The sequence below is a fragment of the Falco cherrug genome, chromosome 9 (assembly GCF_023634085.1).
Source record: "Falco cherrug isolate bFalChe1 chromosome 9, bFalChe1.pri, whole genome shotgun sequence".
Lineage (NCBI taxonomy): Eukaryota > Metazoa > Chordata > Aves > Falconiformes > Falconidae > Falco > Falco cherrug.
The window spans coordinates 15,771,853-15,841,848 of record NC_073705.1 but is presented as its reverse complement, the minus strand read 5'-3'; the positions used below and the strand labels follow the sequence as shown (position 1 = coordinate 15,841,848).

At 52.3% G+C, this 69,996-nt stretch overlaps 1 protein-coding gene across 1 annotated transcript; it reads left to right on the top strand.

Moving 5' to 3' along the window:
* The first annotated feature begins 15,364 nt into the window (after positions 1-15,364).
* Positions 15,365-66,747, top strand: MEGF9 (multiple EGF like domains 9). Its single transcript, XM_055720888.1, has 6 exons — positions 15,365-15,852; positions 43,041-43,242; positions 56,071-56,210; positions 59,756-59,899; positions 60,767-61,039; positions 64,987-66,747. The coding sequence occupies exons 1-6, from the start codon at positions 15,534-15,536 to the stop codon at positions 65,439-65,441; spliced, it is 1,533 nt and encodes a 510-aa protein (XP_055576863.1). The 5' UTR covers positions 15,365-15,533; the 3' UTR covers positions 65,442-66,747.
* The last annotated feature ends 3,249 nt before the right edge of the window (positions 66,748-69,996 follow it).

Genomic DNA, 69,996 nt, shown 5'->3' with positions numbered 1-69,996 from the left:
AGTAGGTAAGGATCTGAAACCTGCATTTCTGCCTACGTCCCTGCCCACCAGAAGATGCTGCTTGAGTCAGGCACCTTTCTGATGGCGGCCAGCCCATAATGCTGTTGGGAACCTCGGGAGCCAGCTCAGCAGCCTGAAGGGGAGGCCGGGAGGTGCGGTGCGTGTGGAGGGAGGAGGCAGAGCACCGAGCTGGCATTTGACTCCAAAGTGGAGGTGACTCCTTCCCTAGGTTGGGTCCCACCATGCATCTGGAGAAGCCCTTCGCTGCATTCCCAGTGGAGAGGAGGGCCTCAGGAATAACAAGCCTTACATTTTTGGTGCTACTTCTTGGCTGAGACAGGAGCAGAAATGTTGCCATGATGTCTACTGAATAAATATGCGCTACTGCTGCTCTGGTTTGTCTTTACAGCCTTGGAGGAGACACAGATGGCCCTTTAAGTACTTGCAAGGCCTGCAACTTTTCCAGAGTGTTTCTTTCCCCCCACCTCTTTTTCCAAGCTGCTTGGCTCCCTACAGTAATTAATATTATCTAATGGGGTGAAAAGCAAAGCAGTGCCTTCATATTTGAGATTATTCACACAAACAAAAATGTAAACAGCTGTCTGAGAGAGAAGGAAGAAATGGCTTCAGAGACAAGACCCTGCAGGAATGAGCTGCCTGGAGCAGCCACAAACGTCTGTGCTGGGGCATTTGGTGCCTGCTGGGTACAGCCGCGCGGGAGGGATGCTGGCAGCCCTGGCCTCGTCAACGAGGGGGGCTGCTGGCAGCTCCAGGACACCGTCCAGGGGGGGTTATTCCCCAGAGCACCTCAGTTCCCATAAAACCTACTCCTCCCCAGTGCTGCCACACCAAGGCTTCTTGCCACGCTCATCGAAACGGCTCGGTCTAGCTGAAAAACCTCGAGGACTCGAGGAAGAACTAGGAGAAAAATATCCCCCCATAAACTGCAGCCTTTTAATTTCAGATCTGTTCCTAGGTATCGGAGAACGGAATCATAAAGCTGGGTGATTCCAGCAACCATGAAAAGCCCAGCGGAGGGGCAGGTCATTAGCTCAGCTGCGTGGGCGCAGGTGGCCCTGGTCAAAGACAACCCGAAGGGAGGCCCCTGGAAGCGTCTCCAGCTGCACGGAACAGCCCTGTAATGAACCGGGCTGCAAGCTGGTGTCTTGTGCCCTTTTGGAGGAGCCAGTTGCTTTTAGACCCAGCAGATAACCTCAGGAGGAGTTAAGGAAGCATTTTCCTCTGAGCTCTCCTGCCTTTCCCCCCTCACTTGCCCTTTGGACACAGTAACCCTCTCCTGCCCCTCTGTATTATTTGTCCTGATTTTGCTTAGATCTTGAATAGGGACTTTTCCTCCTATGGCATTCATAAAGATTCGGTTATTTTTTCAAGAGGTTTAACAACAAAAGTTTCTGGTTTTAAAGCTGAGGAAAGAATTGTGGAGCTGTTTGGTTGGTGCCTGTCCCCTGCGGGGCTCTGTGCAGCGGATGGGGATGGAGCAGTGGGGTGGGAGCAGCTGGGGAAGGTAGGGAAGGAGAAGAACCATGTGGAGACCGCTCCAGAAGAGCTGGGAAACAACAAGCGATCCTGTCTGTAGCACAGGAAAATGTACAGGGGAGTGCTGGAGACACTGGCTGCTAGCAGGGGAGGTTGGATTTTCTCAGAAACATGTGGCTAGACTGTGGCTCTGGGTGAACTGATGGACAGATGTACTGCAAGGGGCTGGAAGGAGCCTGTTACTGCAGGAAGGGAGGACTTCTCTTTGGCCGAGTGCAGCTGAGAAGGATGCGGCTGTTCCCTGGGCAGCGAACATCTGGGCTTGTGACCCACCGGGGAGCCCCAGATCAGGGGAATGGCAGAGCTCTGTGTCTGCATGAGGCAGAAAGGCAAAGCCCTGGTTTTAAAAAGAGAAAGCCTCACTTTCCTTCTTCCCTTTGGGATGGCTCAGCCATCACCAACTCGATGGCTTGAGTCCCTCAGCCACCTGAACATAATAAGCAAATGACAGTCCCGTGCTCATGGGTTCAATGAGTCCCTTGTAGAAGCCAGGGCTGCTGTTCTCGCTTTAAACACGGGCAAAAGGCATGGGGAAGGGCCGGGGCAGGAGAAGGTGTTTTGACATTTTTCCTTGCAAGCCCTAACTATGCTGATGCATGAAGTAAATACTAGTGGAAAAATCTTGGGAATACCAGCACACACTTTTCACGTGCAGTTTTGCAACCTGTCCATGAAGCCAAGGTTCTCGGCATTGTGGGACTGTTCTTCATGTTAGTGGCCTTGATGAGAGTTTTGGCTGGAAAAGGGGGCTAATCCTTCCCCCCAGCACAGTCACAGCACCCACTCGCTCTTTGGAAACAGCATCTCCTTCCTTGCCCTCCAGCCCAGCTCACCATGTGGTTGGGCATCCAGATTAAATGGCTTCCTGAAGTCACAGAGGAAATCTGGGACAATGTCAGGAAGAATCCACATTTTAGGAGCTTTTTCTTCAAGCACAAGGAACTGGAGATGTTTTGTGACAACAAAAGCTGTCTCTGAGCCAGGACCTCCTCTTCAGGCGAACAGCTGATGATGGCCCTTGCGCTGTCACCCATCCAAGACCATGGCACCTCATGAGCTCTGAAGAATAAAATAACTCCAGTGGCCTGTGCTGATTCTCATAACAAGGGTGAATGTCATCGCATCTCAGCCTTGGTAGCAGAGCCAGCGGGTTTCAATGCAACGCTCTGTTCGCTGTGCTCATGTACCTTCTGTGCCTGCTGCGCACAGACCCGGGGGGTATCCGAGATATGGCAAGGACTTTTCTTCCAGCTGGGAGAGGCATTGGAAAGTTTCAAAACTCTCTGTGAGAGTTAGGCTGGAAAAAATATTTTGTGCTTGGTCAAACAGATTTTAATAATTGAAAACATTTTTGTTTTCATGATGATTTATCTGTATTCTAAAATTAGATATTAGAAGTTGTTTCAAAATGAAAACACTCAAGATAACTCATTCCAAGAGTTTGGAAGAGGATGTTGTGACTTGGTAGGAGCAATTTGTTTCTCTTTCTGTCCCTGACATGATGTTTCTGTGACATGGCTGACATCTTTTGATGTTTTCATTTTGACATGCTTGCATCGTCCGGCAGAATGATGACTCTGTTTAAGTGGGTTTTCCACACACCTGCACCCATTTAAGTATCAGAGCTGCATTTCTGCTATTTGCAGACAGTGCAGGCGAGATGCCATGGGCACCATCACCATGGATATCCCTTGCACAGGCACATCGGTGCCAACAGAGAAATCATGCAGTGTAGGGAATGCGCTTTATACAACTTCCTGGCGGGGGGAATATTTCCCAAATTTATGTTACAGTCACTGAGCAAATCTCTTGGCTGCACAGAAACATCCATGTAGTACAGAGCTGGGGAGGGGAAGCTCAGATCCAGCTTAGAGAGCAGAGTGAGCCAAGCTGCAGCCAAAACATGGGTCTGAGCCTCAAAACCACTCCGGCCCTCCGGTAGCTGTCAGGCTGGGGCCTCCTGCTTGCTCCCTGGCACCCGTACGGCACTTGGAAGTCCGCTGCTAACCGCAAAGCTGATGCTCGCAGCGTTCATGCAGGTCAGCTCGTCAAGGGGCCGGGTGAGGAAGGCTTGCAGGACTACATGCCCAGGGCCTAATTTTCTGCACTCTTGCCCACCATGGAGCTGCTCACGAGGCTCTGGGGTGCTGGGTGCTGCCAGTGCTGGGCGATGCACAGAGCCCAGCATGTGCTGAGGGGCTCTCCCAGCATGTCCACGGGCTCTCCATGCCTCCGCCTTCGATCTCCAGCTCAGCGATGCAGCCCTGCACAGCGTCCTTCCCCGCTTGCTCATACTTGTGGTGTGAGTAATCTGCCCCGGCGCCTCTCTAGCAGGTCACGGAGCCTCCTGGGCCACCCAGGCCAGGATCATGAATTACTGCTCCCTTCACGGCTCCAGCTTGATTGCTCCCTGTTGGGTTCAGGCCTGAAGTGAGCCAGGATCTGGCCTGTAATCTCCCTGGAGCACAGCAGCATTTTGTGGATACTGCTCTGGCAAATGGATTTGAAAGAAAAAAAGAGAGCTGATTAACTCTCTTCTAGCGCCGCCTGTGTGGCTGCGGGTGTGATGGGGCGTCATGGCACTTTCCCTCCAGGGCAATGGCCATGCCAGCTGCTGTGCTTCCTCTGCAACGAATGGTGCCCTATAACAAGCTCTAATGCTAAAACTAAACCTCCACATGAAAAGACCCAAGCTATTTAGCTGGTCATTACCCTGAATCCATGTCCATGCCCCTTCTCCAACATCCCTGTCGTGGTGGCTGCTGCCTCATGCTGCCCGGGCTGCACCCGTCGAGCTCACCCCAGGGGTGCAGTGGGGCTCAGCAAACCCGCAGGCACTGGGGGTCTCCTGGGGCAAGTCCTGACGAAATGCTGCTCCTGAGAGACAGGACAAGTAAATCCTCAGGACCTCCTCATAAGGCTGGAAAGCCTCCCACCCTCTCCTTTCTTGGAGATGAGGAAACGAAGCACAGGGAAGCATTGCTGATTGAGGGGATGGCGTCTCCTGCAGAGCCCGATCTTGGACTTTTTGAATGGAGGAGGAGGAGGACACCTGAGCTGAACCAGCTCACTTCGTGCCTGGTGGAACACCTGGGCAAGCCCTCCTGGCTGCCTGTAGGACTCGGGCATATAGCCAACAAATCTGCAGCCTTTGAATTCAACACCCCCCTCTGCCCCCAAAGTCAACAAGAGCTTTGTTCACCTCTGGACAGCTGTATTTCCACTGTATAAATCCAGCCCCTCTTCTACCTTGGCGTGAGGCACCATCAGTACTGTTGTTATTCCATGAAATCAGAGCAACATGCTTATCTTTTGTGGCCCTTTTCATGAAACCGCCCTGGCCACCTGCGCATTAGTCACAGACCCGGTCTGCAGGTGGGAAGCACGTTGGATTCCCAGGACAATGTTTCCTCTGGCAGCCACGCCACTGTTCACCTTTCTCTTCACACCTGCAGTATATATTTCTTTGAGGTGACGGGCACAACAAGGAAACGTGTTACCAAGGCAATGGAAAATCCAGGCCCCAAATTATATATCTCTTCTCCAGCAGGACCTGGAGGGGATGAGGGGGAGTCACAAACATGAGTTACTGCTGAATTCAGCAAGAGCTGCGTGAGGCTGGAGTGGACATTTGAGTACCCCACACTGCCGGCTCTGGCAATAGTTATTCATCACGTAGGGATTTTGTCTCTCTTCTGTGTAAATGGAGGGGTTTTGTGGGCAGCCCTGTGTAGTCCCAGTGGGATGCTCTGCACAGCATCCCTTCTGCCCCGGGCAGCAGCTGAGCCCACAGGGGACTGACAGGTGCTCGGGGGGGTGGGGGGACACGACTCACCGCAGGGCTTGGGGAATGAGGGCGATGTGGGGAGCACCTGCCCAGCCTCATGTGGGCTTTGACTTCTGAACCTGGCCCCTGCAGAAACCAGGAGTGGGAACGTTAGATGATCCTTCATCCTTGCAACTGTGCTGAGCTAGTCCCGATGGTGGGATTTCAGGGGGTGCTGTGTTTTGCATGAGTCTCAGGACAGGGATGAGATGTGTCCCTGCAGCCCAGGGCCATGGTCCCCTGGGTATCTGCTTGCTGGCCAGACACCTTCTCCTGGGCAGGGGACGCAACCCCTGCACCTTGAGCCCTCAGCAGGAGCCGGGCACCGCTGCCCACTCGTGCCACACAACCAGGACTGTCCCTCCATCCAGGCAGTGCTGCCACAGAGCCCGCAGATCCCCATTCCCCCAGTAACTCAGTGCTTTAGGTGAGAGCAGAGCTGCTCCAGCGCGGGAGGCAGATGTTGCCCAGCTGTGCGCACTGCATGGAGCAACACTGACATGCAGTGGTCGGCTGCTGCCATCTCCCCCCCCTCCCCCTGCCCACCCCGCGGCCCGTCCACACCCGGGGAAGGATGCAGGCCAAGCCTTGCATCGCTTCCCAAGTATTTAGTTAGGTCCCAGTGGAAAAAACACCCTGGCTGGTGATCTTCCTCCCACAAAAGCCATGTTTGCCATGGAGAAATCACCTGCTGGTTAAAGGGGAGGGAACTGTCATCAGCTTTCCAGCAAGAAGCATGTTTTTTTCCAGCATGTTATTTAGATTTTTTTAAAACTGTCTGTCCTGTTTTCAGCTGGGATAGAATTAAATTTCTTAGTAGCTGGTACGATGCTGTGATTTGTATTTAGCATGAGAATAATGACGATAACACACTGGTATTTCAGCTGTTACTAGGTAAGGCTTACTCTAAATCAAGGACTCTTCAGTTTTCCCGGCTGTGCTGGTGAGAAGGGGCACAAGGAGCTGGGAGGGAGCGGAGCCAGGACACTGACCCGAAGTGGCTGAAGGGCTACTCCATACCATGGAACGCCATGCTGGGTATAGGAACCGGGGGAGCTGGCTGGGGCAGCCTCACTGCGCGGGCACTGGCAGGGCATCGCTCAGCAGGGGGTGAGCAACGGTAGAGTGCATCACTTGGGGTTTTTCCATTGGGTTTTGTTCTCCTCTCTCCCTCTCCTTTTCATTACAATTGTTGTTGTTGTTATTATTACTACTACTTTATTTCAATTATGAAACTGTTCTTATCTCAACCCATGAGTTTTACCTTTTTCTGATCCTGCTCCCCATCCCACCATGGTACTTAGTTGCTGGCTGGGGCTAAACTATGACACTGTCCCGTAATACTTCTTGTGTGACCATGCTGCTTGCAGCCCAGAGGGTGCTGGTGGACAGTTGTTTCCGCATGCAAAAGCGTGTGTATACACTATAGCTGCAATGACAAACTGGGAAAGAACACAGGAGGGGAAGAGTTTCACATATTTCAGCTCCCAGGAGCTCTGGGTGTGCTGCTGGCAACTATGCTGCTCAGAAGAGCCCGACCATACCAGGTGCCCTCGCTGAAAACCTCTCCCTTTTATCAGTGCTGAACACTTTGGAAACCTGGCCAGGGAAATGGCATGGGGCTGGGGCTGCCCTGGCTGCCAGCTGTGCTCCCCAACACTGCCACCATGCTGCCCAGCACACGGCCAAGGTAACATCAGCGCAGGTGGCACCTGGATATGCCCCAGCTGAGGCCAGCCGGCTCAGTCCTCTGCGCTGCAAGGGTCTTCAGACTTGAGGCCAGCTATGGATGGATGTCCGCCACCCTTGAGCACCAAAAGCCAGGAATGGTGATGGCAGGGAGAAGGAGAAAAGGGAAAACAGGGAAATTGTAACATCTGATGCAAAAATATTTGCTTTTCCCAGGCAGTGAGTTGGTATCCAGCATTTAGCAAACCATGCATTTACAGTAAGAGACCAAAAGATGCTGTTATGGCCCGGATAGCTGTGAAATCAGAGCAGTTCAGTGAGGAACACGTAGGAAGGAAGAAGGAGCCCCAGCCTCAGCAAAGGGGGAGCTTTGGGCTGGTTTGGTTCTGCATAAGGACTCGAGACGGGGGGTTATAGTGGAGCATCAGCTCAATGGAATCTTCCTGGCAATGTGTGATGTTTTAGCCAAAAGACTGAATGAGATTCTTGGATGTGTGAGAGGGGAAACAGTGAGTAGGAGCTGGGAGAGGATTTTACCTTTTTATGAGACTGGGGAGACTGATTCAGGAATTTCGCATCTAGTTCACGTGTCTGCATTTAAGAGAGGGTGTTGGAGAGTGTTGAAAAGAGCTACAAAAATGATTGAAGGACTGGAGAAATGGCCTTACAGGGGGGAGAACTTAAAGACCTCCATCTGTTTGCATTATTAAAAAAAGAGGTTGAGAGGTGACTTGATGACAGTGTATAAATATGTTCACGGGGAGAAAAGAGCAGGCATTGCAGGTTCTGTAATCTAGCAGGGGGGAAAAAGCACAAACGGATGGCTGGAAGCAAAAGCCAGATGAAGTCATGAAAATTAATCACCATTGTTTAAAACCCCCCAACAGGTCCAATATTTTGGAAAAAAAACATAGGAACGTGGTGGTTTTTCCATTCTTGGTGTCCTGAAATGAAGACTAAGGTCTTTTCTGAAAGACCCATGTTAGTTAAGGCACGAGCTGGGACACTTAATGACTAGGGCTTCGTGTGGAGATCATTGGGTTAAAATGATGGTAGGGATACACTCAGCGTTGCAGTGGCACCCAAAAGGACACATTAACACCTATGTTCAGCCTTGTCCACCAGGCTTCAGAGCAGGGCTAATGATGAATATTAACTTGGGAGCAAGAATGTAGTCAAGAAAAGAAAGGGAAAAAATCCATCACAAGGTTTTATTTTGTTTATTTCCTTTTAAGGAAAAAAAAATAAAAAATCAGAGGTAGTCAAAAGGGACCCCCTTGGCACAAACACTGCCAGGTGCAGGGCGGCTGGCCAGGGTACGGCTGGTCCCAACGACCTGCTGTAAGCGCTTGGATGAGTAGCTGTCCCGAATTAATGAAACCAGTTTAAGAAGAGGTTTAGCTGCACTGGTGTAGAATGTACTCGTAATGACAGCGTTGAGGCTCTTCCAAGTGGAAATGCCAGATCTGGCTTTCGGAGGGTGGGATTTTCCCTACCCTGGGCACACATCTGGTCTTTTGTTCTGGACAATGGGAAGGCCCCTTCCTCTGTGCTCCTGCTCTTGCTGCCATGCCTGGCCCTGTTCCCACCTGCTCAGCCGATCCCACTGCCTGCTCCCAGGCTCCTTACATCCACCTGCTCGCTGACGTCCCCGGCTCCTGGCAGCAGAGAGCAGCTGGGCATGGTTGGATTTTGGGATGTGGTGGCTCCTTCTCATGGCGATGAAGCTCAGTCCCAAGCACTTGATGAAGAAGCAGAAATAACCTTGTTGGTTGATGGATTGTCCATGGTTAAAGCCAAAACAGCCCCTAAATGTCCCACTTGCACCTCTGTGAATACGAAGGACCTCCTGTCCTGCATTCACACTGAGACTTCCCTACCATTGCGCAGGGGATGCGGGGTTTGGCAGCTGAAATGGCCAAACACTGATGCTGTCTTGTCCCACATACTGCGCTTATCTGGGCTTCGGTCTATCCTGATCCCAGCTCCAGTGGCATCCCCCAGCCCCAACTCCCCATGCGATGCTGCAGCACCGGTCCCCACCGCAAGCTGGGACGAGCCCCAGCCTTGCCAGAGCCTCCTGGGATTCATTAAAACAAACACATGGAAAAAGTCCAACACAAAAATCGGCCTTGAGCGTTTTGAGTGGGAGCTTGGGCTCTGGGGAGAGCACCTGGCTCTGTGTGGCCAGTCCCCTGCATTAGGTAATGTGGGAATAGCTGTTTAATTTGGGCAGGGTCCCCAACCCTGTATCCCCTCCCGCCCCCCCGTGCCCGGCAATAACGTGCTTTCAATATTCAATGAAAAAAACGTGAGCCCTGGAGTGAAACGCAAAACGTATGCGGCAGAAAGCGGGAGAGATTGGAAGTGTTACCAGTGCTTTAGGGTGGGTAATAGCTGGAGATTTACTAAAGGGATCTGGAAGAAAAGCCTTTTTTCAAAGGAGTTGTATAATCCCTGGTAGCTCAGTGTCTCACACTCAAGGACTTGCCTTCACTATCTGCCGTCAAACAACGAGGGGATTTGCTGCTCCCGTCTGTGGATGTGCAGGATGGAAACCCTTCCCACACGGCTTTTCTAAATCTCGTTTGAAGGGATGCTCCTCTGCACCTATTTTGTGCCCCACACTTGCAGAAATAGTCAGTAATGAAAAGGGAAGCAGAAAGCACCTGCCATGGAGCGATGCCCCTCACAGTCCTGAGGGCAGCACCCCCAGAGCCAGGGACTGGGGAGAGGGGCCAGGGTGATGCTGGGGGCCACTGGGGCTGCATTGGAGAGGAAACATCCAGAGGCTTGTTTCAGGCTGTGCCGGGGGCAAGAAAAAACAACTGGGTGTGAGACAAGGTGTGCGTGGTGGTGAGAGAATTGGCTGAGGTGTGCAACACGGACAGGGTGTGTGTGTGCGTGTGTCTGGTGTGGGACCATCCTGCTCCAGGATGGAGATGGTGTGCGAGAGAGGGGAGCTGGGCTGGGGTGTGCACGTATGTGTGCACGTATGAGGTGTGTGTGCAGGAGCGGGGTGGGAAGGAAAATGTGCGTGTGGGAGCCCGGAGCAGCTGCACGTGGGTGTGATGGCAGCCGTACCCAGCCTGCCTGTGCCAGTCGAGAGGCACCGTGGCTGAGATGCTCCGCGGCTGGCACCCCCAGGCACAGAGCAGCCCTGGGGGTCTTGCTCCCTTTTGCAGCTCCACAGGGAACTCGGGTGCCAGCAAAGCTCTTTCGGCAGTGGGCAGGCTAGAAGGGGTTTCAGTGGAAGTGATTTTTGTTGGTGAGCGCAGTTTTGCTGAAATCAAACCATTTTGTGGGAACATGTAGGAAATTATTGACAGGGAAAAAATCTGAACCACTTGTCTTGACCTTCAGAGGATAATTTTTTTCCAAAGCATTTCATTTCAACAAATTCTTGGTTTCATTTTGATGTTATCCACGTGTGTGAGAACCGCTGGTTCCTGGGTTGTGCCCCGGCAGGCTGCACCACCGCTGCGCTCCAGTGGCGCTCAGGGCACCCTCCTCTGCTACCATGTTTCAATTAACGCAGCAAATGCAATCCTTCCTGATCAGTGCTTCCCAAAACCTTCTCCAGGAAACTTAGGATGGACAGTAGGATTTGGAGATGAAAGCACATTTGAAAGTGCCACAATTGCCTCTGGAAGGAAGAAATTGTACTTTCTGAGCAATCTGAGTCCTCAGCGCCTGCCCCTTCCTGCTCAGCCCTTTTGATCCAACCTCTCAGAGAGCAGCGATAAACACATGCACTAACCAATTTATACGGTCTTCTGCATTTGTAGGACATTTTAAATGTTAAAAGGAGCTTAGCTTTACATTTGTATGACCTTGACATGCTTAAAGTTAAGCTGCTCTTTAAGTGTGTGCAGAATTGGGACCTATTAGTGGTATCTGTGCCACTGCCATGTCCTGCTCCCTGCTGTCGACGTTCACCCTCTGCAAGAGAGGGAGGCCTGGCTGCTAATTGCATTCATTTGAAATGACGACAGACCTGTGCTAATGCTGGGTTTGTTTATGCTCACGGTAGGAGCGGTGGCAGCTGCAGCCCCCTTGGCCGGGGATGTGAGTTTTGCTGCTGTCTGGGAAGTTGCAAGAAAGACACCAAACATTTGCTATTTCATTACCACAGTCGCCCTGTGCATATAAAAAGTGTGTGAGGCCAGCGGAGGCTGCGGGGCGGCTTGTGGCCAGGGCAAAGGGCTGCCCCTTGCCCACTGTGCCCGGGAGCCAGGATCGGGGCTCCTCCCCGGGGGGGTCCCAGAGGGAGGGATGCTCGGCACTGCAGTGATGGGTCTGTGCAGGGCTCGCACCGAAAGCGGTCAGCCAAAGGTGGTTTTAAAGCAACATAATGATTTCACAGACATGTACAAGGGTAAATTCTGCATGAGCACAGTGTACGAGGCAACTGGGCCCCAAAGGAGGAGGAATTTGTCATCTCAGGGGCTCGGTGATGCTGCAGATCCAAGGGGGGGCTCCTGGCCTCTGCCCACCAAGCCCCACCACCAGCAGCCCTGTGCCCGCAGGGACAGCTCTCCAGGCTCTGCTTTTAATTCACTCGCTTTCATTTATATTCAAATCAGAGGATAAATGTAGGCAGTGCGTGCACTTCAGCTGAGGCAAGGCTGCCGTTTCAGAACAACCACAAAGAAGGTGTGTTATTTTTAAAATACATGGAGAAAGAGATGAAGATGCAGAGCTCTGCACTCTAACTGCCATCTTCTCATTGCTAACACCGGCTTGGTCATGGAAACAGAAAGATTTTTAAAAATTATTTGCTTCCCATCACACATGCTGTTCACTTGGCTCCAGCGGTCAAAATAAAGCCATGACTTCTGCTTGTGCGTTCAGTCAGCTCCTGCATGTCATTCACAGCTTCATAGGGACGGTCCTGGGGATTTTTACTCTCAACCACTCTTTATTAGATGATTCAAACAAATGATAAATATGATGTGGAATAATGAAAATATTCACTGAGGAAGTGCAGCCTAAAGGATATCTCCATCTCCCTCCAGCTGGGGCAATGCTTGACAGGGGTCTGCAGAGGGAGTGGAGGGCAGCTCCTCAGGGGCAAGCCCTGCAAAGACCCGCTGGTGCGGGCTCTTAAATGAAGGTGGAACAGTTTCCAGCACTGTGTACAGGTCGGACTCAAGGCTGGGCAGCCTGATAAAACATGTGGGGTCTCACTAACAATCCTTTGCACTTAAGAGCATAATTTTGCCCTAAAAGATGGTCCCGACATGCTCAAAACTGACAGTGCCCCTTTTCTGCGTGCTTTTGAAGCAGCTGTGCACTAACACCTACACGCACTGGCCAGGCTGCGACTTCACTTTGCTCCTTGGTCCCCGCGGCAGATTCGTGCAGTCCCATCGTGTCTGGGCTCTGCGTACCCCGGAGCACATGGCTCTGCCAGAATCCACTTAATGCACATTGACTTAATGGGAGTTGTGCAGCAAAATGCTGCTGGGTGCTTTGAAAACTAAGTCTGCGGAGAGGATTCATTACTCCTGTACTGCAATTAATGCTAATAATTAAAAAGAAAAAGCTTTTGTCTCGTGAGTTATACTGGGTGTCAGAATTAACATCTTATTGAATTATCAAAGCTTTCAAGCAGTGGGTGGTGGAGAGTGGCTTGGGGCTTGCAAATAGGTCAGAGAAAGAGCTGGCTGCTAAATATCTGATGGAAACCTTCCACTGGGGAAGAAAATCTTGCTGATTTGATGAAATAGGAACAATTCTGGGGAGGATGTCGATACCCTTAAAACTTACTAAAAAAGCAGGCATGGAGGCTGGGCTGCCTGCTTGTGGCTGTCAGTCCTCCTTGTTCCCGGAGGATCCATCCTGCTCAGACGTGTGTTTCTCACCTTCTCATTGCAAAAGGGCAACATAAGAAGAAGGGAGGCAGGAGCGTGCCGGTGGCGCGGTGCCAGGGCAGATCTGCTCCGTGCCCTGGGCATCCCCGGCTTGATGCCTTTGAAAGCAGCCAGCGGATTTTTGGGTGCTTGTTTTTTCGGGGTGCGGTGCTCGGGGCTGTGGAGCACTTGCAACTCTATTTGACATCAACAGGGGGAGCGGCGAGTCCTGCTGGAGCTGTCCCTGTGCAGGGCCCGGGACATGCCACCGCATCCTCCATCCTTCCCCCGGCACCTTCCACAGCGTCTCTCCAGCCGGGGTCCGGCCCTCGCCCAGCCCCTGCACCGCGGACTGGCAGCCTTGGGGGCTGGCGGGGATCTCCACCGACGTAGGCACTCACCCCTCGGGGTTCTTACCCCTGCTGCCACCAGGCCGTGGCATCACCACGAAGGCTCTGGGTTGCGTGCCCCAGCGTGGCAGAGACAGTCTATTTTTGCAGCTCTTTGTAACAAATCTCCTGGTAAATCAGCACCGACATAAGCAGCTGGGCAGGAGTCTCTGGCTTTGCGTGTGACCCCCACATCCGACAGTGGCCAGTCCCCTTTCACGGGTCCTGCTCGGATGGGGATGCCCCAAGGATGTCTGACCCAGGCAGGACCTTCCCGTGAAAAGCCATGACATGCTTAACCGCTCCTCCCAAGCAGAGAGGAAGAACACGATGTATCAGAAATGGGAGGAAGAGATCGGGCACCCTGGGCTGTGCAGGCTCCTGTGCTGCTGTGGGGACCAGCCCCGAGCTGGCAGGTGGGCGCAGGGTCCATCCTTTGGCTGCCGAGGCTGCACTGCTTTTATCCAAAACTAAGGGGTTTCTTTGTTCTGGACAACTCTTTCCTCGGCAGTTGTTCCTCTGTGTGGCTTCTTCCTTCCTGCTCCAGCAGACCCTGTGCGAATCGCTGGAGGAGAGCCTTGGTTGGCAAAACATCGTTCCTCCTTGCCATCTGCAGTCCCCTGACCGGAGGGTCCCGCTGGGGAGGGAGAGGCTGGCGACCATTGTGAAAAGCAAATCTCAGGTGGGTTTGTCTCACTGGGGGAAATGGCGCAGCATAGTTGCTGGGGAATAATATTTATATTATTATGCAGGAATAAAGTCCCATTTATTTCTGAGAAGGGGATGGGTATGGGGGAAGAGCAGTGAGTTATTGCAGAATAATCAGCCCACAGCAGCTATGCCGGGCAGCGCTCCCCACGCAGGCAGCCCCTAAACACCACGTGGGGGGACTTGCAGCCGGAGCCGTGCGGTGGGTGAAGGTGGGGCTGGCTGGTCCCCAGGGGACACTCCTCAGCATCCCCAGGAGCCACTCGTCAGCCCCTTGGCTGGCAGTGCCATGCACTGACCCATCACGCCCCCGTGCTCCGCACCTTCCTGCAGCAGGATGCGCAGGGATGGCTGCTGCCCGTACGGCTCCGTATGGCCCAGCCGGCAGCTCCGGCGCATCCCGGCGTGCGGCCACGTGCCGCTGTGTCGATCCGAGCGGCGTTGGCCCCGCCAGGGCCGGTGACACACGCCTGCGCCGGGCTCCGCCGCGCGTCAACCAGTGATCGCCCAGTTGGGTACCATAAATAATTAATATCTGTGTCACCGTGCTTCCTCCCCCGCCGCGCCGCCGACCGCTCCTCCGGGTCAAGGGGCTTTGGTCAAGGTCATTGCCGTGCCCGGCCCCAGCAGGACCGGGGGCGGGGGGCAGCCCCCGGGCGCTCCCCCCGGGCTCATTGTCCTCACGGCCGGTGCCCGGGGCGCGTCCCCGCCGCTGGGAAACGGGCCGGCCCCGCGGATGCGCAGCACAAAGGGGACCGGCGCTGCCGCGGGCGTGGGGACGGGAGGTGGGCAGGGGGGGCTGCCGGGGGGGTCGCGCCGCGGGGCGGTGACACCCCCCGACCTGCCGGGCCCCTGCACAGACTGCACCGGTGCGGGGAGGGTGCGTGACAGCCCCCTTTGTGTCCCGCTGCGCATCCCGGCGCCTTCCTCATTGTTTTGTGAAACTGGAGGGGGGGAGCGGAGGGGGGGGGCTTCAATATTTAAAATAAAAATAATAAAAATAATGAAAATAGAGAAATATTGAAAACGAGTGAGCAGGGCGGCAGTGGGCGCAGACAGACGAGGCGGCGGGGGTGCCCCTGCCTGCTTCCCCCGCGCTGCCGGGGCGCTGGGGGGCTCGGGGGAGCTGCCCCCCGCCCGCACAATGCCGCACCGCCCCGCCCCGCCGCCAGGGGCCGCCCCCACCGCGCCCCGCCCCGCCCCCCCATCCCCGCGCCGCCCCGCCCCCGCCGGGCGCCGATTGGCCGCGCCGCGCCCCGAGAGTTACAAAGTTGCCGTCAGGTGGGGCGGGCGCGGCGCTGATTGGCCGCGGCGGGCGCAGGGCGGGGCGGGCGCGGCGCTGTCAGCCGGGGCGCGGCGGGAGCCGCCTGCGGGGCGCTCGGGGCGGCAGCGGCGCGGCATGGCCGGCTGAGGGGGCGGGAGCCGCCGCCGCCCGGCGCCGCTGCCCGGCCGCTCTAGCAGGGTGACGGAGCGCCGCGGTGGCTGAGGGACGGGAGCGGGGATGAATGAATGAATGGCGGAGCGCCGCGCCGCAGCATGAGGCGCCGGCCGAGGACCGCGCCCGGGCTCGCCCTGTTCTGCCTCGCCGCCCTCTTGGCCGCCGCCGCCGGGCTGCCCCCCAGCGCCGCGCCGCCCCCCGAGCCCGGCAGCGGCAGCGGCGGCCCCGCCGAGGGCGGCCCCGGCCCGGCGCCGCCCGCCCGGCCCCGCGGCTCCGCCGCGCCCGCCCGGGGCAGCCCCCCGCCGCCGCCCCCGGAGGAGGAGGAGGAGGCGGCGGCGGTGGCGGCGGAGGAAGAGGAGGAGACGGCGGCCGCGGGTAGCGGCCCCACAGGTGAGAGGCCCACGCGTGTCCGGGACGGGGGTGGGGACGGGTGGGCAGCGGGGCCACGGGCTCTGGCGGGGGGCGGGACGGGTCTGCCCGCCCCCCCCACCCCCCGCCGGGCGGACAATGGCAAGGAGAGGGGCACAGGGGGCGGCGGCTCCTCAGGACCCCCGAGCTGGACAGGGACCCCCCGCGGCATCCCACGACGCGGGCCGGGGCCGGGTGGGCTGTGCGGGGGTGCCCAGGCCGTGCCCGCTCCGGGCCGGTGGCCTCACAGGCGTTACCGGCGGTTTTGGGGAGCAGCGGGGGGGCGGTGCTGGCCCTGGCCCCCCAGAGCATCCTTCAGCCAGCAGCCGCCCCCGGCGCTGGGTGCTGTCCACGGAGCAGTGACAGCCGCGGCCCTCCTGTCACCGTTGCATCGAGCATCCCGGGCGGTACCCGAGTGGTACCCGGCTCTGCAGGCACCGCAGCATCCCCCGCATCCCACCTCCGCGGGCCGGCAGCAGAAGGGGGCTGCTGCCGCCTGGGTGCTGCTGGAGCCCACGCCGGGACCTGCCCGTGACAGTGGGGTCGCAGCTCAGTGGGTGCTGGGGGACGCCCCCGCCAGCATGGAACCCCATGGGCATGCGGGAGCTGAGAGGAGCTCCGGGCTGTCTCTGCTCTGGGGGCCGTGCTCCCGGGCACAGCCTGCTCCAGGCCCCCTCCTGCCCCTGTTGTGGTCGGGGGGTTGTGCGGAGTTGAGGGGAGCGCTATGGCTGTGGGAATAAAGGGGATTGTTGAGGAAAAGCATGAGACGGTGAGGGATGGCCGGGGGGGCTGTGCTTCCAGGTGCAGCTCTTGCTGGCTGTAGCGCTGAGTGATGGAGCTGGTCACTGGCTGCACTGGGAGGTGAAAACACTGATGGTCTCCAAAGCGGAGACTCCGGTTTACTTACAGGTTAAGCAGACAACTGCTGGAGTCCATGGATGGAGCTTTGCCCACTTATTTTACCGGAGAACTCTGCTTCACTTGACTTTTCCAAAGCTTTATATTCAGAGACGTGCAAATGCTAGAGCGCCGATTCTTTCCTTTTTTTTTGTATTTATTTTTTCTCCTGTCTGGAAGATGTTTGGTTTAAATGTGTTGAGCTTCCTCTGGAGTGAAAGGGATATATTCTGCTGTTCTGGTAGCTTTAGCAGTCTGAAGAAGTAGATTAATCAACCTGTTGTATTTGGCTAGAAATATAATCAGCTGAAGATCTGGAGTCTCTTGTTTTCAGACTTCAGTTCCTTTTTTTTTTTCCATTGAGGTTTCTGTCTTTACTTTCTCCGGAAGAGACAGAATGGTTTAAGATTAGGAATTGCTGATAAAGACAGGAGGGGTTGAGTTTTCTTAAAGCGAAAGCAATTTTCTGTCGGGCTGTGGTCGGATGCCCTCAGCTTGGCAGCTCAGTGGGCACGTGCAGCACGGTGTGACCCCTGGGCGCCGAGCAGGGGACACATGTACCCGCCCCCAGTTGCGTCCAGCACCTCTTTCCCTGTCTGACCTTGTGTGTTGTGGTTCTTTCTGTCTGTGTCAGAAAGCATCACCTTGCCCATCATGGGCTCCTGTGGTTTTACCAAGAGCATCCCCCTGGTACGGGCCAAGTGACAAGTGTCATGTGAGGGTATTGCAGGGCACGAGGTGACTGGTTCAGCCATGGCTTTGGGATGCTCTCAGATGCCTGTGCGTGATGCTCACATAACGTGATCTTTATACCTTCTGCCGCAGGAGGTGTCAGGGATGTGAGCTGAGAGGTTTTTGTCAAATCCCAGCGCTGCTGCCATCCCCCTGTGGGCTGTCCTCACCTCTACATTCCAGATCTCGCTTGGGAAATGGCAGCACTGACGATGAGAACTCGTCCTCACCGTCTCTGGGTGTGCTGAGTTTTTATTGCAGAGGCCAGCATCACCCTTTGAAGTTTTAAAGTGCTAATTATTAATGGCTACAGCCGCTTGATCTCAAAATTGCTCTCTGGTGCCTTTACGCTGTGGTGGTGGCCAGGGTAGGAACGCATGGGCAGGTTCTGCCTTCCCAAACGGAGGAATTAGTAATTCGTTAGCATGGCAGGTTGACATTGACCCCGGCTGATGGAGGATTGGTGGCACGTTTGTGGGTCGGGTGGGTTTTGGGGCACCGGGGGTATGTGTGTGAGGCGGCAGCAGGGGGAGGTGCTGGGCTGGGTAGCATCCCCCTGTGTGATGCAGGAGCTTGGGTGGGTGGTACGGCTGTGGCCTGCGTGGGAGCTGGTCTCTAGGTTTTGGGGGGGCTTTTCTATGCTGCCCTGCCTGCCCATGTTGCTGGAGTCCTGTGCAGAGGTTCGCTTTCAAAGTGTGTGGGGTACCGAAGGCACAGCAAAGCCAGTGGGCACCACGGGTTCAGCCAAAACCTGCCTTTTGCTTTAATGCAAGCATGTTTTCAGTGTTACTTTTTCAATTCAATAGGTAATTAATCCATTATATGCTTTACTGCATGAAACAAATGGGCCTCATCTCATGCACATTATTAGAAAGGGTTCCTTTAGTTCTGATGGCGTTCTTACTGGTAAGAAATCGATGTGAGAGTCCTTGCATTCAGCATTTTTTCAGTGCTACCAAGATTTAAAATCTGCAATGCATTTTTCTCATTCTGATTTAAGAAGCACTTCAGCTATCACCCAGCTGCCTGCTTGCTCCACTCTCGTTCTCTTCCCTTTCCTGGTTTCACGATGTTTATTTTTCTTTCCAAGCCTGTGATCATGTTAAAATCCCGGATTTTGTTTTTAAGAGAAGTAAATTGCTAATCCTCATGTTTGTGGAGACAAGCTTAGAAGTATCCCCTGCCTTATCACCAAAGCCTCTAACACCCGCCGTGGAGACTCTGCCTCTCCCTTTTATACGCAATAGTCTGTTTTAAAGCAAAAGCTGGGGCTTTGCTGGGGCAGCTGACTTGGGGACGCTGCTGGAGCAGACGCGGCTGCTGTGGCCGGTAGAGTCCGGGTTGGATTTTCCCTGCCGAAGGAACAAAACTCCTCTATTCCACCCATTTCTGCCTGGCCGTGTGGAACAGCGTGGGGCTCCTTGAAGGACACTTTGTTCTGACTCCGCCAGCCCCACGCATGGCGGGTGGGTGGGCTGCAGAGCCCCGACCTCCCTGCGTGCTGCAGCGGGGTGGGCAGCAGGGCTGCACCCAGACCCCGCGGACGGGCTTCTTTGGAGTGTATGAAGTGTTTCGGCACTTGAAAGCCGTTGCCCCTCTCCTGCCTGCAGTGCCCGTTGTGCTCCACCCGCCTTCCTGGGTCCCCAGCCTGTCCCTGGCTCTGGCTCCTCACCTTTGCACCTCCCGGGAGGGGACAACCAGCCTCTTCTGCTGCTGCCGCAGGGCAGGAAGCGCAGGTGGCCCGGCGGCTCAAGCAGTTAGCCACAGGAAGGTGGCCATGCCGCTGCGGAAATGAGCCACGGCTGAGTCAGAGCGTGCAGTGATGCTGCTGGGTCCCCAGCCTCCGGCACGGGGCCATCTCTCACTGGGATGCTCCCAGCCCAGGTGGAGGAGCCCCGGCAGGTGGTGGCTGGCATTAGCTGGTGGGTTTTGCTTGTGAAGAGGAGCCTGGCAATTCCCTGGGGGCAGTGAGGGGCACCCTGGCTAATTGGCTGGGTGAGGGGAGGCAGCGGGGTGAGGAGCAGACCTGGTTGTGAGTGCTGGCTTCACTTCATCCCCCAGCTGGGAAGGCGAAGGGTTTTGCTTTTGCACAGGGTGCGTTGGAGAAAGGTCCGTGCACCCTGTGCGTGCAAGAGGCACTGTGGGGGCAGGTCCCGCGGGGGGTCCCTAGAGCTCCATCAGTATTGTCGTAGGGAAAGACTTTGGTCCAAGCCATGGAGCCTTCAACAGCCAGATGCTGCCACGCTGGGGCTGTGCTCTTTGAGGGGCTGGGAGCTCTCAAATCCCCAGCACAACAGAAATGGCCAAGTTGCCAAAGAAAGTTTCAGGACATCTTGCCAGTGCTGGCCCCTTCTGCAGCTCTGGTGATTCCTTCACTCTTCCCATCCAGCCACAGCACCCTTCGGTGGAGGTCTTCCCACCCAAGTTTGCCCTGTGATCAGCGTGACACTTTCAGGGGTGCATGTAAATGTTCAGTGCCCGTACAGCTGGTTGGGTTTCCAAGGCTGGGGCTGAGCAGTAGGTGAGACTAAATGTTTGCAGTGGCCTTTGGCAGCCTTAAGAATCTCCATCTCCTCAGGTGCAAGCGCAGGTCCTGCCCTTGGGCGCTGGGCTCATACGCAGGTACCTGCCCCCATGCCCTGCTCTGCCTCTGACCCGACGGGGGGGAGCCGGGGCTGTCCTGCTGCTCATCGCTTGGGAAGGCAGCTTAAGCTTTCCTTGTTGGAGGGCTCAGGGTTGTGTTCAATGTGGTTACTGAGATAGCTTGCTTTCAATATGTCGGCAGGATTTAATTATTTTTTTTTAAAGAAATGGAAATTAAGTTACAGGCGTGAAGGCTGAGAATAAGGAAGATGGTCTTGTTACTTGGGATCAGTACGGGAGCAGCTGGGGCAGAGTGCTTTTTTTTCAATCAAGTAATAAATTGTGGGGTTTGCATCTTTGAGCTTGAAATAAAAGGATGTTGCCCACAGCAGAAAATGTCACTCCCTTGCCTTCCTCCCTGCCTCCACGCTCCCATCTGAGTCATTCTTGAATCAGATGCATCCAACTGTCCTGACTCAAGATTTTGAGATTTTTGGACTTAGCGATGCTCATGAAAATCAGGATATTTCTGGGAAGATATACAGAGCATCCGAGGTCTCATTTCTTAGCTTTCCTCTGCAGGGAACAGTGCTGGGATTTTGCTTTCTTCCTTTGAAATGATAGCAAACATCACATCACTAAGCTGCCACTTGGAAAATACCATATGTAAAACAGGACCGCTACTGTGGGGTGTGTTGAAGTTATTTATCTGGCTGCTCTTGGTGGTAATACCCAAACAGCAGCCTGTGGGGAGGCGAAGCTGCTGAAACGCTGAATGAAGTGGTTTGGCTGAAGCTGTGCGGTGGGCACGATGTGTCCTGGCCCCATCTGCCGATGCCGGTGGTCCTTGGAAGCGCCGCAGGGGTGGCTGCGGTCCCAGGGCTGGGGCAGCACCCAGCAGCGGGGGTGCCGGCATGTGGCCGGGGGGAGCCGTGTGACACAGGCTGGGGTTTGCCCGGGGTACAGATGTGGTGCCTCTGCAAACAGCTGGGAGATGGAAGGGTGGGCTTCCTGGCCGGGGGCTGCTTTGGCCCCGGAGCATCCTTAGTGCTGCCTGCAGGTGCCTGAAGGGCAGGTGCCCGGTGACAGGACAAGGGGCAACGGGCACAAACTGCAGCACAGGAGGTTCCATCTCAGTACGAGGAAAAAAACATCAAAAATTTCCTCAATATGAGGAAAAATGGGCTATGCCGAGGTGTAACCTCAGGGGGTGAAAAACCCCATCCCAGAGGGGACCGTGGTCCTCGTGCTGCTCCAGTGCAGCCCTAGAGATGGCTGCAGCACCTTGGGGGTGTACCCGGACGGGTGGTGGGGAGGGTGGGCACCCCACCTGTCCCTGAGGCCGTCCCCATGGGTGAGCGGCATGAGGACAGGGATGTGCAGGGCTTCCCGTGGCTGCGGGCAGGGAAGCACAGAACAAGCCGTCCCCGAGGAACAGAGGCCCCGGACACGAGTCTGCTGAAGTCAGGGGAAAGATTTCAGAGGTTTTTTGACAAGAGCCTGTGGCCTATAAATACACAGGGCTAAGTCATTGTGCCGCTGCTAATGCTTGCGGAGCTAACGCCAGCTGACTGTCAGGAAGCGCTGCTGCAGATCCGAGGTGCTGGCTGGTGCTTCCAAGAAGCAGCCAAGATCCCAGCAGTGGTGTGATGCATCTGCTATCACTAGAAATAAACTCGTGCCTGTGCTGGGTGCTGAAGGCAGGAATTTCTTTTGCAGCCGTCTGGCTGGAAGTGAAGGCTCCTGTACCTCTGACAAGCATAAAATAAAAGAACAAAAAGACCAAAAAAGAAGTGAAGGAGCTGGATTGCTGTGCAAGCAGCTAGACAGCACCTGAGACTCTGCTGAGCTCTTAAATGAGGTTGCAGAAGGGGCTTGGACTTGCTTCAGAGGTGCTGGAAACCCACTGGCTCCGCTGCCCCGGCTCACGCTGCGTGGCTGCGCTCACCAGGGCTGCCTTGTGCAGCGAGGCATCGCGGGCTGCGAGCAGGGGGGGTGGGGGGGCACAGTCTGGCACTTTATAATTGGTTGGGGATATTAATGTGTTTTATGAGCTACAGGCTAGATTGCAATCTAGCCATCTGCCCTGCCTTGGGGGGTCGTGTGTTTCCACCACCCCAGGAGAACAGAACCAGTTGCAATTCAGTCTCATTAAACTGGCTGAAAACCAGGATTTCTGATTCACAGGAAATTATTTGCTTTTTTTTAATTTGACTTTTGGGTTGGTCAGACTGAACTGAAATAGTTGTTCTTGCTTTGCTTCTGCTTCCAGTAAGCTTGAGGGTCCTGCGCCTTGTGGCTGCCCCATCAGAGCGATGTCCTTGCTGGGCTTGGAGCTAAACCCGTCCCCAGCATGGAGCTGGGGCTGACGGGTCCCTGCCGGGGGAAACTCTTCCGAAACTCCGACAGGGCTTGTCTGGAAGGGTCTTTTATTGGCTTAAAGCTTGTCAGTCTGGAAGCATTTTGAACAAGACATTCTGGACTTGGAATAATTGAACCTCATTTGTTTGGAAGGGACTTTTCCCCCCTAATTCAGTCAGAAGCTTCCCGACAGTGCCGGTCCTGGCTCCTCCGCCACCGCCTCTCCTGGAGGAGCCGTGGAGGATGTCACCTCTTTTTGTGGGGTCACTTGCTCCCCCCATGGCTCCCCTCCCTGCTTCTTCACAGCCAGGGATGCTGGGAAAGTGGTCCAGCTTCTCCTACATCCCAGCCCGCTGGGGTCCCGCAGCTGAGCGGTGCGGGGCAGCCTGGCTGTCTCCCTTTGTTTTCATCATCTATTTCATAAAGGCACGGAATACGGGGGGATGCTTGGCTCACGTGGTCTCTCTGGATTGCGCCTAGCTGCCTGCGAAGAATAGGCCGTCTAAACACGCTGCCGGAGCGTTAATCGGCTGGGGATGGTTTGAGCTGCCCAAAGCGGCTCTTTTGTTGGAGGCTGAATTCCTCCTTTGGCTGATGCTCCATCCGGATCTTCCCATGCAAAATTCCTATCGCCCTTCGTCACACAAAATGCAGCAGGGTTGGGATGCTGGACAGCCTGCCAGCCCTCGTGTTTGGCAATAGCTTTGCTCAACCTCCTTCAGGACTGTCATTCCCCCTTTCTGGAAAATATTTTTGGGGTCTTTGCTCACCCTTCATACGCACACAGGTCCTATTTCAGTAAGTGGGGAGCTTCCCCAGAGCTATGTGGACTGATGTGAAGCCTTAGTTTGGCTTTGTGCTGCTTAAAGTATGATATTTTTTTTTTCCTGAACACCTGCTGTATGAATTAAAATTTGCCTTGTAAATGTAACCGATTCAGAGTCTGAGCATGAGAGATGGGCGTTTGCTTATTGCCTGGAAAAAGAAAAAAGCAAAACCTCGAAGGTTTTTCTCTCCAGGCAGCTCGGCCTTGAAACCAGAGAGAATCCCAAGTCATGCTCTTTACTATTTTGAATTTGGTTGCCCCTTGTCCTTATAAATAAGCCACCAGAAACATGACAAGGCAAGCATCTCTGCTATTTATAGCTCGTACTGTTCCACATGCCTGTTTTAAAAATCAGCCAGCTAAATGGCTCTGCAGCCTTTCAGCGAAAGGCTTAATGCCCCAGGCGCCCTCCCGGCGTGGATAGATGTGTGTATGGGCTGCTGGAGCTGAGCCCTCGCCCTGCGCAGGCAGGATGGTTTCTTCAGCAGGGATATTTCTCCCAGGCAAGGGGAGCCCACCCGGTGCTGCCTGACTCTGGGGAACGGGCTGGTTCAGCCTAGAGCCCCCCTGGTTCGCCCTCGAGCCAGCCATTTGTCCCCCAGCCCTGGCGTGGGACTGGTGCCACTGGGGATGCTCCCAGCCGGGCTGGTCCTCCCACACTTCCGCCGCACCTTGGCTTTTCAGGGGGTTCAGCACTAGACTAGATAGACGTTGATATTCCCCAAGCTTTTTTTTCTAAAAAAATAAAATAAATTTTGAAGCTGTGTTAACCCTTTACTTATTTTCTTTGTGGCATCACCTCTGTGTAATTAAGAGGCTGCCAGTAGCCTTTACCTGTTTAACTGGTCATGCCACTTCTCAGATGAATCTTTCTTCCTGGCAGATCATACGGCCAGTTTTCAGGCAGCTTTACTCTATTTTGACTGACTGGCTGACGGTATTACTGATAGTGCTGCTTGGGCTTCTTTGATCCTGTATTATTTATGGAAATGATGGCATATAACTCTGTGTAGCTGATTAATGCTGCATGTATTTTTAATGTGCTAGTTCTACTGTTTGATCTGTGCTAAATGATTATTCTCTGATGTGTTCCTGGGTTCGTTTTGGTTCCTTATGAAAAGGATAGTGAAATGGGCTGTTTGTTTTGTTGTCTTTTATTTTTTTTCCCAGTGGTATCATCTTGTGCTGGCTTTTAAGCTTTCACAGATCGTTTTCCCAAGCATGGCTCTGCCGCTATCACGTGGGGCATTTACACTTCATTGCTATTAATTTGAGAGTTTCATTGGTGATATTACTCTAAATTCATGGCTCCGTGTGCAGTAGTTTGAAGTTTCGGGAAGATACAAGGTGGCAAAACAGCCGTTTAGGTCATGCACAATCCTTCAACTGCTGAACCCCAGCTTGGCTGTGACTCGGGTCCAGCAACACCTGAATGAGAAAGAAACCCATCTAAATTGGAGGGGGTATAATTAATATTTTTCTGTGGCCTGTCACAGGATGGTTGGGACTGGTTGATATTAAGAAAATGATGTTAATTGCCAGGGAGGTGTGTGCTCTACCCGCAGCTTCCTCCTGGGTGGCGTGAACTGTGGCTGTGGCTGGGGAGGGACCGGTGGGCGAAGGCGATGTTTCATCTCGGGAAATACCCACTGCATCCCGTGGTGCAGCCCGTGGCATGCACGGCATGTGCAGTGCTCCTGGTGCTGCCACTGGGGAGGGAGCCTGATGTCCTTCATCCCTCCTCCAAAATCCTTCCCCATCACTAGACAGCGGGGTGGAGACCAGGAGGTCATTCCAGGAGGACCATCTGTGAGCTGGAGGATCAGCATTTCCCCTCCCCAGGGGCAAAGTGGATTTTTTTAATTTTTTTTTTTTATTATTTTTTTTCCCCCTGCCTTTTAGAACACCTGCTGGTTTTCATGGTACAGGCAAGGGCTGTCTCCTAAGCCCTGCCGGCACCCAGCGCCTGGCCAGACACCTTCTCCCTGGGCGCACCGTGCTCCAGCAGTAGCAGGTTTGCGAGGAAGCTTTCACGAATGGTGCTGTAAAGATGCAAAGCAATGCTAGCTGAAAACCTTTACAGGAAGGCTTTTTTCCCCTCCTCTGAACAGGGCTTTCTGTCAAAATCAGCAAAATGCGCATCCTTCTGCAAAGATCCATTTTCCTTTAATGGGCTTTTCCATTGAAAACAGTTTAAACTTGACATTTTGTTCCTTCCCTCCAAATATTTCAAAGGTCCTTGGTCTATGAAAAAACTTCAATAATTCTGTTTTCCTCCTGCCCTCTATTTCAACAGAGATATATAAATATATATATATAAATACACATATTATAATATATATCATTTTAGTATATATATATATTTATGGTATGTGTGTACTTTTTTACACTCTAGGCTATAACTCTTGCCTCTTGTAACCAGCATCAAAACAAATGTTCTAGCCTGTTTTTTCTGGTGTTCTTCCCCTGCCCCAGAATGGAGCCGTGCCAGCCTGAGCATTGCAAGGAACTGGTGGTTTGGGGGAAAATCAGGTGGGATGCAGTGCATCAGGCACCTAGGGAGCAGGCAGGATTTTTGGATATGGCTCCTACATGCTGATAGCTTCCCTGAAACACATCTTGATTGCAGAGGCATGAGTAATGGGGCAGAGGCGTCCCCACCTTTGCCGTGCCGGGTGTTTATGTGCTTGGCTGGATGGGGAAAGAGGGCATGGTGCCTTGCGCGACACCCGGGCAGAGGCTGCAGGGGGCATCTCCGGGCGCCCCTTCCTACCCCGGACCGCAGCCTGAGGGGTGTGTGGAGCTGGGCTGGGATGCAGTTGGGACCCCAGGATATCCAGAGAAGGTGGACAGTCTGCTCCAGGTTGTTCAGCAAACCAAAAGAGTTATTGGAATCGGAGTGGAGCACGCCAACCTGTCGGCTCTTGCCTGGGCTGGGTGTTTGTTTGCTTTGTGCCAGCACTGGAGATGTCTTCGCTGGAGCCTTCCCAGCTCACGCTCTGCCCTTCTCTGCTGTGGCCAGTTGGGTTTCTTCCCAGTCCCAGAGCTTGAGGAAGGATCGGGGGGGTTTTGCCTTGGTTTTAAGCTCCGTGGGTGACCTGGACACAAGCGCAGCCCCCCCATAGCCCAGCACTCCCCTCTCCACGGAAGACGGCATGGTGTCACGGTCTGCCTTGCAGGGTTTTCCAGCAACACCCCGGCTCCCGGGCAGGCCCGGGGGTCCCCCCGTTTGGGGCAGGGGAGCCGCTGGGCGCGTGGCATTGCTGTGTCTTGCAGAGCATCCCCTCCGCTGTGGGGCCAGCTGGCGCGGGGAGCAGATGGGGAGGTGGAGCCGGGCTGCTCGGCCGGGTTTCAGGCTACGATAAAGCGAAGTGACGTAGAAAACTAAATACCTGTTATCGGAGAAAAGCAAACAGAGCCTCCACCTGCCTGCAGCCTTTCTCCCTTCAAGGGCAGGCTGCACGCCTGGCATGTAGCTCCCTATAAAAGATGTTTTATTATTAATGTGCTTGCTTTGGCTTGGCTGTGTGGTTGAGAAATCCAAGCTTGACTCCAGATAATGAATGACGAACATTTGTCTGGACTTAACTATTTTATTCTGAGCATTTTTTTTTCCTCCTGGAAGTTTACAGTAAGTTGTCGACAGCGTGCCCTCTGACATGGATTAGTGCTGACGCCTCGCAGTTGGATCTTCCCATCCTCTTCACATCTTGGTTGTTTCTTTTCTAGGGAGGCTTTTGTGCATGTCTAATCCATTTAAAATGAAAAGTAAACAAGAAATGGACTGATCTCTGTAGGGGCAGTCTGGTACAAGGACAGTGCTGGCTTCCCTGCAGAAGGCACGAGCCTAGGGGTGGGATGGGGGGAGTGACGGTCCTGCTGTGCCCAGCACCCCAGTTTGGTGTCACCAATTTTTGGTTTACAGACCCCTTAAAAGCTTTCCAGCAGGTGTGTAGATGGTGAGATCAAGCTTATGGGCTGGGGAATCGATGCCTGCTTCTCCCTGCTCCACCACCCATCGCTTTGTGACCCCTCTTGGGGACCTTCCTTGTGTCCCCTGTCAGGTACATGCGTGAGCGAGATGGCGCTCGCCTCAGCGCTGGTCCCGCTCCCACCTGTGTGGTGTGATGCCAGGTACACACCGAACGGTGTGCGGCGTGGGGCACGGGGAGCGAAGCCCCCGCTTGTGCTGGGGTTGTCGGGCACCTGCCGCTCCCTGCGCTCGGGGGGACTGTGGGTGCCTCTTTGCAGGTGGGGCTGGGTGCTCTTTGCGCAGGGTTTCTCTTTGGCAGCAGAGCTGGGGGAATAGGAGGCACCGCTCCAGCTCCTGCGCTGCCAAACCAGGCATTACAAAGCCCCCAAAACCCGGGAAATGGTGGGCATAGACATGCCAAGAAGCCTCTCCTAGTGGACCTGCTGGCTGCGGAGGGAGCTCTGTGGCTTTGAGCATCGGTTTGACTTGGGGTCAGGCTTGTTTTTGCCTCTGCTGTGCTGCCTCTGCCGAGGTGATGCTGTCCTGGCCGCGAGGTGCGAGTGGTGCGGTGCTCTGACCCTGCACGGCGGCGGCTGGGTTCAGCGTCTTGGCTCAGACTTGGGTTTAACTTGGTGGCTAAGCTGTGGGTGAGAAGAGAGAGCTGCACAGGGTGCCTGGAAGCCTTGTGCCTGGCTGCCTCCAGCCTTCCTGTCACGCTTTTAAGGGTTTTGCCTATTTGAAGAGGATTTGGCTGTTGTGTGGGGCAGGGCTGTTACCTGCTGCACTCCACCGGGTGGCCGGTATTTGTTGTGGAGGTTTTGGAGAACTGGTTTAGACTTTAAGCCACCGTTTGTTCGTGGCTGCTGAACTTGTGCTGTTTAATGGAAACATTTTCCTTTTGAAGGTGAGTTATTGCTGGAAATAAATCCAGGCAATATCTCGTGGCTGAGGCAGGAGCCAGGACCGGACGGAGCTGCAGCGTCCGTCAGTGTGGGCAGCAGCGCGGTGACTAAAGAGGGAGAAATGAAAAGCCAACGTGCAGCCCTGGCTGAAGTCAGTAACCTGCTGCGGGGCTGGGGGGGGTTAAAGCAAAGGTGAGCGGGAGGGGGGGTGGCAGCTGCCCAGAAAACCCCCTGTGGGTGGGCTCTGCCCCCGCTCTGTGTGCGTGGGGGGGAGTTACGTGCCGTCGCTGCAGTTGGTGGGGAAGGGTTTAGGGTAGAGCTGAGATGCACCCAGATGTCCTGTGCCACTCTCTGCTCCTGCTCAGCAGGTCTCCCACTGATGACAGCAGATCTGCTGCAGTTCCCTGGTTCCAGTGATAAGCGACGACTTCCTCCGCCCAGGTGTCTTTCCATGACGTGCCCTGGCCCGTATCAGTTCCCTCTTTGAAAGCTCAACTTCTCCTTCGTGGATTTGCCAGCAAATTTTGTCTCGTTGTGCTATCTGCAACCCGGTTCAGCTGGTGCTGGGTGAAAGCAAATTGAAACAAGTTCTCAGAGTGGGAATTGAAGTCACTGGGTGCGAGCTGGAGATAAACGCGTCACTGTGTCCCATGCGAAGTGCAGCAGGGCAAGCACAAGGCTGCATTAGAAAATAAGGGAATAAAACTTAGAGCAGGAAACCTCTTTGTAGCTTGGAAGGCATTTTCCTTGCTCTGTCCCAGCAGCTCTCCCTGCTTGCAGCACGCTGTAACTTACAACTCCCTGTCTGGCAGGAGTTACGGTAACTCCAAGTTAGCCCGTAGCACTATGTCATCATAACCTGGAAACAGGACCCAAACGGCAAAACCTGCCCGAAACCAGTTGTGATTACTCATGCTTCGTGCTATCCCTCTGCCCCGCTGGAGTTTCTGCTATGGTAATTCCCCTTGTTAAGCAAGGAGACAAAACACCTATTAAACTTGGAACCAAGCTCGGAAGCGATGAGGGAACCGGGACTCGCTGGCTTCAGACTATGGAAAGGGTTTTCTTCTCTTCAAGCCCCCTCTCCTTTCCCTTGCGCAGCCTTTAAAGTGAATGGCAGAGGAAGAAAGGTATTTTGCTGTTTGTGATGAAAAAAGTCTGCCTTTAAATATGCTTGTTTAGAGTATGGGAAAATAAAATAGGTGTATTGGGAATGAATCCTGTGATGCTTGGGCTTTACTTCACCTCCAAGCTTGAAAATGCAATGAGCCGAGATGGACTGGGGTCTTAGCTCAGGCCCTGTAAAGCTTCTTTTTATTAACATTTTCCGTGAGCATTTATTAGCTCTGTGGCTTGCAGAAGCCTTTGGTAATGGGTCTGTCCCTTTGCTCCTCCAGCGGAGGAGCTGGATCTTAAAAGGAGCTGCCCAGGGCACCTGCTGCCATCACTGGCGAGAGTTTTCATTCCAGATTTTCTCCACAGGCTTAAATACAAAGTAGCCTGAAACCCTCCAAAGCAAGTCTGCCTCCTCTTTCTCCTTAAGAAAAGCAAAAAAAGTTGTAAAGATGCCTCATGCTGCCTGCACACAGGGCTGCGTGCAGTGGGCCCCCTGCCCCGTGTCTGCAGAGAGCATCACCTCGTGCTGAAAAGCTGAGGAGGCGTGCGCGGCCCCTTTGGCAATGTTGTCGTGAAGGGATTGCAAGGGGGCTGCAGCTCCCCTCGTCGCCGGCTTCTGTTCATATTAACTGCCCTGGGCAGGGGGGCTCGCCCATGCATTACCCAGTGACACGGGGGGGAGACAAGTCTGCCTGGTCCTGTGGTCCGTGGGGTGCATTGGAGGAGCAGGTCCTGCCCCGAGGTGGGGCTCAGGGTCTGACCTTGCCGCTTCTCTTGCACTTGGTCCATCGTCCTCTGCTTGTGGATGTCCCAGCTCCCTTGGAATGCCCCTCGTCTTGGGAGATAACTAGAGATGTGAAAAACCCTCCTGTTGGCTCTGAGAGTGGCTCGGGCATGAGACGTGCGCTGCCTCGAAGGGTGAGGACCGTCCCCAGAGGCTGTGTGCCCCAGAGCTGCCCGGTGGCCTGGCAGCCGCCCTGGGAACATTTGCTGTGCCCAGGAGATGCACAGTCGTCCTCTGCCCCCCACCGCGCCGGGGAGCCTGCGCTTCCTGGCATTTCTGTATGGAATTATGGATTGGTTGTACACCTGTGCTGTTGCTGGTGGTGTCTCCGCACTCTTCTTCTGTCTTGCCTCCTGGTGTACAAGTGACTGCTTCAAGAGGGCAGGAAGGAAAGCATGGCTTCTTACCACATCCACCCTGCGCCGGGCCGAGCTTGGGTAACTGCCCCACATCATGGTGAGGGGAAGCTGCAGCTCCTGTACGCTGATGGAACTCCCACTTACACCATGGTTACACCTGGTGTAATGAAATTGGGTTATGTCTTCACTACCAAAAAAAAAAGATGCATTTTGCAGTGAGATCGGCCATGTGTGTTTTCCACCTTACCAGGAAACCTCCCAAGAGGTCCAAGCTCAGGAGCTTGTACCGTGATGGACGTGCGTGAAGGGATGCAGGCTGGCATAGTCACCGGCAGCTCCCTGCCCGGCACAGGTTTCAGCCGCAGCAGCTGATGGCGCCGAGGCAGCTGTGTTAGCAGCTATTCTATGATTTCTGTGCTAAGTGAAAAATGGCTTTAGAGCAGCCTGAACTTGGCCATTCCCCTTTCTTCTGAAAGGCAGCGTGAGCCCACCCGTGGACCTGGGGCAGCGGTGGCCTGGGACACCAAACCCTGCTTGCCTGCACCCCAAAAGCTCTTGGGGTGGGTGGTTCAGCGGGTGCTCAGCACTGAGCTGGGTTCGGGGTGGTCTGGAAGGAGGAGGTTGGAGGTTGCATCTGTTCCTGCCAAAGCTGAATCTGACCCTGAGGAGTTAATTGTGGTGACTGAGAAGTGGAGTTACTGCATCTGCGGCACTGTCAGCCCGCAAGGTCCGCAGGGGAAAAGGCTCTGGAAGGCTGCACGCCTTGCAGCAGTGTATTTTGTTTTTAAGTAACTTAATTGTGTCAGACAAACGTGCATGCAGGAGGCAGCTCCTGTGGTGGGGCAGACTGGTTCCTTGCAAGCTGGACAAAGTCCCTGCTTTGCAGCCGGTGCAGCTTCCCTGGGAGCAGAGCCCGGGCAGCCCGGCACGGGATGAACAAGCAACAACCCCAGTTTGTGTAAAAAAGCTCTCGGATAAGGAGGGGGAGGCCAGCCCCGGCTTTGGTCGTGGTGCAGATGTAGATCGCTGCTCAGATGTTCAAAACTCGTGTATTTTGGGTCCTGCATGGCCACCTGCGTGAAGGTTTGCCTTCATGGATGGCACTTGGCAGTAAGAAGGTCCCCTCCTCTACTGGAGTCATCTAGAGCAAGGACAGCGGTGGTGGTGTAAGGAGCTACCACTGCCTCTTCTCCATCCTCTGCTGGGGGGCCCTGCCTCACTGCAGGATGCCTGTTCGGTGCTTGGGGTAGCTGCGGCCACCATCCTGGCTGGCAGCTGATGGATGGGAACTCGTTAAGATGCTTTTAATGAGGTGGAGCCCTTGGGAGCCTCGGCTGAGGACACCCGAGTGCTTTGCGCTGGTTTGTACCAGCATCCACAAGCAGCTGCGTTGGTGACAACCAATGAATGCCAGGAGGCAGCGGCTGGAGGGTGAAGCTCTCCTGCACAGCCTGGCACCGGTGCCGTCAGGGCCCCAGCAGCCAGCGTGGTGGGCGCCGGGGCTGCGTGGCGTGCCAGGCGCTGGGCTGAGCCTTCCGCAGCGCTTGGCCGGCCAGCGGGCAGGCGGCTCCAGGCAGGGTTGTCTTCGCAGGGGTGGAAGATGGGTGTCGCAGCACTGCTTTCCCTTTCATCCCTCCCACCAGCTGGCTGGCTTTTGCTTTTGCATTTTATATCCTGCTCTTTGCTTTTATATTCTGTCATCGTTAGCTTTGTCGTGTTCAGCTGCTCTATTCCCTGCCACTTGCCTTCCAGCAGCACCAGTTGCAATGCTGGAGGAGCCACCCAGTAGCCCCAGCGTAGCACCCTGTTGCTGTTACCCCTTTGTAGCAGTGTGTGCGTCGGGTGCCGCTTGGGGCCCTGCAGACTCAGTGAGCTGGGTCTACTAGTCCCTAGGAAAAGGGGTGGAGGGGAGCTCTGAAGCTCCACACCTGGCTGTTACTGCTGGGGAGCCTGGGCAAGGTGTTAGGGGCGTGCTGATGCTGTCGGGGTGCAAGCTGCTCAGGAGAGACATCTGCAGCAGCTTATCTAGGGAGCAGCAGGAGGAGGAGGAGGAGGAGGGTGACGGTGCAGGCAGTGCTGGCTGTTGGAGCATCTGCTCGCAGCCAGGCAGCCGCAGGGGCAGGTGTGCTGCTGCCCACCTGCCGCTGCCCACCAGCTGTCCGGCCACAGCGGAGCGAGTGGGTGCTCCCGCGTGCATCAGGAGCAGAAAGACTTTGCAACAAGTCTGAGCAGCAGTCCCGACTGTTATTTAACAAGGGGTTTTGCCGTGCCCTCCCTGAGGTGGCACCCGGAGGAGCCTGCAGCTTGTCGCTGAGCGAGGGGGATGCACGAGTCCCTTTGCTTCACTTCGCTTGGGGTGGCGCGGTGTTCCCCCCCAGGATGTCACAGCACGTCAGCACATCCCGGGGCTGTACGGAGGCATCTTGTGAAAGGTTTGGACATTCAATGCAGAGAAGCATCTAAAAATTTCTGGCTTTTGAAAACTGAGGAAGGAATCGGGTACGTCCCTGGGGCCGGGGCGACCCTCCTCCTGCACAGCTCTGAGCCTGGGCTGCTGTCACCTGCCCGTTTGTCTCAGCGTGGGCGCCGTGTGGGGCTCTAACTGATTTATACCTGTGTTGAGGGAAAGGAGAAAGATCAGTTCTTTAAATATGGAAAGTTTCAGGCTTAACAAGGCCCTTACTAGCCTTCTGTTTAAAGATCTATAGTCACAGTAGTGTCTTGGCTTGGGCATTGCTGCTCTACGTGAAATGCAAATGTAGCTGGGCAGTTTCCCCCTTCTCTTGCTCCAGCTACATCTGGGCCAAAACTTACGGAGCGAGGGACTTGTCCCGGGCAGGGCGGTTGATCCCTGGGCTCCCCGGCGGAGCAGGGTCCGTGACCAGGAGGGCTTGGCTCCCCCATTTCTCTCGGCTGTAGAAGCAGGAGTAAATGCCCCGAAGCAAGGAGCGGTGTCGCTGCCACCTCCGGGTGGGTGGCTGTGGTGGCCTGGGAGATGCTCCCCTGGATGCCCTTGCAGAGCCCTGGCTTCCCAGACCGCTGAGTGGCGAGGGCAGAGCTTCCCCATCGTAGCTGCCCAATGCACCCCAGCCCTGCCCAGCAGGGTCCCCCCGGGGGGTCCTGCATTGTGGCTGTGCTTCTGCAATAGGAAAGCAGCAGCAGCGAAGGCAAAGGGACCCGGGGTTTCACGTATGTGTAAGCCTGTGCAGGAGCCTGGAGCTGGGCTGGAGGAGCCAGCCCGAGCTACAACCCACCACCTTCCCTCGCCCGGGCAAGTACCAGCCCTGGTGCATGCGGGGAGCTGTGCTGGGAGGGGGGGGGGGAGGGGGGGGCGCGACAGAAGGGGGCTTCATCCGAGCTCACCCTCCAGCTCACCTCCTAACCTCCGCTTTCTTGTTGGTTGGTCATGCAACGCAACTTTATAGCCCAAACACAAACGGTTGAAAGGACGATTCTTGCTCAGGGTTTTTCTCCATAGCGCCTTTAAAGCTCTTGTATAAATCAATGCGTTCGTTCATTAGCTGCAATTACCCAAAGCACTGAGCAAAGTTTGTGATTTTAATTACTTTTTGCAGGGATCTGAGGGCACGGAGTCTTCAACAGATGATTATATTTTATATTATTCATGCAGCTTTTTTTAATCCCTTTCTCTGCTAGGACATGGTTGATAGATACTAAAATTGAAGTCTGCTAATAAATTCCCAGCCCTGTCCCATGTGAGGTGTCTTGATCTCTGAACGAAAGCATTTTGCTGACAAAACGATTAAATTTCCTGAGAGGTGCCGCAGAAAGTATGGCCGTAAGGAGGGTCTGAGCTGCCAGGGCTGCTGTGTGCTGTTGCAGAGGTTTTTGCCAAAGTTAGATTTCACCCTGTTTATCTCTAAAGCCCGAGCTGGGCTGGCTGTGTCACACGCTGGGTGGTAAAAAATACGGAGATTTTCAAACAGAAATGTGGAATATTTATATGGTTGCAGATGTTTGTGGAAATATTAGTGGGAAAATCTAACCAGCTAAAGCAAAATGCAAACAAAACTATTTTCAAATTAATTAAAAGGCTTGGGTCCATTTTTTAACTGTTGAGATTTTAATCCTCAAGCATTTATTTGGTCTATTTGAAGTTACCGTAGCTTCTTGTATGATAAACATTTTAAGGTCAATTCTTCATTGAACACGGTCTGCTTAGTAAGAGACCCGGAGGGTTTGCATGTGTATGGAAATTTATTGTGGTATCGGGGTAATTCTTTAGCTGCAGCTGTGTAATCCCTCCTGTGCAGCCTGCTGCATTATAACCTGGTTCTTAATAACTCCTGGACCACTCCTGCTTCTCCTGACATCTTCTGGCCTCAGCGATGGGAGCTCCTCAGGGGCTTTGCCTGGCTGTCAGCCCTGGTGATGCCATGAGCTGGGGATCTCCCAGTGCAGGAGGAAGATGAGGTTAATGAGAATCCATATCTTGCTGTTGGGGTTTTTTTGCTTATGTTTACAGGGTTTGATCCGTCTCAAGACAGCTCTACACCTGTGAGTCTGACTTCTTTGATGCGTGTTTACCGGAGAATGAGCTGGTTCAAAGCTCACTGCGCAGGTTGCTCACTCATTTAGCTTCCTTTTTGAAGGGAAAGCAATGAACTCGGATTGCACGGAGGAGCTTTCAGGAACTTCTCAGAAACCAAATGCCTGTATGTTTGATTGCAGGTGCAGGGAAGGAATAAAAATAACTAATCCCAGGGAGTAAGCAGCCTTTGCATTTGTTTAAGAGAGTCCCGGCTGTGGGTTAGCTGAAGGAGCAGAGCAGTCGTGTTGCTCGTGGCTGGCAAACTGAAGTGGGGAGTGATGCTGCGTCTTTTTGAAAACGCAGAGGGGTGACACGGTCAGGGCTGAGCTGGAGTTTGGCCAAAACCCCAAGTCTGCCTGCTTCATGCAGATGAAGAGTGGTTGTGTGGCTGCTGGCGACCCCGAGAGCTGGGACCTTGGCTTTGTACTTCTTTCCAAGTGATGAGAGAGATTTAATCTGGTTTAATTTTCCTCAATAAATATGTTTAATCTTTTAATGATATTACAAGTGTTGTATAAGCATTGAGAAATCATTGTTTTTTTCCCCCCTCTTGACCCATACAATCCTTTTATGGAACAACACAAGTGTGTAAAGCTCTTAACAGCATTAATGTGAACGATGCTGTTCTCTTCGCCGGCAGCATGCCTGACGCTGCGGTGCCCCAAGCTTGATGGAGTCTGTAAGTACCTTGGATCTGATGCACTCGGTAATAAAGCGAATGCAAAATAACAGAAGACACTTTTATATGTATATAATTTTGTTGGGGGTAGGCAGAGGTTCTCTTCCTATCACTCTGGTGTTGCATTGTAGCCTCAAGTGAGAGTGAAGCACAGGTCTGAGCCCCTTAATGCATCTTCGTGATGCGAGAGTTGAGTGTTATTTTATGCCAAGTGCCATCTAGATGCGAATGAATCCTAGGACTTGGCAGCACACCTCTGTTTAAGAAGTTACAGTGCATCAGCTCATCTCTGATCCTGTTCTCGCAGGAGCTCGTAGCCCGCGGCGGCGGCTCCTCGGCTCCCTGTGGGGGAGCTCAGCCAGCCTGTCCCCCCTCGTGCCACAAGCCGTGGGCTGAACCAGGGTAACAGCTCCCGCACGCACGGCATCACCTCGCTTGCACCCCAGTGCCCCAGTGAGGAGTGATGGAGTTGAAAGCAAAAGCCAGTCTGGGCCAAGCGCAACCACACTGAGACGGTGGCGTCAGAGACGTGGAAGGGACGGGCTGGAGCTGGCGGGGTTTCACAAGGGCTGGGAGAAATGGGACCTTCTCTTTCAGCAGACAGCAGCCTGCGGCGAGGCTCACAGGTGCTCTCATCCTGCATCCCGTGCTGGGATGGTGCTGTCCTGACCTTCGTCCCATCACTGGGGGAGGTTTAGAGCACCGGTGGATTGTACCGAGGGGTTGAAACCTCTCGTCGGGGGGTAAGAGAAAGAGCCTGTTGAGAGGCAAGGGGGAAGGAGCAGTGGTGCAGCACAGCTGTGCCTTTGCCTGTAATAAGAAAGAATTCCCAGTGGAAATAGCCATGTCTAACTCTTTAAGGGGGATTTGTGTGTTTGGGGGGAGGGCTGGAGCTGCAGCCATCCCTGAGCAGTGGAAATGAGGAAAGAGTAAGAATTGTCAGGCTGGGTCAGAGCAAAGCTTCACCTGCCCGAGGCTTCTTCCAAGAAGAAGATGCCAAGGCAACAGGGCACAGTCCTGACATTTTGCAGCCAGCGTTTTGGGGACTTTCCCATCAGGATGCTTCTTCAGCTCTGTTTAACAGCTACCAGCAAGCCTGTCCTCTGTGAGCTTATCCAGCCCTCCTTTGAAGCCATAGTAGGTATTTCTGGCTCCAGAACATCCCCTGACAATGAGTTCCACAATTTAATTACAAGGGGAAAGGAAACGGCCTTGGATAGATTTTTAAACCTGCTGCCTGATCCCTTCATTCCTGTGTTGTCAGAAATGGTGCCTGGAGAGGGATTGAGAAGGGGAAATGAGGGAGAAGGGAGAGGAGGTGGAGCTTGAATTTTTGGAATAAAGTATGGGAGTGGGAGGAAACTGCAGAATTAATACCAAAGCGGAGTCTTTCCAGGGACGGGATGCTGTCGCAGGCAGTGAGTACACGAGCTTCACCCTTGCTGTGCAGATGGATGGGATACTGAGTTGGTGCTGCTTTAATGTTTGGGAGGTCAGTGGTGTGAAGTGAGGTTACGTTGGTATAAACCCAGTGTAACCATGCTACAAGCATTTGCAATCAAGGAGTGAGTGCCTTCAGCCTTGGAGTGGCTGGGCTTGCGGTGGCTCACCCTGAGCCGTGGGTAATGGAGGGAGGAGGTGAGGACACCTGGCTTTGCCTCTACCAGCAAATGGCCGGCGATGCCCCAGCCTGGCATCATTACTGCTGTTTTAAATCCGGCAGGATGGCTGTCGGGGCGCTGGGGAGGTGGGGTACCCACGGCGCTGTGTGTTTGCATGGTTCATGCCAGGCTGTTGGCTTCAGCCCTGCAGCACCGCGCTGGGACCGCACCTCTGGCTGCCGGGGCAGCACGAGCACCCAGACACCCAGCAGTACCTCCAGGTTATGTGTGTGTATATATTTATTTTCCTTCGTCACGTCCAGAGAATAGAAAATGGCTGCCTCCCTGGGGATGTTTTTGAAGCAGGACAATAAATAGCATCCCTGGACTTCACAGCTTGCTCTTTCCGCTGCATGTTCTTCTAACAAAACATGTGCATCTTGGATTTTCCGTATTGGGTGCCAGTGAGCAGCTGACATTGATCAGGATTTGCGCTGTTTCGGGATGTCCCCAGCAGATATAGTTTCATATAGACATCTTTGTGTGTTTCGTAGTGTTTTCTTCTTTTTCTGTTTGTAAATAGTTCACCCATGTTTAAATTATTCATTCATTAAGTGGCTTGGATGGGAGAAGGAATCATGCTTAAGATACATGCAAAGATCTTAAAACACTGCAGGTCTGAAAGGATGTAAAATAATTTTTCCACCAGAACGAGCCCTATGTGAGCACTGGGAGGGAATGGGAGAGGAAGGGATGTGTTGTCACGCCAGCCCTGGCTCGGGCTGGGATGTCGCTGGGGTTCGCAGGATCGGGCTCTGCATCGGGGTGGGATGTGGAGGATGAGACCCCTGCTGGGGGCAGGCTGGGGGGCTGGTGCTGAGCACTGTGGGGCTGGGGCTGGCAGCTGCGCTCCCGGGGCTCTTCAGGCCTGGCAGGCGCGTGGTTGTGTTGGTGCCGCTCGCAGCCACGGCAAGTACCCAGTGCAGTGACAAACAGAAATAACTGTCCTCCAGTTTGTTAGTAACCTCTGACTTTGGCATAATAATTAATCAATTCAGGGGTGCAGCTAATTGAAATTGCATATTAAATCTGTCTCTCCCATACAGCAGCATGTCCCTTGCTGTAGCAAACTGTAAACCTCTTCTTTTACACCACTTGCCTCTGAATGTGAAAAGCGAAGTTTAAAGTGCTGCTCGTGAGGGGAGCGGGGTTTGGGTTGGGGTTTTTGTTGTTTTGGTTTTGTTTTTTTTTGCTTGAAGGAGTAACGTGGCAGTGGTATGCGCTGTCATAGTGCCTCTGTTCTGGGATCTCAAAACATTATCAGGCTGTTGATTAATTAAAGCCTGTCAACAGCTTCGCCAGCGAGGGTGGTGGTTGTTAGCAGTGATGCCCAAGTGCACGGTGCTCTCTGGGGCAGGAGGGAGACTGCGATGCTTTAGAAATGGGAAAATGAGGCAGAAACGGGCAGGGCTCGGGAGCCTTGGAGGGGGTGGACACCCTGCGGATGGGGAAGCTGAGGCAGAGTGAGGGCGAGCAACTATAGCAAGCTGGGGAGAGCTGTGAGCTGGAGCTCGGACCAGTGCCCTGTCCCTGAGAGGTCTGTGCGCTCGGCTGCCGGTGCTATCCCAGCCTCAGCACGGTACCTCCAGCCGCGGCTGCACAGCCCAGTGCGGGGCGGCTCTGGGGTTCATCCACCCTGTTTGTTCCTTTGTGTTTGCAAAAGCTCTGGGTAAGGTGTTTTTGAAGGTTACCTTCAAAAGCAAAACATTTGCTTGAGAAAACTGAATAAAGGCTCCAAAAACCCAGGCTCTGGCCAGGAGCCAGGATAATGTTCCCTAATCTTCTTCTGTGGCGCTCATCATCTTTGCTGTGTTCCCAGAGCCTAAGAGACGTTCATTATTGCTCTTCCTTTTCTGGATTATTCTCACCTTCTTGAACCCGGCTGCCATGGGGACAACAAAGTGCCTTTTAAATTAAGCCCGGGGTTTTCATAGTCTGGTACATCATCGTGTCAGACCTTGACACTGCGCTAGGCAATGGATTTTAATGCTGTTGTCTGCTTCCCCTCTGCACCGCCCCCCCCTGAGGGGCTTTAGGGCATTTCTGGGTTGCAGTAGCCAGGCGGGCGCACGAGCCCAGCTGGCTGCAATACGGGTGCTTTGGGGGTGGGTAGGAGGGACCACGTGTGATGCCGCTCCCTGCGGTGGGTCGCCGTCCCTCCCCACATATCTCCGGGGTGGTTTGGGGGAGGCAAGGCCAGCGAGGAAATCACTCTTTTGGGTGATTTCTTCTGTGCTTGCCCTGTTGTGCCTCATCGCACATTTGGGGGGCGATTTTGCAGCTTCCCGGCAGCTTCCGCAGCAGACGGGCTCAGCTCCGCGCCCCCCGGCAGCAGAACCAGCCTCCCCCGGTGCTGCCAAGGCAGCTGGAGCCGGCACTCCACCAGCCTGTGAACAAAAAGCTGCTTTTTGCCTGTGTTATTTTGGATTATTGCAGCATTTCTCTCTCTCCCAGGGAACCGGCGTATGCAGAGCTGGCAGCGTCTGCGTCGCTGCTGAGTTCAGCTGCTGAGGCTGAGTCGCCTCCGGGTTTTGACCCAACTTTGTGCAATTTTGATGGGCAAAGACCTGTGGGGGGAAAAAAAAAGGCATCGGGAAGTGTCTATGTGTGTGTTTTTGGAAAGCTTACGTCTTTCCAAAAGCATCTCAGTGCATGAAGAGCCCTGCTGTTGGAAGGAAAAGCCAGTTTGGTAGCTGGTGCCGTTGCCAAGATCAACCCAAAGTCAGCTGCTTCTTCCAGCAAGGCTGTTAGTGTTTGCATCCCTCAGATAAGGCAGCGGGGCCCAGCCGGATCCTGCCTTTGCCCCCCGCTGCTGCCTGGGGCAGGGGGGGGGCTTCTGTAGTAGTGGTGACATTCCCAAGGGGCTGCACCGTGGTCTGGCAACGGATGGACCCTTTTGATGGATGGTTGAGGTCCCTTGATAAAAAGAGCAAAAGAAATGTGAGGCTTTTGCCAATATACGCAGCTCCTCTTCTCTGACTTCTGGGTTTTCTTATTTTTGCCATGGCTGGTTTTCTGGGCGGCTGATATGCTGTCAGCGCCCGTTCTCCCCCTTCCTGTCAGTATAATACACTTGGGGACAGCCCTCCTTTTTCCCCTAGTGTGAGCATGGCCACAAAACCAAGTTCATAAAGGGGCTACAGCACAGCCCTGTCTCACTAAGGGCCTTTCGGGCTCTCGCAGTGGACGAGGCTAGCTGTTTTTTACAGCAGCGTGCCCAGGTACCGGCTGTGCCCCCGTGTCCTTTTGGGCTCCGGCGGCTCCCAGCAAGCCACGTCCATTGGTGCTGGCTTGCATCGTGTACGGGCGGTCCCCATCGGCATGGAGGAACTCTTCCCATCACATGCACGGTGGCAGGGTGGCAGCATTTGGGTGGGAATTTGACTTGTAGCACCTGTCGCTTTCCAGCCAAAACAGCCGAGTGCTCAGCTGGTGCTGCGGGAGCATTGGCATGGCCTGGGCGTGCGGCCGGGGGCGGCTCTGCCTGCGATGCTCCTGCAGCGCCGAGGGGGTCTCCATGCGGAGCAGCTCGGCGCTGCTGTGCTGGCCCTGCCCTCTCAGCACCCCACATCACCGTTAGAATTGCTACAACGCTGCTCCTCTTTTTCTAGTCAATTCTAGCAGGTCTAACGGCACTGCGTGTAATGGGCTTTGAAAGGTGAGTTTGTTTTGATGCATGTTTGACAAACTCCAGAGTGCTTTTGCTCACCAAGTTTTCGCAGCTCCCCTTGGCTGGGAGAAGCCCAAGTGCCCCAATAATGAGGTTCCGCTTGGGTAATTGAGAGGGGAATTTAGTTCGTTACATGAAGTGGCTGCTGAAGTGGATAATCGCAGATCTTGAGGTGTTTGTCCTATTTGCTAGTTTAGATTGAAGAAAATTTAGGTGTGATTTCATAGGTGTATAAGTACAAAATGGCTTCTGTGGGGATGCTGTGCATGTGCTGGTAGAGTAACAAAGCTGCGTTTGTGTGTTGGAAGGAAACAGATGAAAATTAAAAGCGCGGGGGGCTATGAGCAGCGCAGTGGTGCAGCCTGGAGAGGTCCCACAGCTTCTGCATTTCCCTTTTCGGGGAGAGGGGCACCCTTCCTCCCACTTGGCTGGGAGCATCCCTTGAGATGGCAACCTGTCGTTGTGGTTTTGTGTTCATTTAACGTGTTTGGCCAGCTGCTGGTTAAGCTGCCTTCCCATCCCGTGGCCCCCCCGGCGAGCGTGCCTGGGGCGAGGGCTGCTCCCCAGGAAGGGCCAACACTGCGGAGCCTTTACAGGGCCGCGGTGATGCAGGAGACCTTATGGTTTGTGTTTCCAAAGGTACTCTGAGGTCTTCAGTGTGGTCCGATTCCAGCAGGTTACTGATGTATTCATAAATAATTTATTCCGTCCCTGGGTTTTAAGTGTGGCTCGATCCAGGCACCTGCCAGGGGCCTTTCCATGGGCTTGGGGCACAAGGGTGCAATAGGGATGTTAAATAATCTGAATACTCGTGCTGACGTGGAGCATTAGTCTTCTTGACATGGTTCGAGCTTTAAGTCAAGTTTTCTTGGGATGGGGGCCTGGCCTCTCCCCTCTCCATGAAGCGCACTGAACACTGGCATTTCTTAGGGAATAACAAATACCAGTGGTTGTGTAAAGCCCCCGATGCTTTATGCACTATTTGTGCAAATAATCCTTGTTTATAATTCACTCTTGGCAGGAAAAGACTTTAAATTATTAAGGCACTAAATATTTTGCAATGAAGGAACGGAGATAAAGCTCTTGGCGAAACAAATTGCTGGGGAGAGGTTGTTCTCTTCAGTGGGTTTGGTGCTTTAAAGTATTACGAGAAATAATGTGCAGGGGGACTGGGAATTCATCATTTGATCAAAAGATTTGCTTCTCTTAAAAAAGCGGCTGCTGGGTGGATGCTTTCCATAACCCCTGTAAATAAGGAGTGTCCCCAAAGCGCATGTGGGGGTCCCCTGAGCCACCCCTTCTCACTGTGGGGTGGCCTGTTGTGGCTGAGGTGGTGAAGGGCAGCAGCTGGGAGGTCTCCATCCTGCTCCCAGCTCCAGCACCCTGGTTTTTAACACCGTTTTCCCATGCTCAGCGCTCCCCCGAGGGCGGATTTTCAGGGGAGCTTGGGTGGCTGCAGTGGGGACCCCTGCCCTGGGCCCAAGCACCCAGAGCTCCCCTGGCCCCCGGCTGGGGCACCTGGATCTGCTCTTTGGGGGTGGGAGATGCTGGTGCCAGTTCCTCGTGTCGTAGTGTGAACGTCAAGGTCATCCCACTGGTGAATTGGGGGTGTTCCACTGGGGTGAAGCGGAGGCTCTTCTAGTTAAGTGATTTTGGCCACCTGCTGCTGATTTTATGCTGGTATTACAACAGCCAGTACTTGTCAGCTCCTGGGGTCAGGTACCAGACAGCCGTGAGTGTGCGCACGTGTGTGCGCGTGCATATACATCCAGCCCTTCTATACAGCTACATATATATGTATTTAAGTAGTTATAATCTCCTAGCTCTTTTTGAGAGAGATTTGAAACACGAACCATGGGGGTTCGAACCACAGGGTGCTCCCAGCATTTATTTATTTATTTATTTTTAACATCTCAACATTTTAAAGCAAATACCATCCTTACGGTGACGATGATTCCACCCTGGGGTGAGCTGGCGGAGGGCAGCCGTGGCGGCAGTGACGCTGGCCCTGCTGGGGCTCTTGCTGGGCGACGTGCCCCCCGCACAGCGGTTTCAGCTTCTCTTTCCCCTTGCAGGAGACCTGTGCAACTGCAGCGCCGTGGGGAGCGCCAGCGCGGCCGAATGCAACGGCACGACGGGGCAGTGCCCCTGCCTCGAAGGCTACGCGGGGCTGCGGTGCGAGAGCTGCGCCCATGGGTTCTACCTGGAGCCAAGGAGCCAGCGGTGCCATCCCTGCGGCTGCAGCCCCGCCGGCTCCAGCAGTGCCCAGTGTGACCAGTGAGTAAGGCACCGTTTGGCTGGGCCTGCCGGGGGGGGGGGGCTGCGTGCGCGGCTTTGGAGTCTGGGGGTGTTTTGGGATTTGGGGTGTGGATCAAGCAAGGATGGATCTTGTCACCTGGTGCTAGTATTTAAAAAAAAAAAAAAAAAAAAAACAAAAAAAACAAAAACAAAAACGCAGGAAGGAAGCTGGCCTTATAAAAATTCATGAAGCATATTCTTCCTCTCAAGACCTGGATTATAAAAATACCCGTAGCTGTGGCAAAAGCCCCGGCAGCCCGCAGGGGAGTTAACTCGCATTTCTGAGTTGTAGGAAGCAGAACCTCTCCCTCAATGGCTTGTGCATCCATCAGTCCCTATCAGGCGGGACTGCCTTCAGGCTTGAGCCAGGAAGGGGAGCGGAGGCTGGGGTGGAGCACAGGGGCTTCGGAGAGGTTTATTTTCTAAAGGGATATCCATTACACCAGTGGCGGGCGAAGCTCTGTGCTCTGCCGTTGCTGAGCATCTGAGGGAAGCAGCAGCCCAGCTGCAGTGTCGGCTCCTGCCTTGCCTGGCGTTTAACCCTGCCGCCTCCTCTCCTTTGCTGTGTTCAGAAAGTTGCCGTAGCTGATGCTTCGAGCTCTTGTATAATGAATGGGTTCCTCTTCATTTCACCTTACCCACCCTGGCATCTTGCCTTTTAAAAGCCAGCACGCAATTTATTTATTTTTTCCCCAGCCAGCGATCCATCAGTTGTTAAGAGATCTGTTGCTGAGCCGGGGGTCTCTGCTTCTGCAAAGAACAGCCCGAGCTGCAGCCTGGCCATCTGGGTGCCCCGCTTGTGGGTCCCCTGCCCCTGCTCCTTGGGGGAGACCCCTAACAAATCACCCTGCAGTGACTTCCAGCCTTCCCGGGCTCCCATCACCTGCTGCCGCAAGAAATCGGCAGCGAAGACGATCCCAGAGCCCCCAGCCCTCTCCAGGGCACTGCAAGGGACACAAGACCTGTGCACGGGTGCAATGGGTTTCTGCTGCACCCATTGCCTTGCGCTGGCATCAGCCTTGTTGTCTTTTAGGGTTTGGTCCTAAACCTAGGCTCAGCGTGTGCTGAACACCTGCACGTTCCTGCCAGGGCTGGGGCTGAGTCAGAATCGAAACGTTCTGCAGAGACTTGCTGTTTGTAATTATTTTATACATTTACTTTGTTTCCAAACACTGCTGACGTCCTTCCTTTTTGTTTCACTGCTGCATTTTCTGCTTGCATAAGCTCTGAAAAATCAAAACGTAAAAGTAATGCTCCAGTTGACTAGAGTGACCTTCTTACTAAAAAAGGTGATTCTTGGGGGTGGAAAGCGTAGTGTTTCACTTGGTTTTTTAAGTGGTTGTTTTAGATACGGCAAGATGTGCCTGGAAGCATAAAGCTTTGCCACAGATTAGAAAATTGGAATTTGCTCAGTTCTAATGTAAAGGCAAATTGGGCAGAAAGGCAGATGCTTGTATTTGAGGGCTGGGAGAGGAGGGAGGTACTGCTGGAGCAACTGGGTTAACTGGGAGGGAGCGTTCTCACCCCGACTCTGAGTCACCAGGCAGCGGGCAAAGCATGGAGTGGGTGACGTCTCCCCATGTCTCACTGCATGGAGTGAGCCAAGTAATGCCCTTGGGAACCTCAGGTGAGATGCTCTGAGTCGGAAAGGAGGATGAGCTGGAATTCGAGCACGTACTGAACCATCACACCCAACCCCAACACGTATGGGCCCAGAAATGGCAGTGGACCTCCCTGCCTTCTCCCCTTCAGCATCGTTTTACAGCCCTGAGGGGTGTGGGAGATGTGGATCCTCAGCCATTTAGAACAGGGCAAAATGTGGAGGAAGCCTTGGGGAGGAGGATGATGTTAACAGAGATCACTCTGTGTTTCTGTTCCCTGCTCAGCGGGGCTTGCTGCAGATGGAGATCACCTCTGGGTGTTTAAAAAGAGGAAAATTAGGTCAGTTGTCTGTGTTGTAGGGCTGGGGGTGTCAGTATGGCTGCAAGATGGGCAGCCTCGTGCATAGCGATGTGGTTGGGAAAATGAAGCAGGATGCAAAATCCAGCTGGGCAAATGCACCCATCGTGTCTGTGGTGCTAAGGCAGGGCGGCCGCAGGCGGCAGCGGTGCAGGGCCGGGCACAACTGCTGCTGCCCCGGGGCTGGGATGGATGGGGGGAGGCATCTGGGATGGGGTACCAGCATGCATCCCTGCAGTGGGGTCTGTCCTGGCGGGTGGGGCAGCCTTTTCTGCATGGCCAGGAGATGTGTGTGTGAGCCCAAAATTAGATTTTTTTTGCTCTTATGCTGGAAGCGCTGGGTCCAGAGACAGAGGTTTGGTGTGTACCTGCGGCTGAGTCTCTGGAGGAGTGGTGCATGTCCCTCCATGCCTCTGGGCAATCCCTGTTTGGGATGAGGCACACAAACATTGCCCAACACCAGCAACCGGCTTCTGTTTTGTTGACGCTAAAAATACAGTATTTATTTATTTATTTATTTAAGCACCAGCCCAACTCTAACTTGCACAAGTTAATTCCGGTGCAGTGGCTTAAGAAAAAAGGGACCGCTGTTCGGATCAGCCTCTGAGTAAAACAGGAGGTAATTTTGGACTCTGACCCTTTCTGCCAGAGGCTGGTTGGAGAGGCAGGCTGCCTGAGGCTGAGCGCTCGGGGCACACAAAACATGCCTGATAGGTTTCAATCAGCTTGCCCAGGCTTTTGTAAAACTGCCTTTTAAAGCACCACCATATGATGATGATGATTATTATTTCTAGGCATGCTCTATGTCCGGCCAGATGGCACACCCACGTACACTGTTTATTAAGTAGACCTCAAATGCAGACCATCAAATAAAAATAAAAAAAAAACCTTTCCCCAGGCAGGCAGTTGATTTTGGGAGTGAACATTGACCTGACATGCTGTCGCTATGAATGGACTCCATGGCTGCTAATCAAAGCTCTGTTTTGGTGGTGTTTTAAATTTGATTATCTGGGGAGATCTACACAGATCCCCCTCTGGGATGGCAGATGATTTCAGTGCTTTGGTTTGGGTGATTTTTTTGTTAGATGAAAAGCTGTGTGTAGTTGAAGCCGGAGCTTGCTGTGGCACTGGATGCGATCCTGGGCTGCTCGGAGAGGGCTGACACATCTTGGAGAGGGGGAGTGTGTTGTCCCTGTTGCGGTAACGCCTAGAAACCTCAGATAAAACCACATTTCACTGGGTTGGATGCTGTGTAGATACTTGCTAAAGATAGCTGTGTCCTGGAAGTGTTCATAGTCCATAGAGGAAGGGTGGAGAAGGAGCTGAAGTTTCAATGGCCATGGTCAAGGTCACAGAGTAGTGGAGGATGAGGCTGGTGACTCATGTGGGTGCCCAGGCTGAGCTGGAGGGACTGCGCTGCCACTGCAAAGCCCCAGGGACGGTGCCTGGGCCGGGAGGGTGCAGGTGGTGGCCCCAGCACATGGCCACGTGGCCCCAGCCAGGGGCTGCCCCCCACAAGCTGCATCTCTCACCATCTTTTGGGCACCTTGAGTTCAAAGCTGTGTTGTCTGTCTGTCATCCGAGGAAGGAAGAACATCCCCATCTGGTGGGAGAGGCAAAGGTGAAGGTGATGCTGCTGGAGAAGGTCACCGCGTCCAGGCTGGCCAGCCCACACCTCCCAGGCTTGCACCCCTGTGCGTTTATTTTTCTTTTTTCTTTATGTGAGCAGAGTCCTGTGCCTGGACTCTGATCTCCTGCTGCCGAAGGCTGGGCGAGGAGCCAAGCCAGAGTGAAGGCAGTCCAGGGGGGTGGTGGTCTCCAGCCCCATCAGCTGGGACAGCGGTGGGAGCGCTGGGGCTCCTCGCAGTGTTTCTGCAGTGCCTAGCACACTCCTGCCCTCCATGTCCTGCCCTGTGGCTTGGCCCAAAAAGCCACTTGTGTCCCCAGGTGACCCATGGCACAGGGAGCTGGCACAGCAGCTGCTCCCCACGGCAGCCCTGGGATGCGCTGCGGCTCGGCGCGGGCAGGGGGTTGGGGTTGGGGAAGCCTTTCCCTGCTGCAGGGCTTCAGTCGTGCACCGGCATGAGGGGCTGTGCGGGCGCAGCTGTTTAAATGCAGGCGGAAATAATTTTCCTGTGCAAACCTGTCCTCTGGCTGAGTCATTTAAAGGAGCAGGACTGCAGTCGGGAAGAGGCCAGCCTGGGAGAGGCAGTGTGTGGTACCCTCCTGGCGAGCAGGAGGTTCCAGATGACTCTGCATTTTTATTTATGTATGTATTTTTACCTTGCTAGCAGCAGTGGCTGTCCGCACACTGCAAACACAGGTGACACCTGGCCAAGGGCCAGCCCCGTGCGAGCCAGCGCCCCGGGGCCCGGCGGCTCGTCTGCTGTGCCCTGTGCCCAGTGCGGGGCGGGAGAGCTGGCGCTGCCCCCATTTACCTCTTGCGAGGCCCTTGTCCCAGGCTTTCCGAGCCCACCACGTAGGCTTTTGTGGCTTTTCTCCAAAGCGCGGCCCTGCAGCCGCAGGGGCAGCTTGTTTAGCCCACCAGCAACTGTCCCCACGTGGGTGCTTTTGCACCCCGCGCTGTGGGATGCGAAGGTGCTGTGAGACACCGCTGCCCAGCTGAAGGGTTCAGCCCTCGGTTCCCCTGTTCCCTGGGAGGTTTTGTGTTTTAAACGAACTCGCCCTGGTTCTAGGGAAGGCAGGGTGATGCACCCTTCGGCTTGTGCTGCACCGTGACGTGCGCCAGTGAACGAGAGCAGAGCTGTGGGTGCTGTGGCGTGTTTAAGGATTGCAGTATGGTTTAGCTAAACCGGGGTTAGCCATCTAAACCTGGCTAGGTTTTTCCAGTTCCCTTAAAAAGCTCTAAACACACATAATATGCTATCATTGTCCCTAGTGAAAACAGATGCATGTTAAATTGGGGTCTGTGAATCGGTTTAAGCTGCTCCCTCTGTCTGTGCCTCAGTTTCCCCACAGGCAGGAGTGCAATGGGAAGCAGCAGCTCTGACGCGCTGCTTGGGGGTGATGCTCGCTGTGGTTCGTGGCTGGTGCTGTAACACGCTGCCCAAGCGTGCAGCGCTCAGCTCCTTTGCGAACTGAGCAGTGTTTGCTCGCGGCGGGCTGGGGAGGTGGCTCTGCAGTGTGCGGTCCTGGCTGTGCACGGTTCATGCGGCAGGCTCAGCGTAAGGCATGTTAGAGAGACCTCCTGTCACTTGTTTCAGTTTTTTAAAAAAAATTAAAAAATACAAAGCATGCATATAAATGCCAAAGTGTTAATTCAGAGATGTTTTGCCTCCTCGAAGGGTTCTCATTTTATGTTTATATTAAAACGAACAAAAACAGAGCGTCCCTGATTTACGCATGGCTGTCCCCCGGAGCAGGGGTGCTGCGAGGCTGAAAGGGGGGTGCTGTTAGCTGGGCACTCTCCATCCCTCTGTGCCGCCTTTGTGGTGGGTTTCTCTTTGGAGAGACTGATCTATGTGACCCTTACTCATGTGGATTTGCAAGAGCATTGCTGGTGAGAGTAAGGTCAGCAGCACTGGACAGTGTTCTTTGTTAAGGTCTTTGAATGAGGGCTGGGGTTTCTGGAGGAGCGTGGGGAGCTGGGCAGGGGTTGCTGCACGCCACGTTCACAGAGCTGGTGTGATGTGGCAAGGCGCAGAGACCACGGAGGGAAAAGTGATAAGGAACATCGGCCCTGATGGCAGTGGGAAGGACCCGGGTGGGTCGCAGGCAAGGTGCACCTTGGGCATCATGCAGTGTGAAGCCATGTGGGGCAGAATTTGGGGGTTTTTTTGGTTAAGTCAGAAAATGCAAAAGAGCTGATGAAATTCAAGGTTTTTGTGGAGCTTCACCAGCCTGCGCAGAAAGGGTGCTCGTGGCCATGGTCTGAGATGAGAGACCTCATGTTCCCAGGGTCTCTGCCCGTCCCAACCACAGGAGGTTATCTGGGGGAAGGCAGTGGAGTTCTCATTTTGCATAAAGAAATATCTTCATTTTTTGTCTTTAGTGGTGTGTCATCACACTTCTGAAATGTCTTTTCTTTGCGTGGGAACTCTATTTCCATTCTACTGTGTTTTAGCAGTCCAGTAAACCACATTGGGCACCGCTCCTCTTTGGAGATAAGACCTTGGGAGCCCAACTCCTCAATGACTTATTTAAAAAAAACCAAAACCAAACAAAACCCAAACAGAACCACCCCACTTTTTCTCTGTTTTAGAAAGACTGCTCTCCCTTTCATAGATTTGCTGAGCACAAACGGTGGCTCATTATCTCCCAGTAATGCCTTGTCAGCATCCCTCTGCGGAGATTTTTTTTTTTTAGTGGAAATTGTTACATGTGGACACCATAAAAGCGGAAGAATACCCTGTTAGAGCATATTTTTCTGTGTGCTTTAATTATCTAAGTCTCTCTCCTAGTACAGACTTCTATCCTTCTATCCAGTCGGTTCTCCTCTCTTCCCCCACAAGCAGGTAGAAACTGCACCTGCACCTGTTTTTATTCGGTTGCAGACAGGGATGGGGAGTGAGTGACTGGACACAGCAGCAGGGAAAGGTGGATGGTTATCATCTCTCCTACAGTAATTGTGGCTTCTCAGAAATCCTGTCATTTTGTTCATTTTCCAGCAGGCTTTGCTGTTCCAGTGTTGTCTGTTGCAGACTTGCTGCTCTGGTAAACATTGACCACCCTCAAAACCAATACTGGCTCAACTTTTTAAGCTCTTGTGGCTAAATTCTGGTTTGGGGGAGGTGGTGCCCAGCCTGGCTTCAGGCAGTGCTTGCTGCCCATGCCTTTTTCTGCTGCTGAGAGGAGGCATCAGTAGAGATGTGGGGGATGGAGGGACGATGTTGGCCAAAGCTGATGTGTCCAACGGGGACCAGCCCTGTCTCCCTGCATTCCCCACTGATGCATCCTACGCTGTGTTAAGGTTGCCTGTCCCGTCCCCATATTGCTGTGATCTCCAGGGGATGCTCTGGGAAGCTGGGACACACTATTTGGGGTTCAGACTGTGTAGTTAGTTAGGCTTTTGCTGCTTCTCCTCATGCCAAACCATAGAGGACTCCATCCAACCTTCCAAGGCCATGGTGGGCTTCCCATTGCTTCCTCCCTCCCTGGGCACCAGGGTCCTGGGGGGTGGTGCTGGAGGGCACCCCGAGGAGACAGCACAGCCCCGGACTGGAGATCCCCGGCTTTCCCAGCAGCAGGGGGCATCCTTGGTGGGGGAGACGGGGCTGCGGAGGCGGCAGTGACCAGACAAGGTGGCCCTTTGACATTTACAGAATGGCCTTTCAGAGCTGTGAAGTGTCCCCGCTCCGTCAAGGGCTGCCATATAAACAGATGCCGTCCCCCAGCACAAAGCGAGGAATGCGGCGCACAATGGCCCAATGTTTGCCGCAATAAAGCCCCGCTTCTTCTGCCCTCCACAAAGGCAGCTCTGAGCAGGGCGGCAGGCGCGGGGCTCGGCCGCGGTCGCACTAACCCTTCCACCATTCCCTAAAAGCGTTTTGGCTGCCAGTGGCTTTGGTTTGAGCCGAGGGAGTGGGGAGGTGAGACCCAACGTGAAGCTTCTGGCTGCTCTCTGCTTCCCCACGTGCTGGTATTCAAAGGAACTGACCTAAAGGAAAATCAACACGTGGGTTACGAGGGTTCTCGGTTTGCTTGGGGTGGCTGTTAACAGCGCTGGTTTTCCATGGAAGTGTCTTGGAGGGTTTAGCTTTCAAATGTTAGCTTTTCTACGTTGCCCAGAGAAATGTGAGAGAGATTTCTCTCCTGGCTGCTGTCAGACATCACAGAAAATCAGCACAAAACGAGCCAGGCTCACTGGAGAAACGCACCATTTTTAGCGGTATCTCTTCTGAATCTTCCTAATCTTGCACAGCATCCTTTTGTCTTATTCCATCAAAGTGTGATAAAGCCTTTTCATGAGGGTTGTTTTACAGATCCTTGTAGTTCAGCAGTGTGGTTTTCCTCATTCATAGGGAGCACTGCCGCTGCTGTTAATGGCACACGCTGCCGGCGTGCCACCGGGCGCTGCTGGGGTGAGGGATGGGCATATCTGCAACCAGAGGTTCGCAAGGCAGCGCCTGGGAGGGACGGGGCAGCAGGCGATGCTGGAGGTGCCACCAGCTCGGGGTGGGGGCTGCCTGTAGCCCTTGTGTTCCTCTTTCTCAGGGCAGCCTGGCCCCTCACCGGCTCTTCTGGGGATGGTGCTGGCAGGTGATGTGGCCCTGGGAGGTGCTGTGGTGCGGGGGGTGCATATACATGTGCTCTGTGCTTCACGATGAAAACGGTAAATCTGTTTGGCAAACCTCTCCAAAGCCAGCCACTCCAAAGTGTGTGTGTGTGGGGTTTGCATGGCTCATCCACATGGTATGCCTGGGTTTGAGACCCATGGGTGCTCCTGCCTTCTCTGACTGCCCCAAAATCCTACCAGGCTCATGTATTTTAGAAAATCCAGGCACAGAAGCTTGGTGCTGTACTGTTTTGGCTGGCTCTGACATGGTCAGGCCGTCCCTGGGCTCTCAACAGCAGCTGGGCATCCAGGTTTTTCTGGCATCTGGGAAAACATTCAAAACTAATTTCTCCCTTCCCTCCTCCTTGGGGAAAAAAAAAAAAAAGAAAAAAAGGAAAAAAAAGGAAAAAAAAGAAAATAAACGATTAGAGCTTGCTAAGGGTTTTCTGTTACACCATTAAACCATGCACAGCATGTCTCCGATCAGCCCTTGAGGCTATGGTCCTCGTCTTCCCATCCATCTTGTGTCTGTCACGTCCCTGCTAACTTCAGGATGTTTCTGTGGAGGAGGAGTGGAGACCCATTACAGACACAACTGCACATTGCGATCTGCCTCAGATCACAGATATTGTAATGCTTTTTTTTTTTTCTTTCCTTGTGGTGAGGCCGTGAGTTCCCATGCTGCCCTGTGCTGCGTGGTGCAAGGTTGGGGCATTGCCCAGCCTCCCTGGTGGAGCCCGTCCCGTCAGCGCGTCCTTCCCCCGCCATCAGACCTGGCCGAAAATCATCTGCAGGATGCTCTGCGGCTTCAGGCCGGGCAGGAGACAGGATTTTGGAGGTGTTACATGTTCTCCACGCTCAGCTTCTAGGATACTTCCAAGCGGAGTCAAAGCTATCTGCAGTCACCCTCTTTAACAGGAGCCAGAGCAATACATGGAGCTGGGGGGGTCACTGTGGTGTCCCCTGAACTTCTGTAGCTGTGGAGCTGTGGTCCTGTAACACCCCACCGTGGGGAACGTTTTGTTGCCACTAGTGGCCTGGGTTACTTGGCGAGTGATGGGATCTCCTGTGTCCTGTGGCTGTTTGCCCTTGAGTGGAGTGGCAGGGGGCTTGGTGGGGGCAGAAATTAAATCAGACTGGATTTTGAGGACATATTTTGGGGTGTAGGCTGTTCCCTCTGCCCAGTATTTTGCTTTTACTTACCACTCCCTCCCCAGTGCCTGCTGGCACGCTGCTGCCCTGGGTGGCCGCATCCTGCCAGTGGGTGCTGTGCTGCCCCAGGCTGCCACCCCGCAGGCACCAAGACAGCAGCTTCCAAGGCATAACATGAAGCCCCAGGGCTGAGGGCGATGAGATGCACGAGCTCCTGCCTTGGGGGGGTCCCAAACCTGGCATGTAGCCCTCACCCCCACAGGGTCCGATTGCCTGGGGTTGGATCCGAGCCTTGCACGTGGTCTGCCCCTGTCCTGGCTGGCTGGCCATCACTGCCTGCTCCTTCTGCCAGGATCTCTTGTGCTGGTGATGTTTTTAATCATTAGGAAATGTATATAAAGTTGATGGATGATGTGATGGTGATATATATTACCTACATGGTCTTTAAAGTAAGTATATTAATGAAAACTTAGTAGAAACCAAGGCTAGCAGGAGACTTTTTGTTACTGGAACTCTCTTTTTATCCCAACACATCCTTCCATTGATTCTTTTGAGGGCTAAAAATTGGCTGGCTGCAGTGGAGTTAATAATCATCTGAAATGGAGTTGAGCAATTGATGTTGCTGCATCAAAATGTTTCCCTCTTCCCTTCCCCCTCCTTCCCCCCCACTTCCCCCCAAAAAGAAATTCCTGGCTGATACTCAAAATCCAGTTCAGTTCTCACCGTGCAAGTATTAAACTGTGGGTCTTTTCTTTCAAGTTTCTGGATTCTTATGGGCACAATCGGTCTGTTAACAGGAGGCTGGGGGTTTGGGTTTTTTTTTTGTGGTTTTAATGCATTTATGTCATTGACCTTTGCTTTAAAAAGTGTCTGACAGTCTTTACTGGACTGGATCTATAAAAAGGAGTGTTGTAAGGGGGCTTTATTGTATGGAAGCAATGACCACAGGCAAAGCTTTATATTTGCTGAGTGATTTAATTCTTGCACATGCAGAACTTGGCTCGGTGCCATGTGTAACATGTTGAGAAAAGGTCTCCTTGAGAGGCATTAAAACCAAACTTTCCAAAACCATCTTTTTTTTTTTTTTTTTTTTTTTTTAAATAGCTTGCTTTCCTGTTATTTTTAAGCTAACGAGTAAAACCAAGGGACGCTGCCCCAAAATGCTGCATTGAGCTCTAGCAGAGTCGTTGGGGAAATAAGCCTCCTTTCAAGAACTGGAGTAGGAGTCTGGGTGGAAGGGTGCCAGCCGGGGGAAGAGGCGGCTGTCACTGAGATAAAGGCTTGATCGAGGGACAAGAGAGAGTAAAAGGGAGCGCCCTGGGCTCCAGGAGGAAGCCTGGGAGGCTGAGGATTATACAGCTCTAGTGCTGGGTCCCGTGAAGCCCTACTCATAGCACACATCCCCAGAAGATGAGTTTTCAGGCTAAATATTGGATCCCCCACAAATTAATTGCTTCTCCCTGCTTGGCTCTGCCAGTCCCCTGCTCGCTTACAAGAATATCTGTCTAGTAGTGGTCAGAAGCAAATAAAAACAAACTGTTTTTTGTTTGCTTTTATTTTAAACACTGTGACAACATTTGGATTAATGTGAGGTCTTGCAAAAAGCTCTTTAAAAGTCAAACATACTGAGCTGCTTAACAGCATCCCTTTGAATTCTGCATCTGCCTGCTGCAATTCCAGATAATGGTCTGGAGAGCAAGGAAACATCCTATTTCTTTTTCCTTCTTGTAATCAGTCCATTAAATATGCCTAAAGTTTCATTTTCTGGAACTACTTAATTGTGCAGCCACTTGGGCAGAGTTCCGTATTTTGGTGTGCCTTTGAGTATTTCCTCTTCCTTTGGCAAACAGACGAACAACAGAAATACTAAATTATGTTAATTTCTAACAGAAGCAATGTCTTCCCCCAAACATTGCAATCTACTGCATTTTAATTAAAAACAACACATCAACGGTGCATCAAGCCATTTGGAGCCTCAGCTTCTATTAGTTTTAATCAGCAGATTTTTCTAGGGGCTTTTAGGAGCAAATTGTGCATTTCTCACTCTTCCCCAGGAGGAGCGAGGGAGAACAATAGGTTATCTTTGTGCAGGCACACCAAACCCTGAAATGGTGAATTAAAAAAGTGTATGAGTAGGGTGGGGGCTATACAAGGGAGAGCCAAGAGGAGGGCGCATCCAGTGGTGTGCTGGGGGTGCTCCGTGGATGGCACTGGCTTTGTCCGCTGCAGCTGCAAATAAACCCCTCTCCTGGAGGGAACCGAATGACGTTTATTTGGCTTGCTGTCCTGGCCTCCCCGTGCAGCACGCAGGGCTGAGGTTTCCTGCAGGTCACCCCAGGGCTGTTGGAGATGCGGAGGGGCACTTCTGTGCTCCCCATCCTCGGCTGGGGCGGTTGTGGTTCCCAGGTGTGTGGGCGGGATGAGCCATAGCCAGCAGTCACCGTGTCGGCGGGGTGATGGGAAAGAACATTTCATCCATTCCTGTGATGTCTCTGAGAGCTGAGCCTCAATGCTGCTAGTATATAAAGTCACTTATGAAAGCAATAGGTTTGAAGCCTCTACATGGAGAGACTGGCATGCAGAGCCAGAGGAATGAGGGTAACCTTTGCTTTTTATAGCCTCTTGGTATTTGCTCATGCCAGCTCACAGCAATGCCCTCTGTTTTAACTGTGCAGAACTCCACCCTCCGTGCAGCCAGAGAGGGTGCCCGGGTAAACAGGCTCCTGCCTGGGATTCGCTCTAGTGGGAACTGCCGGGAAGGGAAAACCCTCTCTTGTCTTGCCCTGGAGAAGTTGACTGGGGAGAGGAGCTTGTCCAGTGGCCCTGAGAATGCTGTGTGGAAGGGATAAATAGGACTGTGGAGGAGAAGCTGAGGGAGGGCAGGAGGCTGACGCCTGCCTGGGCTGAAACCCCAGCGAGACACCTGAGCTGCTGCGCTGGCTCTCAGGGGAGCTGGGAAAGCAGGTGGTGAGCAGGGAATTGTCCGCTCGCCCCAAAATCCAGGAGGTGCCGCTTGGCACCAATGCAGAAGGGAGATGATTATCCACGTGGGTGCTCTTTTGTGGTTCAGGTGTGGTGATCACGGGTGTCCCAGTGTCCTGCAGGACCCAGGGCCAGTGCAGGTGCTTGATGAAGCTTGGGCCGGAGCGGGGCTGTCGGAGCATCAGCTGGGGGCTGACGCATGGGCATGGCTTTGGGCCAAGGCTTTCCAGAATGAGCGATGAATTCTAGTGCCCAGCTGGAAATTGCTGTCAGGGCAACTGGTTTTGCAGAGATTCAGCCTTCCCAGAACTCCCCATCACTTCTTGGAAATTGTTGCCCATGGGTTTCACGTCCTGGTTCCAGCAGGCATTCCTGCACAGAGTTCCCCACTCTGGAAAGGGAGCCCAAAACACTGACCACAGGTTTGTCCTTTGGATGCCTCCCAGCACATCGACATTTCACTGTTTCTGTCTGTGCAGCTTTGGGAAATGCCAGTGTAAAGTCGGTGTCACGGACCTGAAGTGTGACCGGTGCAGCGATGGATACTACCGGTTTAACGAAACCACCTGCGAGCCATGCCAGTGCAACAACCACTCCAAAACCTGTGACAGCTTAACAGGTAACTATCCTCTTGCGACCATGGTGGATGCAGACTTCACCTGTCTCCTCTGTCTCTGGATTTTGCCATTTTTGGTCAGCAGACCTCTGCTCCCATCCTCTTCATCTGCATCTTTATGCCTTGAGTACCCAGGATCTTTACCTTAAAATGCAGGGTGAGGTTGGAGCTAGTCCTTTTCTCCAGGAAGGCCATCAAGGCTGCGTTATGTACCTCATGCTGCAGTGCAGAGCCTTCATTCTGCAGCCTCTATCAGAAATCAGTGCTCTGTTGTTCTCTGCACTAGCACAAATACACAACATGGGCTTTTAAGGAGCTTTTCTTTAACTGTTGTTTACCTGGAAACATATAGTACTGGTACTGACATAAGGTGACTGTTATGGCAACAGATAACACGATTAGTGCTGGAAAAAACTGTCACCACCTAATTAATATTGCCCACTTTTTATAAATTTACCTCGTTCGTTTTCCTTGATCGTTTCTTTGACTGTCTCTCACTCATACAGATGTTGCTGGAGTGCAAATGTTGAGACACCTGTGTTTGAATAGCTTATGGGAGGGCAGTGGGGAATGTAATTGCTTTCCCATCTCCACCAAAAGGAGTGATCCCGGAGGAGCTATGTTCTGTGACTGCCTGCGCAATCCCCACTTTAGCAACAAAACTCACACTTCAAATCCCAAATTCTCATCAAAACTTCCAAGATGGGATGCAGTTCTGCAATATTTATCCAGGAGCTTAGAAAGGAGTAATAATTTAAAAAATGTTGCAGCATTTTTGCATAGCTGTCAGGGAGGCAGAGCTCATCCAATAAGGTGTTTCTGGGCAATTTCTGCACCATTGTCCGTTTCCTCATGGCCTGTGTGTTTGCAGGGGAGGAACGGGCAGGCGCAGTGCTGGCGGTGCCCAGCTGATGCCCTGCTCCTGCTTGGCGTTCGGGGGGAGCGGCAGGTGCCAGGTCTGCACTCCCTGGGGGTGAATTACTGCAATTGTTCCTATACTGGACTTCATGTGCTTATGTCCTACCGATACTGAAGCATGTAAGATTGTACCTAAAGCTGTGTGCACATCAGCTGTGTTACTGATTTGGAGCTGGGTGTGTGGGTTTTGTGAGGGAGTGAGATAATCTGCTCTCCCTTTTTCTCCCTCAATGTTCCCCCTACTCTTGATTTAAAAAAAACAAAACAAAACAAAACAAACCCCAGCACAGATCTTGCCTCCAGGACGGGGCTGTGCAGGCATCCCTTCTGCTGAGGCTGTCCAGCTCTGACCACAGCATTGCAAAGAAAAACCCTCTCTTTCGTTAATGACCTATTGTTGATTTGACAAAAATCCATTTTTAAAATTTTCCTCCATCTGCTCTATTTGCTGCTGGGGGTGGAGGAACCCAACAAAACCAGAACAGAGAACAGTCGATTAAAAATTAGATCTGACGTCTAATAAGTAACACAGCACACTCAGCCTGCTCTAGAGACTGCACTTTGTGTGACCTCCCCAGCTTTACATCAACTGTGTGTAGTCTTTGTCAAATTTTCGAGGTTTCTTTCGCATGAATTCTGTACTTGGGGCTCCCTCTGCCGGCTCCGCTGCCAGCTCCGCAAGCCTCGCTGGGTTTGCTCTGGCCAGGAGGAAGATTTAAAATTACTGGGCTGGAAATTGGGCAGCCAGAGCTCCCCAGGCGCCAGCGCTTCCTTCGACACGAGCCTTGTGCCCCGTGCTGTGTCTGTGCAATGAGTTTGGTTGCTTCTTCCCAGCTGGGGTGCTGTGTGGTCTAATCCTTCCTGAGGGCATTATCAGGATGGGAAGTGCTATTAATTATTAAGGCTTTCCATCCTGATACCTGATTGCAAGCCCATGCATGCTTTGCATGGCTGAGCAACTTGCTGACTCATCGGAAACACAGCCATTTTGCAGGGTCCGTGTCGATAAATGTGAGTAATTTCAGCCGGTGGGAAAGACATTGGTCCTGCAATGACCGAGCCTGTACAGAAAACGCAGGTGTGATCCCAGATTTATGCCCCCATTAATGCCTGCAGAGCACAGTTCAAGGCACCCTTGCTGCTGATCAGGCAAATTAACCTTCCACAAGCTGGTCAGTCCCAGGCAGACAGTTCTTTTTAGTGCTGAAGCAGCTGATTGAGGTTTGCAACTGGAGAAGCCAAGCCCAGCAGATCATTTTCTGCTTTAACCCTGACATCTCTCCCACAAAAGCCACTGGCTCGTGTCTGACAAGCTGTTGGGTGAAGAGCAAACAGTGTGTGGGAGCTGACGCTGAGCAAGTGTCCTTAGTCACCGGGGTGCCTCCAGCCCCACTGTGCGGGTGAATCAACCGCTTCCCAACAGTGGGAGCTGCCAGGGTTTGCTTCCTGCCCTTGGCACGAGGGTCAGCTGCAAGGACACGCCAGGCTGGCTCGGGGATGCTTGGCTGCGGAGTCACCGCTGTGGAGAGAAGAGTAGGAGCCGTGCAGCGTGCAGGGCTTGCAAGGGAGCCAAACCCTTCCCATGTTAATAAGAAAATCTGCTGTGTTTTTTTTAACAGTCAGCATTAACGTAACTCAGGATTTTTTCTGTAGTTAATGTTGGTATGAGATTTTTAACATAGCCCTGCAGCACTGCTAGATTAGCTCAGTGAATCTCCTGTCTGTGCTTATAAACTGCTCTGTGCCGCCCTGGTTTGTGAGGTGGTGGTGGTTGCCTTTTCAGAGTCTTGTACACGGGATTTAATCATATCAGCTTCCCTCAGGTCACTGCCGCCTCGATGAGGAGCCTGCTGAATTAGAGGATGTTCCTGTTGATGAATGGGCTTTTGATGGAGGCTGTGTTTTTATAGCTAGGGAGATTTTTCTTTCTCCGGTCACAATAGTATCAAAATGTAATTTAGAGGGCCATTAGGACACAGCCTTTGCTAAGGCACAGCACGTCGATTTTCTGATTCAGGGGCTTGCCCAGGAAGGGGAGGTGGCTCCTGCAAACCCCCAGTTCTCCTCTGGTTCTCTGGGAAGGTCAGTAATTGCTGCTGCCGGGTGCCTGTGACGGGATAGAGAAGCTGAGCTGTCCTGGGGGGCTGAAGTCATCTGCCCCCAGAGCAGGACGGTGGCACTACCTTCCCCTGACCACCAGCGCTCGGTGTGGGAAGAGGCTGCACATAGAGAAGGGCAAAGGCATAAACTGGGGGGACCCCTTGTGGGAGTGGGGGATTTGAAGCATCAAGATTCCATCTCTGCAGCACAAATGCAAACTGAAACTCCTTTCCTTGGGGACCATTTAATATTGATGGCATGTGCTTACCTGCACTGACCTTTTAGAGCGAGGAGCTGCAGGCCTCTCTGCTGGGGCCACCTACTTTTTCATGTTATGTGTATATGTGTGTGGAGGGGGGGAACGACCATCAGCAGGTTATAAGAGGCCAGGATCATGTTTTGGCCAGAGGGCATCCAGAATCACCTGTGAGCTCTGATAATTGAGAGCACTCCACGTGGATTCTTGCTCCAAATATTCTGCTCCAGTTCCTGCCATGGAATGGTTGCTTGTGCTCCTGTCCCTTCCCCAGGCACCTGCTTGCATTGCCAGGAAAACACCGAGGGAAACCACTGCGAGCTCTGCAAGGAGGGCTTCTACAGAAGCGCCCACCCTGCCCACACCTGCCATCGCTGCCCATGCTCCACCGTGGCATCGACTGGCACCTGCCGAATACGTAAGGCTTTTGTTTTGGTCTAATTCCTCAGATAATGAATGCAGCTCTTTTCAATTAAATTGCCGCTCGGAGCGCATCAGCCTAGCGAGGCATTTTATAGCCCGTGAATCTCATGTTTGTGAGAACTGGGGCACCTTGCTGGAAGCGGCACCTGCCACGCTGCACCCTTGGTGCTTGTGTTGCCTCTTGTGAGAGCAGCTGTGCAGTGGAGGGCATCAGAAGTGTGTGGCTACAGGCTGCAGCATGCTCTGAAGCACCTGCAACGTGTGTCAGAGAGAAACTGCTGAGCTTGTGGCAGGCAGGAGAGGTACAGGAGATGCCCACCAGTGCCATGTCCATACCTCTGTGAGCCCTCTTCTGAACATCTCCACGGGACTCCAAGCAGAGATTCCCCAATCTTCCTGTTCTATTTTCATGTAACCGAGAGAAGTCATAGTTGTAATAGACATATATAAGACTTTTTTTGATATTTCCTTAATCAGTTTTGCAATCAAGCCACCTCTGGCTTTATGTAGGCCAGAAAGTTCCTGTGGGTTGCAGGCATCCCTGATACAGTTCCAGCTGTTTTCTGAAATCGGCTGTTTGAGACGGAAATGTTCAGTTTGCTTGGCAACTGCTGAGTGTGCTCTGTGATGCTGGTACGACGCATCAGAAATGCCCAAACCATTTTTTTCTCCAAGGAACAGTGAAGCTGCTGGAGCTCAAAAGTGGTATTTTCAGTGTAAAAATTGAGATTTGTTAATGCTCAGTGTCTGCTGGGTTTTGTCATAATGACTCGTGGTCAGGTCCCACAGAACAAATCCCACAGTGGGTGTTTCTCTGCAGGGGGCTGTGGCACATACCTGGTTTGCTTTCTGTATTCTTTAGAGCCTGGTGAATCTGCCCCAAGGTGTGACAAATGCAAAACTGGGTACATTGGCCTGAACTGCAACCAGTGCGACAACGGCTACTACAATTCTGACAGCATCTGTGTAAGGTGTAAATGCAATGGGAATGTGGACCCAGCGCGGTCCCCCCGCATGTGCAAGCCCGACAGCGGGGAGTGCATCGACTGCCTGTACCACACTGCTGGGTTTCACTGCGAGGAGTGTGAGGACGGCTATGTCCGAGACCCCGAGGGGACCAACTGCACCAAGAAAGGTAAAACAAACTCTCCTCAAATCAGTGTCAAAGCTGTGCGGCTCGGGTGGGCACAAGCTGCCTGACAGCTGGGGAAGGAATGCTGGTAGTTGTTCAGATTGATTCAGATTCACCTGGCCTGTGGTACAGGGAAGAAACCCAGACCTTTAGAACACGTTGGTACCTGCTGGCCTTGAAATCTGTGGTTTAGAGTTAACTCCGTAACCACCCCGATTCCCAGAGTGTGGCAGGCACCTCCAGTGAACAGGCTGGCAAACCCCCCCGCTGTCTGCAGTGTATTTAAATGTAGGTTTTCAGATTTCCGTTGCTTGATATACCTGATCTCTAAGTGCCCAGTGAATGGTCCATATTGACTAGTCCATTCAATAGCTCTGTCTAGTTCTTCTAGTTTTCCAGTTGCTTAGAAAGGGTGTTTATAATAAATTTTGTCACTCCTCACACTCTGCAAACAGTAGCTATTTGGATCAAGTTTAGATACTTTTTTTTTTTTCTTTTTTCTCTTCCTAAATGGAGAAGCCAAAGCTCAGAGAGGTGAGATCCAAACTTGCAGAGCGAGTCCAACACCAGAATTTACTGGTATGTGCTCTGGTGGTCTCTTGTCAGTCTTAAATCCACATCCAAGATGCTGCATACAGTATCTCAGACACAAACTAGCTCTGGTATTTAGGGAGGCTACTGTGCAGCATGAGAGAAAATGGTTCTTAAGTTGCTTCTTCAGTGGTGATCAGGTGGTTGGTCCACAAGGTGGATCTCCAGCTCCATGCATGGAAGCGTTACCGGTGTTATGTATTAGATAAGAGAACCCAGATTTCAGGAAAGTGTCTGGATCAAAATTCATCCTTGTCACCAACAGAGATTTAATTCAGATCTTCCAGTAGGAGCTCATGTGGTTTTCACTCCCATGCTGGGAGATGTAATCACGGAGTCCTCCTCTGTGCAGGGAGGTGATCAATACAAAAAAGTTGAATACTCATTAGCTGTAACAGTATCATTACAGGGCTGGAAATGACACTTTTGCATCAGGTCATCCATTATCTCCCCCTGCACAGCTCTGTCTTTGTGCAAAGAGCTGCATGACCTTGCTCCATTAAAATCCATGTGTATGGCTTTGCTTGCATACTGGCAGTTTTCACCATTCAGTTTTATTTTAATGGCATTATTAAAGCTGATTCCTGATATGGGGACAGACTGTCCCCTTTCAGAGGGACTGGGTCATGCTCTTCTAGCTTTGTTTTTTCCTTGACACCTGTTTTTTTTCCCTTTCTTATTAAGCAATTAAGAAGGCATACATTTTTTTATAAGCAAGTTGTATAAAAATTGACACGTTGAGGTACTGTGCATTAAGGAGTTTTAGGTTAAGATTTTCATAAACCACTAGTGCATTCGAGTGGCCTAGTTTTGAGTGGCTTCTAGAGTGAAATCATCACCCAGACTCTATTTAAGTGGTCGCAGTTGGAATAATACAGCATGTTTTGTACAGCCTGGGCAAAGCTAAACCCAACCTTGCATATCCACAGGGGCGGTTCAGAGTCTCACACCTGACCAAGATTTTGATGCTTTCAAGGCTGATGGAGAGAACATTTAAAGGGCATGTGGGATGACCAAAGTCAGTGGGTTTGACCCCTGGGTGGATGGTGTTGCTGCTGCGATGATGAGGCACAGCAGCAAGGACTTAGTGATGCAGCGTGGCCCTGTGCCACCCAGCCGAGCATCGCCACCTTCGCCGAGAGCTGGCGTGTGGGCTGCTGGCACGGCCCTGGCTCCTGCCGGTGCTCGTTCATTGCAGGAGGTAGCAGAAGCTTTGCAGAGACTGCATTTCAATCAAGCAGCTGGATATGACACTCACGTCAAAGCTGCCAAAGCAGCCCATTCACTGAACAGCTGCTGCTCTCAAGGAGCTGCTTTAGGACATCTGGAGGGCTGGCACGGCCCCGGTGAGCGGAAACAGGCATCGCTGTGTTGCAGCCCAAAGGTGACAGCCCGCGGTCACAGCATGGCCCTCTTTCACCATGATGTTAGCGCCAGTTGTAGGAAATGTTTTCACCCATGTCTCACTTGCCAGCACTTAGCTGATGCTGACTCACAAATAAAGCCCAGAAAAGTCCTGTTTCCTCGCTAGTGAATCAGCCATTGTTTCGATCCTGGGTTTTTTCTAATTATAGCTGCTTGGCAGGGTTTGCTAAGAATTGAGTGTTGATGAAGGAATTTGGAAAGAATGACTGAATTCCTCGTGCCCTTCTCCCAGAGCTGTATCCAGGAACTCTTGCTCCTGTCATTTTGCTTCCTCCTGCCTGTTACCCCATAGAGAAATGCCTTCTGGCATTCAGCATCCTCAGTATTCTTATCACCCTAAGGCAGGACCTGCAGAGAGTAGAGGAGCTGCTGCAGGAAGGGGACTCTGAGCAGGAGCCTAAATTAGGTGTGTGATCCCCCCTCCAAGGGTTTCTTTCTCCATTACCTGAACTGGGAACATGAGAGCCCAGAGTTAACTCCCGGGACTTCCCTGAGGGCTCGTGGCAGGAGACATGCTGAATATTTCCAGCTCCTGTTGCTATTGGAGATGCAACTTAGTGCACAATTAGTCCTTTGGAAGTGACTCTCCTCCTCAGTCATAATTAGTAGACGTTCTCTTCAGGAGAGCTGGATCAATACAGCACAGCACCTTCAGCTGTAATTGCTGCAGCTGTAAGTGGTTTAAAATGAAGTTGCATTTCTGGCAGCAGAAAGAGAAATTGAAGGGAGTGGGGAAGTGGGTGCAGAGTCGGGTGGAGCAATAGGTATAGAGAACGTGTTGGTTGAGGCTTCAGCTTCTGGAGGCTTCCTGCTGCCTGGATTTGAGAATCTAAAGTTGATGAGGTTATTCCTCTGAAGAAAACACTTTATTATTTTACATTTGGGAGACTAATACTCAGGTCTTATGGTGCTTTTTGAGGCCTATAGCTCAACTGGTTTGAAGGTGGCATAATGAATTTGCATCCCACTTTCAAGATCTCCAGTGTTCCCCTGTCACTGACTCCTAGGTCTGCGAAGGGCGTTATCCCATGTCTGCTGGAAGCAAGGCAGGTCCTTGGCTATTTTGTGCCTGGGAACAGGCTGCAGAAGAAGACGGAGCTTGTGGCACAGTTTAGTAGTTGCCATGTTCTCATCCTTCATATGTAGACAAAACAGGATCCAATCTGGTTTCTGCTTTGTTTGAAGGCTTCAAACAACATCTACAGATTTTTTATTTTTTTTTTCTTGTGATTTGGTTACCTTCTGCTTCCGGTTGTGCAGGCTGGGGGTTTCCGTGAGACTTGTGTATAACTTCTTCATTCAAAAGCAGAACTGGGATTATTTTGCCCTTTTACATAAAGTGGTGTAAATACTGAAACCTGTTGCTAAACACTATGATGGCAGAATACTTATGGTTCATTTTTTCATTTTTTATCATCTTTTACAGGTAAAGCAGGAATAATAATATTGTGAACATGTCCCTACATCTAGCATACTAACTGTAACAGGTTTAACTCCTGGAGTTGCTGTGTCCTCCCAGCCTTATTGTGCAGCCCACGCAGACAACAAGCAAAACTCTGCCTTCGTTAGGGTCCAAGTCCAAACTCTTGCTCAGCTTGATAGAGCCGCGTTTTCATGGGCTGGACGTGAGCTAGGCTGGGTGGCTTGCTTTCATCACGAGCTCACGCAGCTGATGCCGAGTCTTGGCTACTGTGTGTATCCATCACCAGATTTTTCATAGGAATGCTGCACTCAGTGAGCACTTAGCAGACAGAATTACTTACAAAAACTAAACCCAACTTTGGCTAATCATTTTTGTAAACTATTTTGAAAAAATACCAGCTTTAACAGTGTAGACTTAATTGCCATAATAGCTGTGATATGTCAAATCTCTTGTGTTTGTGTTTGATGCAAGATTAACGTATTTTATTGATGTTTTTTAATTTGTTTTGTAGAAGCCACTCTTGGCCCAGAAACAAGGGAGTTTACAACTTCTGCTCCAAATGCCAGCAAGGCAACATCATTTTCAACGGCAGTGATAAACAGTACGTTGTCACCAACAACTATACACACTATATTTCCTATGAGCTCCTCTGACAATAGTACCTCTGCTTTTGCAGATGTTTCATGGACTCAGTTTAACATAATTATTTTGACAGTTATCATAATTGTTGTGGTCCTACTAATGGGCTTTGTGGGTGCTGTCTACATGTACCGTGAGTATCAAAACAGAAAACTTAATGCTCCTTTTTGGACCATTGAACTCAAAGAGGACAACATCAGTTTTAGCAGCTACCACGACAGCATACCCAACGCTGATGTTTCAGGGCTGTTGGAAGATGATGGGAATGAAGTTGCACCAAATGGACAGCTAACGCTGACGACTCCCATGCATAATTATAAAGCTTAGAAGAAGTGATCCAGCTATTCCCGAGTAGGCTTTAAAAAGTTACAGAGCTTGTTGAAGGGGTATCAGGATCCATGCCAAGGCTCCACACAGGAATTTGCTCTTCAGGTACTCTTACGCTGGGCATGCTGTAGCTTGCAGGTGAACAGAAAAAAAGCGTAGTACATCCAAATTTCAGGTAATACGGTGAAATGCATTCAGTGTCCTATCCTCCATAAAGATCCATAGAATTCACTGTTGTTACAGACCTGATTATGCTGATCTGAAAATATTTTTTTTGTGAAGAGGTGGTGGGGTGGAGAAAGCAGTACCCCATGATTAATCAGAAGCCACTTGATTTTCAGCCAGCCTAACACTTATGTCTGCATCCTTCAGTTTGAAAAGTAGCTAATGAATTAACAGTGGATTTTCAGGAAATAGACATTTGTGAAGGCTAATGTATTAGTTCCTGATATAAACTGGTTTGAAAAGGAGGAGAAAAAAGGGAAATAACTGTTCACTGTAATACCAAAAGGCAAGTAGAGGAGTGAGTTGCACACTTGGAAAAAAGTCACCGTTACCAGTTTCCACTAATCAGGGAAACGGGAAAATGTAATGAAAAATATTTGACTTAGGGAAGAGACTAAGCTTTTCCTTTTCTGAGTATTTATACAGGGTGATGATGCTATTAAAACATAGCAATCCATTTTTTTTTTCTAGGAGGAGTTAATGAACTTGTATAGTTTCTGTGCAAGGGAAGACGACAAGACATCTCAGGGTTGCCGTGTAAAAATAAAAGCTAGGCTTAATACCCTACCCTGATAGAAATGGTGTGTTCTGTATATAAAATGTAATATATCTTCTTGGAATTGTATTTGTAATTATTTGTAAAAAAGACAACCAACCGACCAACCAAAAAAACCCCAACAACAAAACCATGAACCCCCCTAACCTCCCCTATTCCCCAAGTCATATTTTAACACCTAGATTTTAATTGTACAGCGGTTAGTGGCGTTGTTTAAAAAGAAAAAAAAAAAAAAGGATTGTTTAAAATACTGTAAATTAGATGGCAATATTGTTGGAGCTGGGACTCTGGCAAACACTGACTGCTTAAAGCTTTTCTTCTAGTGTCACTGAATAACTTTCTTTTTTAGAGAAAATGTGAGTGCTCCCTACTTGCATCTGTCAAATTTTCCCATTTCTTTAAATATAGAGTGAATTCCAGTGTCACCATGACTAGGGCCTAGTAGGTGTCCAAAAATCGGATGTACCATTCTGTTACTTGCTTTTAAGTCTTTATACAAAAAGCAAATACACTGTCATGAATGCATTGAGAGCCTGATCACAATAGCTGAGCTTTTCCAAAGTGGCTGCTCATCACGTTAGCAGATCTCATTTCCATCTCTCCCGTGCTGACATAGTGATGGGGGAGACTTGCTGGAAGGCTGAGCGCAGCCTATGGAAGGCAAAAGCAGAAATCTCCTGGATTTGGGTGGAAATGGCTTTCAACCAACAAGCTTGCAGGAGACGATCTGCGCTTCTTGGCTTAAAAGCTAAAAGTGCATGGATGCTTTCAGGAAATGTATGTAGCACAAGGTGGTGGTAGGGAATCAGCAGTCAAAAAAACACCTGCAGGTTTCACAGATTCCCTCGATTTTTGTGGGAGGCTGGTGGACAGTTAGCAGAGGGAGGACAACTAATGGGCAGCACAGCACAGGGAGGTTGCACCAGAGAGTTCCTCGCTTGGTACCCACAGTGTGCCTGCATGCCTTGAGGCAGGCACTGTCCCCTCCCTGTGTGGGGGAGCTGCCAGGTCTGACCCGTGAAAATCAATACCATTACATTTAACAGGGTGTGAAACAAATATTTCACCTAACTCATGACCAACCTCAGAACTAAAGCTGCATTTCTGTGTGTGTTGGTGCTTTGCAAGCGATGGATGCTGAGGATAAATGAAGTACCTGCTAAAGGTCAGCAGGAGCTGACTGATGCATCCTCAGAGCCAGGCAAAAGTAAATATTTCTCAAGATAAGAAATGATAGGAAGAATGAGGTGATTATTTATTCGCTTTCTGGTGCTTCATGGAGGCTTTTCTTATCATTGAAGACTTTGGGAGAGGGGGGAATAGGTGTTTTAAACACATGCACAAAGATGCCACTTCTGCCTCAGAAAGTTGCTGCCTGATTTAAAGATGAGGCACAGCAAGTAAGGAGGAAAACAGTTGAGGATGACCAAGGGAAATGGTGAGGGCAGAATGTGATATTGGTTATGGGCCTGAGCCGATGGAAAAGTTCCTGGTGCCTCCTGTGGGCCTGGATGAGGTCCCATAGTTTAGGTAATAAATTTGGTTGATGTCATTCAGAGCAATGTTAACTTTTATAAAATGGGGAGGACTGGAAGAGAACATCTGGATATTGCTAATCCTGGAGTTACTCATCAAACTTTCAAAGAGCAGACTGGTGACAAAATAGAAAACTTCCTAAAAATTCTAATTATTTAGCAGTGCTGATTTAGTGATACACTTGCACTTGGTCACTTAACAGTGTGGGGAAAGGTAATTTACGAAGCGTTAGCTTCTGGGACTAATGCTGGCAGGCAAAGTGAAGGACAGATTGTTCACTTTAATGTTTCCAAAATATTTTAGTAGATCTTTCCATCTTTGCTACAAAAACACCTCTTCCTCAAATTTTGGTATGACTGTAGTCTACTTTGTAAAAGGAATAGGCTTTGATTTTTTTTCTCTCACTGTAGAAATAATGACCATCTGCAAAACCAGGGCGTGTTCGGATGCTGAGCTCTCCTAGTCCTTGCCTACCACAGCACAGGAGGTGTTTGCATCTGGGCTGCTTCTGACCTCCAAATTAAATGCTTTGTGTTTGAGCCTCAGGTTTGAAAGGAGGAGGTCATGCTGCCTTACAGTTGGTCTGTGAGGGAGGGTGGTACAGCCGTGCTGTTGTCTGTGGCTCCCACATCTGGGTGAAGGGTTCTAGACAGCCCCCACAGATGTGACAGGAGGCTGGGTTGGGCAGGGGGGACCTGGCTGCCCAGGTTCAGACAGCAGAAAAAGCACAGGAGGACTCGCTCTTTAGCGAGGACTGGAGCACAGCAAGGATGTGGCACAGGGACAGTGCTTGTCAGATGGCAGAATGACTCGGCAGGAAAATGCCAGCCATCTCCAGCCAACCAGACCCTGGGCGTAGAGGAACAACATTTATGAAAGGAGATTGATGCCTCTGCAAAGAAAGAATGAACAGCTTTGTGTTTGACTTTGGTGATGTGAGATTAGATCCTCCTCGCTCTCTCCATCAATCATGCAGCTTGTCCCCTGGGTGCCACAGGAGGTGAGGAAGAAGCTGAGCCAGATGTATCTCCAGTCAGCTTCGGCTGGCATTGTATTTTGAGGGGGTGCAGAGCTAAGACACTTGTGCCAGGGTACTAAAGGCCACCAGGACCCACCGACCTGCCATGTGTTATAACTTGCCATGAAGCTTCCCAGATGTTGAAGTTTGCTCAGGCCACACTGGGATATGGGCAGGTAAACCAGAAATGGATTTGGAGGGCTGCGCTGAGGCCCGACCTAGGAGTCAGCAAGATAAGGGGAAGGCATCTAGGCAACTTCTAGGGCCGACGTGGCAATAGAGATCCACGCAGCATTCCTGAAGGGCCACCATGCATCACCTTTTAGCTGGGCATGCTGCTGTCTGGCTGCAGTGGTGTGGCTGTCACGGAGAAAGGCAGTCGACGGCATGGTACGGTAGCTGTAGAGAATAGAGAAGGTACGATAAGGCAGGTGAGGGCTGGGTGGATGTGGGAAACCAGCTCTCAAGGTGTGACCCTCGGGGTTGTGAGGGCCCTGTGGACCCAGCTGGTCTGGATGGGGTGCGTTCAGTTCCACAGTCAAGTGACCAAAGGCAAGAGGCTATAGTGGAGCAGATAAAGGGCAAAAAGCAATGATGTGTCAAAGGCATGGGGCAACCTGGATGGGTCACAACTTAGGAGAGAGCATTTGATAAGCACAGGGTGCAACAGACATGCAAAAAAGTGATTGGGTTAATGTGAATAGATAATCTTAAATCTTACGAACCACTGTAGCTAGAAATAACTGTGTGGAGCGCCAGCCCTGGGGAGTTGTCGGGAGATGTCATCCATTGGAATGATAATTCCCTTGGACCAGGCTGAGCAAACTTAGCACGCTGGAAGCCATTTATGAAAGAGGAGGGGCTATATTCAGCATCCTCCAGGTATCCTGGGCCAGTTAACCACTGCTATGGGGCATCTTTATCTTAAACGTTACATGCAATGTAAATGTGGCAGAAAGTTTGCACAGTCTCCTTTAAATAAAGGATATAAAAATATGTTTCTCTTTAAAGTGAAATTTTAAAATGAGCTCCCACAGGACTCTGCTCTTGATGTGTCAGAGGAATGGATTAAAATAAGAAAAATGTGGGCCTTAAAAGTTGTACTTGCTCCCAACTGAAACCCATCAGTCTTACTACACATCCAAATAAGACGTCTCCTAAGCATATGCTATGCTTACAAATGCATTTCTAAAAAAAAAAAAGTTATGATTTGAATATAT

Bases quoted from the DNA above. Each gene is read 5' to 3' on its own strand.
- MEGF9 (XM_055720888.1), top strand. From the start codon at position 15,534: ATGAATGGCGGAGCGCCGCGCCGCAGCATGAGGCGCCGGCCGAGGACC. The intron at 15,853-43,040 runs GTGAGAGGCCCA...TTCCCCTTGCAG, and splicing joins CGCGGGTAGCGGCCCCACAG to GAGACCTGTGCAACTGCAGC. The intron at 59,900-60,766 runs GTAAGGCTTTTG...TGTATTCTTTAG, and splicing joins GACTGGCACCTGCCGAATAC to AGCCTGGTGAATCTGCCCCA.